General features: G+C 38.1%; 1 protein-coding gene across 4 annotated transcripts; it reads right to left on the bottom strand.

Moving 5' to 3' along the window:
• Positions 1 to 12,791: 12,791 nt before the first annotated feature.
• Positions 12,792 to 64,808, bottom strand: LOC135717356 (upstream stimulatory factor 1-like). 4 transcript variants are annotated; one of them, XM_065239374.1, is made up of 6 exons: positions 64,033 to 64,808; positions 63,470 to 63,507; positions 63,329 to 63,376; positions 53,663 to 53,782; positions 53,330 to 53,454; positions 12,792 to 16,986 (listed from the first exon to the last, which is right to left on the bottom strand). In XM_065239374.1, the coding sequence occupies exons 1-6, from the start codon at positions 64,071 to 64,073 to the stop codon at positions 16,603 to 16,605; spliced, it is 756 nt and encodes a 251-aa protein (XP_065095446.1). In that variant the 5' UTR covers positions 64,074 to 64,808; the 3' UTR covers positions 12,792 to 16,602. The 4 variants fall into 4 exon arrangements, with proteins under 4 accessions (XP_065095446.1, XP_065095448.1, XP_065095447.1 ...); XM_065239376.1 differs by lacking the exons at positions 63,329 to 63,376; positions 63,470 to 63,507; positions 64,033 to 64,808 and adding an exon at positions 62,821 to 63,308; XM_065239375.1 differs by lacking the exons at positions 63,329 to 63,376; positions 63,470 to 63,507; positions 64,033 to 64,808 and adding an exon at positions 62,577 to 62,798.
• Between the last annotated feature and the right edge of the window lie 7,281 nt (positions 64,809 to 72,089).

Genomic DNA, 72,089 nt, shown 5'->3' with positions numbered 1-72,089 from the left:
GTCCCACCTCTTACCCCTACAAAGGTTTGAGCTGGACGATTTATCTTTAAGATAATTGAATATGACATTTTAACCAGGTTGGCAAACAAAATCGAACTGGTTTCAGTTACAGATATAGATTCCCTCTAAAGTTTACAGTTGCTTCACAGCGATATAAATGTGGAAAAGCTCAGGCGTCCACCTCTTAGTTCGCCTTTTTGTCCACCTAAAATATTCATAAGCATTACAAGCAATCAAGAGTTAATGAACAATCAACAAAGCATCCTATTACACTAGTAACCCCGCAATCTGATGCTATCATAATTTTCAGCAATGTCAGGAATGCTCACGAACCCCTAACATTTGCCAGAAAACTTACTACTAACTCAAGGTATCTTTCAAATAAGCTTCAAAATTGCATTTTTTTTTTATCAAATGTTAAATTCAGTCCTCTATATCCGTAATACGCGCGCGAGGCTCAAACCTTTGTAGACTACTTTTTTTTTAATTAATATACTATAAAATCAAATATTAAAAATCCATCATTACCCTCGTGGCGAACAGAAATAGTTTTTGCAGTGCTACAATAATTATTAAAAAGTCGTTATGACAGCTATCCATATAAAATAATCCGTTAGAGATAACTTCGTCAAGATACATAATTTGTCAATTCATAAAAAAATCACTGGATAACTGTTCAAAAGACAGTTTTAACATGTGAAATGCAGTGTCTTTTAAATTCTGTAAGTGTTGCTAAACGTTTGATATGGCTAGGCATCGAATTGAAAACATTTATTCCTTTATAATATAATGAATTTTGTGAAGCACAAGTCAAGAAATGTGGTGTTCTTATTTCAACCGCGTTTCTAGTATTATATCTATGAAAGTCACTTCCTCTTTCAATTCGATCACACAAATATCGAGGCAGCAAACCGTTAACTACTTTAAAAATGAACACCATAGTCAAATATACAATTCTTTGCTTCACCGACAACCATTGTAAGGCGTCTAACATCAAAGTTGAGGAAGTGAATCTATTACATCTCAAAATCAAACGCATTATTTTATTCTGCAAGCGCTGTAATCTCGATATTTGTGTTGCATTGGCCAGAAATAAAATGTAAGGGCAAAAGTCAAGATGAGATGATTGATTTGTATAGCTGTATTTTACTGGCAATAGTTAAATCGTTTTTCAGTCGACATAGAATTCCATACTTCTTGGCAATTTTCTTGATGACATTGTCAATGTGAGAGTTGAACTTAAGTGTGTCATCAATAATCACGCCAAGATATTTAATCTCCCGAACGCGATCAATAGTCTCATCATCAATTACAACAGAGACGTTCTCATTTACTCGATTCCGCGAAATTACCATAAATTTAGTTTTACTTGTATTCAATTTTAACTGCTTATACTTCAACCATCTACTTAGAGAACGCAAATCTTCATTCAAGTGTAAAACGGCATCATCTAAATCCTTAGCTGCAATGAATAACACAGTATCATCTGCAAAAAGATTAATGTCGCAAAATCGTAAAACACGTCGCAAGTCATTAATATACATAATAAATAACAGGGGCCCTAATACACTTCCCTGGGGCACTCCAAGGTTATTCCCCACGGGACTGGAAACATAATCATTAAAAACAGTCCGTTGAGTTCTGTCAGACAAATAGCTTTCAAACCATTTATATGCAGTACTCGTAATTCCAAAGCGCTTGATTGATCTTAACAATAAGGGCCTAGAAATTGTTTCAAAAGCGCGTTTAAGATCCAAAAAAACAGCAACAATCGTATCTTTACACTCCAAGTTATTTTTCCACTTCGCTAATACCAAATTCAACGCGGTTTCACAAGAATGACCTTCCCGATATCCCGATTGTTCTGGTATCAACAAACTATTACTATTTAAATACTCCAACAGCTGACCTTTAACAACAAGTTCTAAAATTTTCTCTAATGTGTGCAACATGTTGATGGGACGAAACTCTTCGGCTTTAATCGTTCCAGCAACTTTTTGAATAGGGACCACTAAGGATTCCTTCCAAATTTGTGGCACATGTCCAGTTTGTAATGATTCATTAATAAGGTCCAGCAAGATGTGGCCAATGACATGAAAGCAATCTTGAATAACTCTAGCATTAACATTATCTACTCCAGCCGATTTTCCTAATGAAAAACAAATAACTCTAAGTTCATCTAATGTGATTGGGTGAAAAACTTCTTTTTATGGCCGAAATTTTTTTTTCCAACTGCATTTATGGCCGGTATTCCGAATACAAGTAGAGTCAGATTCGAAAAACAAATTAGAATTCAATTTTGTGCAAGATTAGCTTGTGAGACCACCGCTTTATTCAATCAGTTTTACCACTATTTGATCCGGAAAACAACCAGCAAAATGGAGTGGCTGTTCGGTAAGAAAATGTCTCCGGACGAGATGATGCGCAAGAACCAGCGGGCTCTGAATAAAGCGATGCGGGATTTTGATCGGGAGAAGATGAAAATGGAACAGCAGGAAAATCGCCGACATCAAAAAGCTGGCACAAGAAAATCAGATGGATGTGGTCAAGATTATGGCTAAGGATCTGGTTCGGACGCGACGGACTAAACATAACCACGAGCAATGACGAGGAACTGCATCCCAAACCCCATGATAAACAAGGAGCGGATGCATCCAACGAAACTTTTAAGCGCAAAAGAATCATTACCAACATAGGAGAAAATTCGGTAAGATCCTTCCACGCTATTGCATTATTGTATGATTCTTCAATATTGTACAAATATTTACACATTATACACAACTACACATAGTAGCTCGGAGCGTTTGGTACGGTAAGAAATGTTCCCATTCATTTCCAAAAATCATCTTTGCGGCAAATACAACGCAGTAGACCTGGCCTTATTGATGTTTGTATCATATCTCAGATATGCTGTAAACATCAATTAGACAAGAAAAATGATTAGACCTCATCTAACCTAATCATTTTCCAGGATGCTTTCTCGTACTGGCTGCGTTTGTATTAGATTAGATTAGATAAGATTAGATTAGATTAGAAATGTCAAAGAGCTCTATCAGCCCCTTGTCGAAGAACTTACGCCTTTTATTGAAAATTGCCGGACAGTGGCATTCTAAGAGATGCAGCCGATAAGCCACAAAAAGGCTATACAATATAAGTTGTCTTCATTATGACAAGACAATTTTTGAAGTGATTGAACACACTTCCATACGAGTTTTGATGTGCATGTCGCCGGCTTTAAAGCATTTAGAGCAGCTTGATGATGCATATATTAGAACTCATATAGTTTCTACGCAAACATATAATAGAACACTCTAAAATTGCTTGGATTTCAGCTTGGAACACAGTTGGCCATCTGCCCATAGGAACCGATATGTTTATCCCTGGGCCAGTTACTCGTGCTCCCACTTGAGTGTTCAATCTTGAACCATCTGTATAAAAAACAATCGATCCTGAATAAAGAACCGGACCACCGAATTGTCATGAATTTCGCCCAGGGTCAAACACTTGAAAAAGTCGATTGAAATTATATCTTTTCTCCACCCAGTCTTCGTTGTTTCTTACTAAAGAGCTGATATTAACAGTTTTTAGAATCCTAAGATGTCCTCTAAGCAGGGGTTGAAACAGTTGACGTTTTTTACTACACTCGCTTCGTTGTCATGCGCGACAGTCTGTTCGTATTCGAACACTCATGCTCTACCGTCGTCTCTCTCACACAACACGAGCGGTATAATAACATTCGAGCTAAAAGAAAATTATCAAAATAGCTATCATATGACATGTGTGATTTCGTTGTAATTCTTCAATTTGGTGTAAATCAAACCATTTCTGATCAGAAATATTATTACTAGGACATCATTGCTTGCTATTTTCAGAATTCACACAAGCACACCATCAGCAGCTCTTATTATGAGAAAAACTAAAATACATACATTCGTGACGGTCTTCGGCGACAGAGCCTGTCATACGACATTTTAGTTTGGTACTGTACTATGATAGCTTGCTTTGCAAGTGTCGGAGGCAAAAGCAGTCAATTATCACAGAAAATGTGTCGACTACCGTGACCGCTTACAAGACTGCCTCTAAGGTCTCCTTCAAAGAGTTTCACTGGTCTTGTAATCCTCATAGCACATTTTTCGGCTTCTACTTGTACAAATTGATGCAATGGTAGCATATAAAGCAAAGCATCCAATGCCTTCGATGGTGTACTACTGTCCCAAAAGTGTGCCTTTCAATCTTATGTTATCTAACGAAATTTTCTTCCTTCATGTAAATGGCACAATAGTAGCTTTGGAAGGGTTTATGTTCAATCCTTCCCTAACACACCACGATGAGACAAAATGTATGCTCTTGAAAATTTGAAGTGATAGGGTTTATCAGCTATTTTGACGGCCATCTTTGGACTATTCAAGCAATCACCTTAATAATTCATACATAAATCAAGCTGAACATTGCATAAGGTCCTAAGTAACATTGATCGATTCTCTTAGTTGACTTTCTTTTTCATTAATAACTTGAGCATAGAACCGTTTCTTGATGTCATATTAGATGCTAGATAAAAGCTTCTTTTATCGATCTGTATACGGAGAGAATCTGTCAATGTTACTTAGGATCTAATGCAATGTTCATCTTGAAATGTGTATAAATATAAATTTTAGTTAGAATTAAATGCTTCTAGTCTAGTATTATAAAAAATATTCAATTTTTGGCTACAAACATGATTTATATCCAGGAAATGTTCGATCTATTGACCAGGAACACCGGAAAATAACCCTGGAATTTCAAAATGGAAATCCAGTTGCTACCCTGCTTTTCAATAGCTCCTATCTACATTGATCGATTCTCTTCGTCGACTTTCTGTTAAGTTAATAACTCAGCAGGAAAACAGTATTGGTTATGCTAGATGTTTTGGGTGCCTTCTTTTATCAAACTATGTGACGAAAATAGCACGAAATGTGTTTGCATGATCGCGATAATCCAAAGAGAAGGTCGATGAAGAGAATTGATGAATGCAGATAGGACCTATTGAAAAGTGACGCGAGATTTGTTTAAAAAAGTCGTTCTGATAGGGTTAAAGGATTTAACTTAATCACATTACATTTTCATTTTTTAATCACCATTAAATTAGTATAAAATTCAACCACAATATATAGTTGATTTATCAGTAATTTGTATAAGATATCTTCTTCTTCGATGTATTAATTTTCAGTATTATTATATTTATTTATATTTTAACTCTAAAGACCTTTGGACGAGTGAAAATTTGTTTGACAAAGGCGAATCAATGCACATTAACGTATTGAAAATTTGATTTCTAATCTAGATGGAGCTGCAATAAGAGCTTAACAGCTTCGGTAAACAATGATTTTTCTCGATGATTTGTAGAAAGCCAAAACTCACCCACGCAAACCAACTCCCGATGGTTATGTTGGTTTGTGTGGACGTGTCTTGAATTTCCAGAAATCATCGAGAGACATCATTGTTTACAAAGGCTGTAACGCCTTTATCCCAGCTCTGTCTAGAAATGGTTTTTAGGCCGAATTTCAGTCCAAAAGATTATTTATTTTTGAAATTTCGGGGACTAGAAGAAGACGTTAGCGACCGACAAGTGGAACAAATTAAACAATCGTAAACTTTTTTAGAAACTATTTCAATAAACTTTTTTTAGAAACTTCTTATAGCTTCTTGCAAACGCGATTAAATTCTATCGAAATTATTTTCTTCTTGGAATTTATATTTTTTTTTTTTCTTTAATATCATAATAAGAAGTTGGATAGAATAGAAAATTGAAAGGTCGATTATTCCATCTTTTAGTGGTTCATAATAACAGAAAACATGAGGAATCTGAGAAAATGAGACGTTGCATATTTGTAAAGTTATCCATTAAACTCTTTGATTATTCGAGTTGTGCATTTTCTAAGTGATTTAAGAAATATCTAACGTCCAATCCCAATGGTCAATAGAGTAATAATGAATTGACATGGGCCGACGATAGGAAAAGTACATTGTTTATCATTCTAATGCGAGAAAGCGAACCATTACGTCTTTTTGTTATTGACCACCACAATTTGTTTTTTTCCCTTCAAACCCATTTCATTGAATCGAGCTTTGCATTAGCACTTCACTATCTCTAAAATATGTTTCACAGTAGGCACTTACCAGTTATACAATTCCTTAAGCTTCTTGGTGACCCATCTGCTCTGTTTACCGTTTGTTTATCGAAGCACTTGGCGTTCGTTTCGTCTCTCCGGCTGGTTGAAAATATTTTCCAACCACTTTGAACTCACGTGCAAAATATTTGAAAATATAAATTTGCGCTGCATTAAACCCGGCGCCGGTTGCTGCGGGTGCTAAGCCAACCCAAACAAGCACCGGTGCTTGATCGGCTCGACATTGACGTCAGCCCGCGCACCCCAATCGAATCTACCGGGTAAATAAGTTTAAGGTTCCATGTATTCCCAGGTACGGGCTGATGAATCTCATGAGCAATCAAAGAAAACAACTTTTTTTTTTCATCGTTATAACTTGTTTTCTTTATTTTTCACAATATATTTCATGGTTTATCCTGCGTGATTTGCCGTTTTGCATCCACAATCAGAACTGTTTTTCTTTTTCTTCTGTTTAAACTGTGTATTTGTTCAATCAACTTGTGTTTGTATGGGTGTGTGTGTGTGTGATTTTGTAAACTAATGCTCTCTTTTAGAGTGTTTGTATTGGTTTTGTGTCGCTAACGTTGCACATCTCTTTGCTGTCTTTCTTTCTCACTTTTGTTTAGAGTTTTCGTTAACCATAACATAGTTTTATGGTTAAATTTATTCTTTTGCTAAGATTTTTCCACTTCAGCGAAACTTGTATAGCTTGATTACAATGAATATGTAAATTGATGAACGCGGCTTATTTAAACTTATACGGTATGGGTATTTTTCTCTTCGTTTGTTTGCTTTTCTGCATTCGTTCTCTTTAGGTAATTGTGATGAAACACACTTATTATACGTTCTGCGTTGGGTAAGTAACTGAATCAAAGATCATGTGTATCAACCGTTCGGCTTTATTGGCATTTCCAAGGAAATGTGGATTTATTAAACAACATCGATTCGTAACGTTTTTGATTTTGTGTATATTTGCTTTTGTCTTTTGTTGTAAAACTTCTGTTTCAATATGTTTATGTTTCTGATCATACGTTAAATATTAATACATTTTCTTGCTTTCTTTTAAGTATATTGTATGTAATAGCAATAATTTAATAACCTTTTGAAAAGTTCAATGATAACTATAATTTAATTATTGTATCTGATTTCGTTACTTTAGATTTTATTAGTAATATGTTTGTTTGTTTTTTTCATTAGAAGATGCTTTTAGTTTATTTTGTTTCTCCTTTTTTTGTTTAAGTAATGGTATTCTTTTTAAACTTCACTCATCTTTGATTTGTATGGTTGTAGCAACGATCCTTAATTTGTATTTATTGCAAATAGTTACTCGCACTCTTTCTGTTTTGCTTCACAACTTTTGTACATAGACCAATACTTTATATATAATAATATATCAGTAAAATACTTACGATTAATAGTTAATGGTTCAATAAAATAATAACACTATTATTGCATTTATCCGCATATATATATAGTTAGGTATTTTTTCTCTTTAGTCTTTGCTAAAATCTTTTCTGTTTTTCTTCAATTATCTTTATATGCGTAGTCTATTTATCGTTTTCTTTATTTTGTTTCACTAAGTAATAATATGTTTAACAACAAGATGCGTAGCACAAATAAAATTGGAGCTTCATTTAACTTTACAACCAAAAACGTGTAGTCTTTTAAGCTGACCGCAAACAATAATGTAACAATGATAATGGTCTGAGCATGATCATGAACGATATTTTTGGATTTTATCTCTCATTCACATAATTTCAACACCACTGAAATCGAATTGAATTCGATGTAAATTCCAAGAGACTATAAAAACAAAAACTTCAGAGCAACAAAAGATATACTTATTGGTTTTCTCATTTTTGTCTAACACTTAAAGAATGATGAAATTTTATTAATTCACACCGTTTTTTGCAATCTTTTTCTCTCTCTTTCATTGTTAATTGGATAAATTTCCCTCCGGTGAACGGTGAAGCCGTTTCGTTCCAACTTTTCCATAATATCTCTGTCTATTGCTGTTGTAATAATATACACAACGCCCGCGGGCCTCGTAAGAATGAGTTTGCAGATATGTCATTTCACGTTTGTAGAAGTCCTACCGTTTTACGTTACCGTTTATGGTGGATTGTGTTATTCTTTGTTTTCTCTGGCTTAATTGCTTAACAACCCTTATGAACAAGCAAAATGTGTGGAGTAGTTTTCATACGATTGCGCCATAACAATAAGCCACGATTTCGAACGCGTCTTAATCCTTCATCATAGCAAGCGCTGGTTCCGATAATTGTTTACAATTTTTCCCTGCATTTCATTGGAATTTCAAGCGATGTAGCTCAAACTGTCTCAATTAATTATCATCAGCTCAAAATGTCAACAAAGCGCATCTCCACCATGTCCGAAGCCTCCGGGCATAACAATTTCCCAGAAACGCCCTGGCCTCCACCTGTCCAACTGCGCCGCCTACTACGCCAACGCGCACGTCAAAGTTGTAGAATCCGCATGAGTCGCATGTCGCTCATTCCTCATCGATAATGAAACATAACTATCGTGTGCTTTGTGCTGCTGATGTGTTCATACCCCGCGTTTCTAATGAATATCTATCCGGAGACCGGCAGAGCCCATATAGCCCTCTGCCATTTTCCCCCCAATAAATCAATCATCTTCCAACGGGTAGCAGCTGTAGTATGTACGGCGTTGTTGGGCTAGAGTCGGTAATGGGTAAAACGCGATTTTCATGTGCGCACGTGAGTCTCGTGCGCTGATGATGATGATGATGATGATGATGATGATGTTGCTGCCCCTGCCAAGGCAGAGAATGACAGTAAATTAGCCGATCAACAGTTTAGAAAAATTCTAAATATCACAGAGAACATTTCCCAACCGGTGCCTCGTGACGAGGAAATGGCTGCCAGATAAACAAAAACCGTATAAGATGGAAAATTGTTCAATATCACATTTTTCCTATGATACTACACTGCTGCCACTGTACATAAGCTTTTGTACGATGTCATTATCATCGAAACGCAAAAATAGCAATCTGTGAGTAATCTACATTTAATGTGTGTAATTGAATGGCAATGCAGAGCCAAGTGCAATCCGGCAATAACGGTGCAGAACCTTGTGTGCGTGCTTGGTTTTATTACGTGTGTTTTTTTTTTCGATTATCATCATCATAATCATCCACTGGATTATGTCACATTGGTTTCAATTGACAATACCTAGCCTAGCCTGACTTTGGTTCAGGTTTGATTGATTTCTTGATTTGATTTAAAATGCTTTCTTGAATTTAACAATTTAACTTTGTTTATGTATTTTCAGGTAAGCGGGATCACAATCCAAACCTTAACTGATGTCTTGCAAGGAAATAGACTTAATAGATGCTGGTAAAGTAAAATTAAACGATGACAACGAATATCTACGGGATTAGTTATCCAAATAGGAAAGCATCACAAGCGTACGTAAAAGGGGTGACGAACAACTCTCAAACTGGCACCGTCTGTCATTTCGTTCATTTGAGACCTGTGTTTGAGTCATTGGGACACCTTAAATAGATCCACGCGACTTGTATTGGCCTAATAGCGAATTCATTTATTATTCAGTTCCAACCTGGATCGGGTATCAAGATTGGGTCTGCTTGTTTTCTGACAAACGTCAGTTTGATCGTTTGTTTTTAAAACCCAGCTCAGGTTGAGGTTTGCACTGACACAAAGTTAGGTTCTGCACTGGGTTGGAGGGACTGGTTCCAACGAATTCGCTATAAGAATAATCTACAGCGAGTTGACCTTACCCCACCCCCTTGCGGTGCACGAATGTGAAAATTTTACTATTACACAATTTCGACTTGAAAATTGAGCTTTCGATTGAACTTCTTCTTTTTTTCATTTGGCTAGTACGTCTTAACTGTAACTTTTTAACTTCCCCAGCGCTGTCAGAAATTCCTAGAACGTCATTTAAGTTGTATGCAATCGTCTGGAGCTCATTAACTAACTCCGAAGCGCTTTGAACTTTTCAGCAATTTGTCAACCGCCCGCAGATCTTTTATGAGGCATTCTTAAGATCTCTGAAGTCCACTGAACCTATTAGTAGATCGCTGGTCTTTATCAGTACTGTCACAAGCTTCACAGATTTTTTTCTTTTCAGATGGTTTCTGGAGCACTTCAGAGAAGTTGAGAGATTTTTCGATAAATTTCTCTGAATTAAATAGAATATCAGTGAAACTGGGTTCTTTAATTTTTAAAGATTTATCGGTTATACAGCTTTGCTTTACTGAGCACAACGATATTTTTTTTGGAACACATAGACTTTTATCTTCATTTTTAAATAAAGATTTAAAGCAAAATGATACTTTCACTGTTTACACTAAATTAACACATTGACAGCTCGCTTCCATACAAAGTTCCACCGAGGGACACTAAGATCATAGAGGTAACTCTAAGACTAGAAGATCCCGAAATAACGTGCTCAACTTTTTGGCTCAGCTCTGGTACTCTCTTCGGTCCCAAGCTAATCGATTCACCCCTCGAAACATAGGAAAATCCACTAACCCCTCATTTTATCTGTCAAACTTTCATAGCGAATCAAAACAAACATTGTTTAGTAGTAAAATTTCGACTATAATAGGGTACGTTAGTCGTTTGCTTGGGACCAATAGGCTAGTCAAGTAGTGAGCCAATTTAAAATCGTTAGTTTCGTATTGATTGTTGCTAAGATGGTGAATTTTTGCTAATGTAATCGCACTTATTTAAATTAATGAAACTTTGAATTTCGGATACATCGTTTATGTAGATTACGAATATGCATTTACCTCAATACCATTAAGGAACCCAATTCAGGGATGCGTGGGGTGCATTTTTGTCTATGGACCCTTAGTCAAATTCAGAGACTCTCAGAGAAGTTTAAATAAACATCCGATATGTAAAGGGGAAATCCCAAAAAGACTTCTCAGTAACTTTCAACGGGACCTCTGGGAAGGTCAGGGGAACTTAGAAAAGTTCATGGTATTTCAAAAACATTTAGAAACTTATGGAAAGCTTTGTAAATATGAGAAATATTCAAGGAGCTTCGTACAAGGTTTTTAGCTCGTGTTCCGACAAGCCTGTGATGGTGCTCGGTGGTGCTTCTAACAATTCTAACCAAGATTGATTCAAGATTACGACGTCAAGTTAAATTTTATTTTTCAAAGATAATTTAGTGATTGATGTCTCCAAATATTAAAACAAAACTTTTCAATTGTATTGGATATCAAGTCCTACACGGACGTAATACCTCACAGGCTAAATCTAGTTTACCCCTTACAAATTTTACTCCCTTTCGTCAAAAGTGGATTTACTCACACAACAATTGGTTCGCTAAAATCCGAAATAGAGCAGGTAAAACGCGGCTGCAGTAGGTTCCGAAAACGTTTGACGACAATGATCGAAAATAAAGGAAACTTTTTGGAATGTAACCTGTAGAGGGTGATACGGTCAAAATTTGGTCAATATCAACTTGACGTATTTCTTTCAATTTTGCAGGGCGAGCAGCAGTTCAAGGCAAACTGGCTTTCTACGGCGAAGAAGGTGGACAAGGTGGCTGTACAAAATCTGATGGCAGGGGTCAACCGTAAGGCCCGGCAATTCGGATTTGGAAAAGCGGAAGCCTAACTGAATATTTTTCCTGAATTTTATACTAATTGAACTTGAAAAAGAAATTTAAATAAACGATTTCACCGATTTACACGCGTTTTCCCTTGACCAAATTTTGACCGTATCACCCTTTATGTCGAGAAAAATTCCAACCCGAAAGATTTTCTCGAACGGACCGGGAATCATACCCAACGCCTCCGGCTTGGTAGCACCGTGCCTTTACTGACTATACTGTCTGAGGTCCCTCAAAATTACAAACGTTTTGCAACATCCTTTTTGCCATTTCTACGGTGACCATAATTCACTTTCTTAAACGTCGAATTTTTTCTTATCTTGGACTGTTTTTAATTTTTTTTTAAGGCATTTAATTTTCCAAAAAGAGTTTTCTCAACAAACATGTGCTTATCTTCGATTAGCAACCACCCTAGCAGAAGTAGCTTCGCTATCATCTGTCCGCGTCAAATCATTAGTCGCTGCTGATTTTCAGCCGACGACCATTGTACGATAACGTCCGAAGGAGACCCAAAATTGATATACCACCGGGCAGCATCTCGCTATCTCGGCGTCTCCGAAACCAACCCGCTTCAATTATGTGACAGTACGCAAGACGCTACCGTAATTCACATAATTGTGAAAGACAAATTTGATCAATTCAGCATCCTTTCTCGCCCCTTGGCCTGCCGCATGCTCGAGAATTTGGCCTTGATGCAGATGTTGTGATGGAATGCCCGCTTCGATTCGGGTTACAACTCGATTGGCGATCGAAAGATGTGACTCGAAATCGGTTATCAGACATCCGCTCGAATTACGTCTCATTCATATGACTTGAGAATGACGCTTGCGAGACGACTTGTGCGACGTCGTTGACTTTATTATCGAATACTGTTTCCATGACTAACTGAAGAAGCACTTGACAAATGAGAGTGATACAGGCTATGCCAGGTGTTTATTTACTGCTATTGTTTGAGTCGTATGACGCCAAACCTGCAACTACCAATGCGAAACAACGGAGTATCAACGGAGGTGCAAATCAAAATTTCTTGATAGTGGTTGTTTACAGAGAGATTTGGATTGCTAATCCTGGAAAGGCGATCGGATTGGTTCCATTGGTTCCACATCACACCTGACTTGGAACGTTTTGAGGCAACCAGCTGGTGGTCGGCTTGCATGATGCGTACAGTAAACAGGGATATACTGAAAAAGTTCGAATCAATGGACGCAGTAGTTTAAATCTTCCAACAACAACAAAAAATACCAAAACGCGTGGAATTTTTACTAACTCCAAAAGCTTGAACACCTTCAAATCCTTCTAATCACAGTAGGCACAGCGAACGTATTTTCGGAAGAGTGAGTCTTTATCTTATCACAAAGCAGTCATAGACCGAAAGACAGTGGGCAGTAGATGAACGCCTAATGAAAACAAACAGACCGAGTCACGAGAATCGACGTTTTCCCTATCTCGGGAATTAGTCGTCACCAGCCAGCCAGCCAGCCAGCCAGCGGCGTGGTGACATTGAAGAGAGCCATGCAATTGTGAAGAACGTGGCGCCAGATGTGGATTATACAAAGTGCGTTCCCATTTGTGACATTCATCGCATGGCAAGGAACCTTTGCAACAATTCACATTTTTATTATTCCAGTCAGTGCCTACTTGCTGCGAATTCAAATGTCAAACTGTGCAAATATTTTTAACGCGCGCTATTACTAATAGTACCGTAAAGCGGGGGCAAATTGGTCACGCTGTGAATATGTTCATTGCTTGTAGTCTATTTTCATTTCAATAAGGGGGTAGTCCACTATGGCGGCATGAAAAATAGGTAATTTTCACGAATTTTTTTTGAGGGTAAATAACGATCAATTCAAAAAAAGGAATGCATGGTTTTGTCAATTGAAATGTCCTCTTTAATTGAGATTTTTTTTTTGCGCGATTGTACCCGCTGCACCAGGTTCCCCAGGAGACCTCCCGTCTGAGTCGTCGCGGGGCGGGACGTCTGGCGGTCACACGACTAAATTTTCAATAGCGACCAAAAATATCCATTAGTACCATCCCAATGACGCATTCATCTAGATAAAATTGATAAATAACAGATTTTTAGCGATGGGCCCAATCTTAGATTCATAGGCCAACATGAGAGCCATTTCCCCAATGTGGAAACAAACAAGAAGCACAGAATTATCAATGATTTTAAAACCAACTTATTCAGAAATAATGTTATTTCCAGTAGTGTGTTCGATCAATTTCAGCCCGGTGATCAATTTGTCTCCGGTTTACGGTACCTTACTAGATAGTTTGTGAAGACGAGTCGATGGCAGCTGAAGTGTGTTTACTAACAAATACACTCGGGCATCTGTGAAGTACCGGTCAACAATTAAAAGTTGAATTGTAAATTTTTGTAGCGTGCATCTTAATCGCTTCATTGACTGCCACCAGCGTGGCCGAGTCACGTTTTTCCAATACTTCCCAGTAATTTGGACAGCAGATGAAAACTGGTCAGAGCCGTTGAATTCCGTGAAATTACGGGCCAATGCTGCTACTATTCTCTCGAGCAGTAAAAAGTGGCTAGCCGGTATCGCCGCCATAAGTCGTTAATTGCCTGTAAACTGTAACAATTGATTATATAGGCCTAATCCGGTCGATTGAAGTTTATTGGCAATTGACAGGGCGGGCGACGATTGTTGGGAAGGGTGCATTGCAGTATTTATGAGCATACTGCTGCTAAGGCATTACCACAAGCACCTTTCCTGCATCGGGAATGTCCACAGTTCGATTGTTTTACTGGTTTTTTCACAGTAACAAACGCAGTTTCTGGTACCAAACAGGAATTGGAAATGTCCATGCAATACAGGTAAATGCATACTATCGTAATGCTCTGTATCGTCTTCAAATAATTGTACACAATTCCATACAACAGAGCAGAGCAGGCTATTGGAATGCCCCGGGTGGTTCGTCTCATCTACATCTACCTGATAAATAGCAACCACTCTAGCTGCGCGCAACGGCGTCTTATCAGTCCAGCACGACATGCCACGCTCTAGATGAGTTACCCGTTGGAATCATACCTAGCTTCTAAACAAACTGAACTGATGGAAATCCTCGTGCGAGTTGCAAGATAAATTGTGGCACTTTGGTTGATTGTAAATTAGACCCCACAAAGAATAGGGCCATCAGCAAAGGAATGTGACGGATCACAACTAGACGACTGCGAGGTCACTGCGAAAAAGCAAATATTAATAAAAAAAAATCAACTACTGGGTTGGACTCTGGCTTAAAAGTGGAAAATGCCCGAGCAAATATGTTCAAACTCGCCGGGTACTTGTGGACGAACATTTAAAAACTATTTGCGTGTTTCCAGGCGATCTTATAAGCCGGGTGCTACACTTACGCTTGCGGCCAATGACGACGACGACGACGATGTGTTGCTATCGCCCGCTCGACATACCTTGAGGATAAATCAATTATCACCGTTTCAAAATAATCGCAAACGTCGACGATGATGGTGGGTGCTCTACGGGCTAGTGGTGTGTTATTTGCCATGTACACAATAGCCGAGGGAGCTGAGGAGAAATCGATCACGAACTAGTCTATATGGTTTCGCAGTACGAAATAATAGCGATCGCGTTAGCACCTCTCCAATACAATGCGGGATTGGTCGTTCGTAGTAGAAGATGTAGCCGAATATCATCCGGCCGCATCGCCCGGACCCGCGCTAAGTGATATTGTACACAAATTTTTATATTGCCCCAGCGCTTGTCAAGATTAAACCTTCTAAACCATGCGCGCTTTGTGTTATCATCATGATAATTGAAGCTGAATATATATACTGGTAGGTCCCTGTATGCTGCTGCTGGCGAATGGACGACATCGGCGGACACCCGAAGGAGACGTGGATTAATTTTTCAACAAAACGTTTATTTGAAGATGTCGTCGTTGTCGTCGACGACGACGACGACAGTGACAAGGTTACAAACGGAACAACTTTGGCAACTACTCCACACACTTCCTCCCATTGCATGCTACTGGTTTTCTGTTTACAAACTTCCTAGAACTCTTGAGCTACGTAGCATTCATTCAAGAACATAAAATTCCTCTCCTGATGCCAGAAGGTATGTATAGGTAACACAACACGACAAGTACAAGTCGGATGAATAAATCAACAATCGAATACAAACAAACATTTACATCTAGAAATAAGTCGGACCTATATTAAACTTAGGCAGGAATTTTGCAGCGAAACAAAGTCAAATGATTATACTGCACAAGAACCGAGAGGGCAGAAATGAATCAATAATTAACATGTTTGTTGGTTGGTTGATTGGGTGGTGGTACATTGTTCCTCGATGATGGGCTGAATACTGACTCGAGTCTATTGATGTTCTGTGGGTAGGTTTACGTCTAGTTTCTCTGGATTATACGGGTTCAACAATATTTTGGATAATTTGTTCTATTTTTCGATTTTTGTTCCGTTCTTGTGTCTCACTTGCATTTGTCTCGTTTTCTCTCAGTATGTCTTTTTTCGTTTTTACTTTTTTTTTTTTGTTTTCTTTAGTGCAATAATAGTTCAACTAACAACACTATATGATAAATTGATTGGTTAATTAATTATGACGAATACTTACACTTACTGATTCTCTCCGATTTTTCTCTCGCTTGTATGCATGCGTACGTGTGTGTTCGGGAGTCTGATCGCACAGCGTTTTATCCTCATACACACACACATATATAGATATAATATTCTCTTTCGCTTTCTCACTTTCGCGCTCACGCTCGTTCAACGGGCTTTAAATACCTAGAGGTTCGCTTAGACTATGATAACATGATAATGACTTTTTGATGATGGCTACGATTCTATCTTAACGTTGGTGGCGAGCGCAAACTGCAGTTCCGACTGTAGCCGCTTGTTCTCCGTTAGCAGTTGGTTGATGCTTTCCTTGAGCTGCAGGTTTTCCAGCAGTATCTGATCCTTTTCGGCAAGGCACTCGGTTAGTTTGTCGCTGGTGTCCTTTAGCCGGGTGATGTACTCGCAGGCTTTCGCCAGGATGCCACCCTTCGAGAGGTTATCGCCCTGGCCACCGTTCTGTTTGTTCTGCTGTGGATCCGACGAGGGGCTGTTCATATGTTCCGCAGGGATGATCTTGTTGAGCTCGTGGATCCAGTTGTTGATCTTGTCCCGCCGCCTTCGTTCAATTTCGTTGTGATTCGCCCGTCGTCGGTCATCTCGTTGCTGAAAGGAGAACGGATAAAATAGAGTTAATCGAATGCATCGGTGCCATTTGTGGAATTTGCTTCCTCTTCTTCCTGCAAAGCTAACTGTTCTAGTACTGAATGATGCTGAAAATCGCAATTCCATGTTGTCAAAATAGTTTAATAATCTATGTTATTATAGTTTTGCAGTTGCATAGTTTTTGAGAAGGTTTGGCAAGTTTTTTGTGGAAATCAACATAGTTCTTAAAACTAGTTGACTTGTACTTTGACTATATGTTTTTAGTATTACTTCTACGTGAAGTCAACGATTTACATAGTTGAAGATGCAAATTTCAAATAACAGACTGTAGTGGTAATTTTTATACGATAGATGGAGTAGATGAAAGCATAGAGTTGATAGTTCCGTTAGAGTACGGCAGTGTGAAGATTGCATATAGATGTTAGAATAGCGAGCTAGGACAACTTTTAAAGGAAGGTACAAATCGGTTTTTTCATCTCTCTTTACCAAACTCCCTCTGCCCCCCTCTGCGGGGTTGTCAACAAACTACGTAGCATTACGTCAGATTGTTGAGGAAAAACGTCCTCTTTTAGTTTTCTTATCTGAAACTTATATTGTAGAAACTGAAGCTTTTGATCAGTATAGTATTCCGGGATATATTGTTGCTGCTTGTTTATCACATTCTAGACACACTGGCGGTGTTGCTATTTATGTCAAAGAATCAGTTCAATTCAACCTTCGTACCAACGAAGTTATTGATGGCAACTGGTTCTTGGGCATTACAGTTGTACGTGGCATGAAGATGGGTAATTATGGTGTTTTGTATCATTCTCCCAGTTCTAGTGACCAGCGTTTTGTTGAAGTTTTAGAGAACTGGTTTGAGACATTCCTTGATTCTAGTAAATTAAATATATTGGCTGGTGATTTTAATATTAATTGGCGTGATAACCATAATTCGAATCATTTGAAGCGTTAAGCTGAGTTTTTTAATTTAAAGCAAACGGTAAATGAGTATACGCGTATTTCCAGGCACAGTAGAACTTTAATTGACCACGTTTATTCCAATTTTGATTCCATTTGTTCAGTTACGGATACTGATTTGAAAATAACCGATCATGAGACTTTAGTGATTAATGTCTTAGACCATGTTAACGATAACGATAATTTTGTAAAATTGAAGTGCTGGAGGAAATATTCGAAGCAAGCTGTTTCGAATCTTGTTGAGAGAAGCCTGGATTTTCCATTCGCGGCCGGTAACTTAGATGAATCTACAGCTGTTCTTAATAACGCTTTGAAAACGTGTACCAATCAACTAGTTGAGCAAAAGTTTGTTTCTTTGAAAAACTCGAACAGCTGGTACAATTTGGATCTTTTGCGTCTTAAACGGAAAAGGGACAAATTGTACAAAAAGTTTTGTAGATCTAATAATGACAATCATTGGACTATGTACACAATCGCGCGTAATAAGTATTCACAATCGATAAAGAAAACTCGTTGTGAATATGTTCAAAGGAAGATTGATCAGCATCAAAACAACAGTAAAGAGTTATGGAAAATTTTGAAATCTTTATTAAAACCTAGTAATTGCAAACCGCGGTCCATAACTTTTAATGGCACATTAGAACAGTCAGAACAAGTAATTGCAGCTAAGTTTAATGATTATTTCGTAGATAGCGTTTCATTGATTAATCAATCTATTGAATTGGTCGATGAACCTGACGAAATAAAACAGCCAGTTAATAGTAGTTGTAGATTTGAAGTTTTTCACCCAATCACATTAGATGAACTTAGAGTTATTTGTTTTTCATTAGGAAAATCGGCTGGAGTAGATAATGTTAATGCTAGAGTTATTCGAGATTGCTTTCATGTCATTGGCCACATCTTGCTGGACCTTATTAATGAATCATTACAAACTGGACATGTGCCACAAATTTGGAAAGAATCCTTAGTGATTCCTATTCAAAAAGTCGCTGGAACGATTAAAGCCGAAGAGTTTCGTCCCATCAACATGTTGCACACATTAGAGAAAATTTTAGAACTTGTTGTTAAAGGCCAGCTGTTGGAGTATTTAAATAGTAATAGTTTGTTGATACCAGAACAATCGGGATATCGGGAAGGTCATTCTTGTGAAACCGCGTTGAATTTGGTATTAGCGAAGTGGAAAAATAACTTGGAGTGTAAAGATACGATTGTTGCTGTTTTTTTGGATCTTAAACGCGCTTTTGAAACAATTTCTAGGCCCTTATTGTTAAGATCAATCAAGCGCTTTGGAATTACGAGTACTGCATATAAATGGTTTGAAAGCTATTTGTCTGACAGAACTCAACGGACTGTTTTTAATGATTCTGTTTCCAGTCCCGTGGGGAATACCCTTGGAGTGCCCCAGAGAAGTGTATTAGGGCCCCTGTTATTTATTATGTATATTAATGACTTGCGACGTGTTTTACGATTTTGCGACATTAATCTTTTTGCAGATGATACTGTGTTATTCATTGCAGCTAAGGATTTAGATGATGCCGTTTTACACTTGAATGAAGATTTGCGTTCTCTAAGTAGATGGTTGAAGTATAAGCAGTTAAAATTGAATACAAGTAAAACTAAATTTATGGTAATTTCGCGGAATCGAGTAAATGAGAACGTCTCTGTTGTAATTGATGATGAGACTATTGATCGCGTTCGGGAGATTAAATATCTTGGCGTGATTATTGATGACACACTTAAGTTCAACTCTCACATTGACAATGTCATCAAGAAAATTGCCAAGAAGTATGGAATTCTATGTCGACTGAAAAACGATTTAACTATTGCCAGTAAAATACAGCTATACAAATCAATCATCTCTCCTCATCTTGACTTTTGCCCTTCCATTTTATTTCTGGCCAATGCAACACAAATATCGAGATTACAGCGCTTGCAGAATAAAATAATGCGTTTGATTTTGAGATGTAATAGATTCACTTCCTCAACTTTGATGTTAGACGCCTTACAATGGTTGTCGGTGAAGCAAAGAATTGTATATTTGACTATGGTGTTCATTTTTAAAGTAGTTAACGGTTTGCTGCCTCGATATTTGTGTGATCGAATTGAAAGAGGAAGTGACTTTCATAGATATAATACTAGAAACGCGGTTGAAATAAGAACACCACATTTCTTGACTTGTGCTTCACAAAATTCATTATATTATAAAGGAATAAATGTTTTCAATTCGATGCCTAGACATATCAAACGTTTAGCAACACTTACAGAATTCAAAAGACACTGCATTTCACACGTTAAAACTGTCTTTTGAACAGTTATCCAGTGATTTTTTTTATGAATTGACAAATTATGTATCTTGACGAAGTTATCTCTAACGGATTATTTTATATGGATAGCTGTCATAACGACTTTTTAATAATTATTGTAGCACTGCAAAAACTATTTCTGTTCGCCACGAGGGTGATGATGGATTTTTAATATATGATTTTATAGTAGATTAATTTAAAAATAAAAAGTAGTCTACAAAGGTTTGAGCCTCGCGCGCGTATTACGGATATAGAGGACTGAATTTAACATTTGATAAAAAAAAAAATGCAATTTTGAAGCTTATTTGGAAGATACCTTGAGTTAGTAGTAAGTTTTCTGGCAAATGTTGGGGGTTCGTGAGCATTCCTGACATTGCTGAAAATTATGATAGCATCAGATTGCGGGGTTACTAGTGTAATAGGATGCTTTGTTGATTGTTCATTAACTCTTGATTGCTTGTAATACTTATGAATATTTTAGGTGGACAAAAAGGCGAACTAAGAGGTGGACGCCTGAGCTTTTCCACATTTATATCGCTGTGAAGCAACTGTAAACTTGAGAGGGAATCTATATCTGTAACTGAAACCAGTTCGAATTTGTTTGCCAACCTGGTTAAAATGTCATATTCAATTATCTTAAAGATAAATCGTCCAGCTCAAACCTTTGTAGGGGTAAGAGGTGGGACCATCATCATCATCATCATCATCAAATCTTCATAGTGTCTGAAATTAGTTCCATCGAAAATTGGAAGTGGAAAGGCAAAATAACCAAAATAGCGGCCATCTGTGGATTCTATCAATTTTAAAATTAACACTAGACAACGGAGCTTGCCTAACTCTCAAACCTCCAACGTCCGGTACTGATGAATGCTAAAACTATCATAATTTCATGACTGGTAGTGGGTATGTGATGTAATAGTAGTGACTTTAATGACTAAAATTTCGAAAATAGTGACCAAATAGTGACTTTTAAACAAAAATAAAGTGACCAATAGTGACATTTATGGATCGGAAAGATATGGTTCCAATCATCCGTTATTCCGGTATTTTTCATGCTTTTTGAAAATAAAAAAAAAATGATTTAAGGATCACATAAATTTGTTATCGAAACATACATATGAATTGAATAAGCAAGATCACGTTCCAGTTCTAACCTCCATTTCCTCACTCTGCAGATCGCGAATTTGTTATTGGATCGTTAAATAGAGACACAGAGAAAAATGTTCAAAGTACCGATTTTAGAGAGCATTTTTTGAAGATATCAAGAGCCACATGTGAAAAGGGCATACAAGCTTTGTATGCCCTCTTCTCGCCAACCGAGGGTCGCCCACACAAACTAACAACATCATCGGAAAGGGGAAACTTTACCCTATCCGGCGATGTTGATGGTTTGCGTTGGTGTCATATGGGTGGCGAGAAAAGGGCATAAGAATGCTTGTTTACAAAAAGCTTGTTGTTCTTGATATAGTTTACAAAAAGCACATGTTGTTCTTGATATAGGATAGGATATGAAGCGATGCATTTAGCAACATGAAGAACTGCAGTTTAGAATTAAATGTACATATATACACACCAACTAAAACAAACATCAAGGATACTAAAGCTACCGGGGGTCAAAGATTTTTCAAATTTCTGGCCTTTGAACAAATGTTGCGAGCTTGTTATACATTGAACCAACGAGAAAGGTAATTTAGATAGGACTTCAATGACATGGCAATGAATTCCACTGGATTCACTGGTCCAGTCCACATATCTTGCTGGTGAAGACTAAGTGAAGTTCACTTAAGTTTTTGTGATTTCATAATACGAAAATTTTCTCGTCGTATTCGTAGTTAAAAAATGGCGAAGGAAGAAAGTGCGCATTCGTCGTTGTTGGACGAGTTGGAATTCCCAGGCTTCATGTTTTCAAGCGTAAGTTTTATAATGTTTATAAATGAACACTCATTTATAAACTAAAAATAAAATTGCAGAAAATGAGAATTTTCAATTTTTCTAGAATGCAATAATTTAATGACTCAAATAAATCGAAATATATATCTATTGTCTGTCACCAATTCACTTTATCATTACTACAAAATCCAGTAACATCTACTTGCTAATGCCCGTAGCTTTTGAGTGATGCCAATTTGAAGATTATCGGAAAGTCCGATAAAATTTTCGTGAAAATCAATTGATTTCTATGTGAATTACTCAAATGTAATCGTAATATTCACCTGAAAAGCATGCTTGGCATCCACAGTTTTCGTCACGAACTGCTCATTTGCTAATAACTTGTTAACTAATGTACGTAAGAAAAAGTAGATTTTAATTCTAGTAATAAACTGTATTTGTTTTTGCGTTGTAAAAATCAAGTGAGAAATGCTCGCTGCACATCTCGGACTTTATGTGTAAAAATTCATTGCTGTTGATTCAAATGTTAAGATTTACCTACTCTTTGCATATCTATTGTAAGCTATGATCCTTATCTATCAATTACTTTAAAGAAAATCAATTTTCAATAACTGAGTGAAAAGATATTAACAAATGAGCAGTTGGTGTGTACAACTGTGCATGCCAAGCATGCTGAAAAGTATGATGGAAAATATAAACGTGCCTATTCATTTGAATTTAACGTAACTTTTAGTTGCAAGGTAGGCTTGGATAACTTTCAAGATCTCCATGTAAAACAGCCAGAATATTGGGTCTAGAGCTTTTTTAGAAATCTCTGAAAATTTATGATAGGTCTATGACAATTTCAAAATAAAAATAAATAAAATATTAGATTTCGTGAACAGTAAACGTTTCCATATGTTCGCAACTCTTCTTGTCAGACTTTACTCTGAGTTTTTAAAGTCAAATTATTTACTCTCAACATTGGTCTAAAAAGTGACTTTAGTGACTAAATTTTAAGTACTTTTTGATGAAAAAAGTGACTTTTTAGTGACTGACTTGAAAATAGTGACCAAGTCACTAAAAAGTGACCTGCTACCAGCCCTGTAATTTCGTCATTTCTGAACAAATTTTTATCTATCCATCTCAAAAACCGAAAACTTCTCAAGTTTTGATGAGTTTTAACAAATTAAAAAAGTAAGAGGTTGTATTCAAGACACGTCGGTAGATTTGACGTAGGATTACGGAACGTTATATTCGGCGACTGTGTTAGGAAAACCCCTTTTTCGAATCATGGAAACGCCTCGTTTTCTGATGACAAAATTACGCATTTTCGTGCAAATAACGCACGGAATTTTAGAGTCATTCAATAGATAATAAAAAAAAAGCAAAAATTGACTGGAGGAATTTCTTGCATAAATTTTCCCATCGCGAGATATTTGCGATCAATCAGATTTGTTTTTGCTTTTTACTAGCGAGAATTTTTATGTGGTACCACTTCAATACTGTTACGCATTTGACCACAAACGTTTGGCTACTGGGTACATTATCAAAGAGCTTTGGGGGTGATGTGGCTGGCAGCAAGGCGAGCGAACGTTCAAGATAACTAACTCTTAAACAACAAATAATTTATGGAAGTGCATCTAGAACACTAAGTTGAAAGCACGCAAAAAGCTAATATGCGAAAAGCAATAAGCTTGAAATGCGAATAAGAAAAAGAAATAAACTAAAATTAAGTCCCATCCGCTTCTCTTAATTTCACTGAGTTTTTCTGAAGTCCACTGACCTTTTTTTCAAATTCTGGAAATTTATCTAACATTTGATAGACTTCCATGGAGTGCACTAAATTTCTATGAAGCTCTCTGATGTATTATGAAATTCTCTGAACGTCTCAGAGAAATTCCTAAATAATCAGAAGCTGCGAAACTTGAAGATCTTCTGAGACATTTGGCGAACTTCTGATTGGTTCAGTGAACTTCAGGAGGTTCAGAGATCTTCGGAGAGTATTCAGGGAATTGATAAGGTCGTGGAAGTTTTGAGAGGTCTTAGAGATTTCAGAGTTATGAAGGGTTACAAATACTAGAGTTCGTTCTGGGAACTACCGAATATTCCTTCCGTGTTCTCATTCTAAAAAACGGGCTTCCATTATCGTGAGGAATATGTCTCATATTGCATAAGCCAAGTAATCATCAAGCCCACTAATGCAATAAGTGCAATAAAAGGCTGGTATACGGCTAGCATAAAAAAATAGAGTCTTATATTGCAAAAGGACCCTCATCGGGTCATTAACGGGCTTGGTGGCTACTTGGAAAACTTGTTATCTTCGTAAATTTACGTAAATTTATAAGATCGATAAATATATGTGTAGATCATAAGACCATTGACTGACAACTGAACTGCATAAAAGCAGCACTGAGAAAAATTCCTCTACATATTGCACAGATATTTTTTTTACAAAAGCACTTAGGTGTGTCCTTTAAATCATTGCAATGGAGTCTTCAGATAATTAAAACTGAAACTTAGTTGAATTCAAACAAAATTCACATCAGACCCTAAATCTGAAATTCAAATTCGAATGAAATCTAGGAAGTCTCACTCGTGACATCCGAGTAGTCGGAACAGCCTGAATTTTGGTAAAAATATGTGATGGAAAACAGCATGTTGTAAGCAAGTAAATTCTTTACTGAAATCCTTTTTTGATGATAATGGATATTAATGTCTGTATAAACCTGTTACTTTATACCAATGTTTGTATAGTGTATGTCCTCTGTATGTATCATCGAATGTCTGTATAAATACAGACATGTCTGTATATCTGGCATCCCTGCCGATCACTAGCGGTGCGGCATCTTCCTTTTTCTTCAGTGGGCTTTTGAGCAGCGTTGCCAGGTCATTTTCAGAAAATCTGTACCGGTTAAAATATAAAATCTGGAAAAATCTGGAATGCTCCTAAAAATCCTGTTTTTAACATAAAGCTATTGAAATCAAAGTGATGTGCCAATCTCCCGTAAAACTCGGCCAGCATGATCATCTGGTATTTATTTAAAGTACTAGAATGGTTATGAATTACATGTTTAAATAAATTATATAAAGAAAATATTGACACAGTGTGTACCAGAATATAAAGATTTTATTAGTTCTAAATAATTCTTATATTACCCTGAATTTCATCAACACCCAATAGACCAGTAGGCAATTTTATTTTGAAGCAAAATTCACCTGGCCGAATTGGGAATCAAAGCCTAATATCATAGAGGTAACTCTAAGACCACTGGGTCCCGAAGAAAATCATTATTATTTTTGGCTCACTCAGTACCAGAACAACGGTCCCAAGCAGTCCCAAGCTATTTCACTCACCCCTGCATGTTCTGCATGAATCCACACACCCCTGATGTTATCTGTCAAACTTTCATAGCGAATCAAAACAAACAAATTGTAGTAATAGAATTTCAACTAGAATAGGGTACGTTAATCGTTTGCTTGGGACCAATAGGCTACTAAAGTGGTGAGCCAATTTAAAATCGTTAGTTTCGTATTGATTGTTGCTAATATCGTGGTACCCCCACAAAGTTTACCTAAACTACGAGTAACTCCACTATTCGCATGACCATTACGAATAATTTTATGCCAAAGAATTACTAAAATGAAAGTCTGATACCGTCATTTTTGAAGTCTCAGGATCTTGAAATGATTATAAATTCCGGAATTTCGATTTTACCTGGGTCCCAGATCATGAAATTTTTTGTTTGTCTGAATTTTCTTGCAACTCTTCACAGGATATCTTCAGAAATGCTCCTAGAATTTCGTCATACTTATTTCCTGGATTCCCCTAAACTAATCTTGATAATATTCAAACTTTTACAGTAACATTCTAAGAGTTCATAGCATTACCTCTAGTCATCTCTTATAAATTACTCTCCAATTCCACAATTCCCTCAATCTGGTAATAATTCCCAAGAATTGGCATAAATTTGTGCCCATTTTTCCCTATGAAATTCTTAAAATATTCCTAATAATTTCCTTGCCGCACTCTTCAGAATGACCGTCTACTCTTCTCATACTTATCCGATAATTACCTTTAAACTGCCTTGTAGGTAAGCTCAGAATTATTTAATTATTTCATCATATTTTTTTTTCTATGATTTCTCTTCCGGATTGTATTTCCTACATTTACAAAATCTCCAAGCAATTGTCATCAGAGTTGACAAGACAATTGACGTCGTCTTCAACAAGAGGTTGCACAGACTGAATATTTAAACCTAGACAACGGACAACACACCACACCTATTAGAACAGTAGGGAAATTTTTAGATTGCCAATATTTGCACCGGCTGGAGTGGGTATCGAACGCTCACTTCGTGGCACTCACAGTACGCCTGAACGACGAGTGACGCCCACAAAGATAGATGGAACTCTACTCAGAATTGGCTTGAAGTTCTTCTTTGATTTCCCAAGGAATTCACCTCACACTTCACTGTGAATTATTTTCAGAAATACCTTAAAATTCCTATAATGTCCAACGTTGATGGCCTTTAATAATAAGAGTAGCAAGTTTGGATTTTAATTTTTTTACTGAGGGTAAACCAATTGCAGTGATATTTTTAAATAACATGTTTAAAAAATCTGGGAATATCTGGAACATATTTAAAAAATCTGGAAACATACGTGGTATGTCTGTGTATCTGGCAAGACGACTAAAAATCTGGAAAATCCAGATAAATCTGGAATACTGGCAACGCTGCTTGCGAGCATTGTGCACTGGCGAACAATGTTCAACGCCACGCGCCGAAAGCACTATTGCTGCCATTGCTGATGAGGACCGACCGGACACCATCACACATGGTGATTGAATAAACACCGTTTGGCGAGACCGGATGGAATTCGATTTTGAAATCGGTGTTAGGGAAAGTGCTTTTTGCAGGCAATCGGTGATAATTTTGAGTTGGACATTTGTGTAATTTTACAATAGTGATCTATTGAAAATTGCTGAAGTGTTCATTTTAGCAGATTTGTAGAAAAATTTCCAATCGATTGGCTTTTTTCGAATTAAAATCCATCCGCTATTGACAGAGTTATAATTGGTCAAAACCTGACTACTTTTCGTAACGCTGTCAATTTTGGTTTTACGCCAAAAGACGTAATCCTACGTCAAAAAACCTTTTTATTCAGAATGTTTTTGAATTGAAATGGGATAGTTTTTTGACGATGATGGTTTGAGAGCTAAACAAACACACAACTGACAATCTACTTAGATCTTTAAATATTTGGAATCACTGAAAATTGTACAGTGAGAATGAACAGCCATTCCTATATCAGTCATTCAGTTCAGTTTATTCATTGTGTACACTGGTTTAAATCAATCACAGAGTAGCAACCATTAATATGTGCAGTCAGCCTACGCTAAGCTAAGCAGTTGACGATCTACTCAGCTAGCGTCTATTTAAATAGAAGCATAGTTATTGTTTGCAGTCCAGGGAAATAAGATTTCCTGGGATATTTTATATTTATTCAATTGTCATATTTAGTTGAATTTGTGATTGATTTTCTTCTTTCCTTTATTTAACGTTGGTCTCTGTAAAAATGAAAATAGCAGCGCATACCGATTTTTATACTAAATTGACAACTTTGACATGTTGTAACATTGTTCTCTCTCGCTTAAGATCAATTGACCTGAAACCCACCTCCGTTTGTTATGGACATCACGTTTAACCAAACGCTTGATCGCAGTGGGATACCTTCGGTGGGAAATCGTTCACAAGCACTTATTGCACATCCCAGCCCAAGTAACATTGTAAGTTTGATTGAGGATTTAAAGCCCTCTACAAGTCTAAATCATGGTCTACAGTGCCTCATAAAACCCAAATTGTTACTTGGGAGGTAACCTATAAGCCCACTAATTTGGATTGATTTGGTTATACTTTAGCTAACAAACGACTAATACAGGGCTTTGGCGCATTGATAATTTGATTATTATTAAGCAGGCTTGTTGGTTACTTGAGATCGCCCTCTCACTTTCTTTCCAACAGCATATTCGAAAATTTGATATGCTGAGTTGTGCTTTCAGAAAATTAGAAAGTTTGGTCCATATGACCCTGAGTTTATTTATTTAATTTTTAATAATTAAATTCTCTTGGGCCATTCGTGACTTGTCCAGGGGTGAGATTTGATCTCGTGACTTAGGCGTGAGAGGTATCGATGTTAACCACGACGCCGGGGTCGCCCCAAAACCCTGAGTTTAATATTTATTCATAATATGCTACTTCAAGCAATCAAAAATTCGTCCATCCAAGCAGGATCATAATTCTAAATGTTCATTGGATAGCTTGCAAAGACGCTCCAACCCATTTTCAGAGGTTAAATTTGTGTTGGACCGAACTAAACACAGCACCACCCAGAAACGCGCTAATCCACTTGGTGCATGAATTTTGTAACAAACAACAATGTTAAGCTCTACTATGAATTTTTACCATCCCTCTGAATCCCACTTCAACACAGGGACGGCCCAAAATCATCAAAATTCAGCTCGCCAAGCAGAATCTCGCCAACACTAGCGTGTAAATTCATAGAACTTTGACAGTTCTTACAGTAATGCATCTGTAATTTGTATACAACATCTGACGTCCCTCCTTTTTTACACACTTAGAAATAACTAATTTACACGTGACGGAATCCATCTTTGACATAAAGGATGTGACGTTAACAAACATGTTATGTAAAATTAAGTGCTCCGAGACTGAAAAGTTCGATACTCGACAAAAAGTACGTTTGATTGAGCTGAATTTTGCGGCCACTATGACTAAATTTTATGTCAAAATTGACGCTCGTATATGTCAGTCTCAGAGCACCTAAATTTACATGATTTTTTCTAAGTGTGTACATATTATGCAGATAAATACATCTGAAGTCTCTCCTTTTTTACATATTCTGCACAAAAAATACTTACTCAGCCCCGCCCCTGACAGGATTTGACACCGATTTTTTTAGAATGGGGTGGGGCAGAAAGTATCTTTTGTGCAGAATATGTAAAAAAAAGAGAGACTTCAGATGTATTTTTCTGCATAATTTGTAAAAAATAATATTTTTCGAATTTAGTGTAGTAAACCAGTACTGATAGCAGCACTGCTTCTGAAGCACCAATCACGCAGTTATCACGCATCAAACGTCGCGTAGTGTGTTAAAACGTTAGCGGTTACTATAGCGAGTCAGGTTCAAATTGCCCGAATTAGCCGAACCAGTTCGCTATTAAGCCCTGGTTTATACGGCATCACAGTTTTCCTGTTTTCTTTGGTTAGACTTCAAAGTGAGGGAAGGTGCAGTGGAAACATTTAGAGCGTAATTCGTTAAGTGTGGCAAATTTCATTGTCACGATGGGATTCGTGATTGATCCGAGTAATTCGTCGGCAATGTGTTAATTTACCATTTTCAATTATCAAATAGCTACGTCAAATTGTGTAAGTAAAGCATGTGAGAAATTTGGGTATGTCCGTGTATCTAAGGAACACGCAATCGCACTTGATAGTGACGAAAGCGCTGACCGGAAGGGATTTACCTCGTTATCAGAAATATCTATGTTCAAATTTTATAGCACACGTTCCTGTCTAGGAAGAGTTGCTAATCTTTACATTATTTTTGGAAGCAGGTTGAGAGTTGGCTTTTCATAACTTTGTTACTATCGGAATCGCAAAACCGGCTGACAGGCGCGTCTTTGTAATACCGAGAAATGCCCCTTCTTAAGCTTCTGGATATCTTATCTTATCGGTATGGCATCAATCGCACGCGCATCGGAATCCACGACAGAGAAGGCTATATTAGGTCAAAATCCAAACATTTTCATATTCTCAAGTAGTTCACTGTTCTGAATGAATTCACTTTCTCCTGTTTGCCGTTTAGTATGGTTGCAGAGCGTAATCCAGGTCACTCACAATTATCAACATTTGATAAAGAAAAATGGTTTCGTAAAGGAAGAAGCCTCTTGAACAGCGAGCAGTTAACCTTACCAGGGTGATTGCTGATGAAACCATGTGCAGATTGGTTGGTCAAGTGCTAATCATGGTACCGTTTTGCTATAGCCCACTCGAGGTTGCACAGCTACAAGGTACTAGTTATTTCAAAACTGCACTTGGATCATTTTCTAATCAATGCAGAACCAATTCGATTAGTAATTAATGAATTCTTCCAGCACCTCTCTTCCCTCCCATAAACCGGATCAATGAGCTTCGGTTCCCATCGGTCACACCAACCGGCTCACACCCAATGGAATCGATTCGACTGACTCAGTGAGTTTAGATCGCGGGGCATAGTAATATGATGAATGTGTCGCAAGACGAGACCCGATGACTATGCCAACGTCGTCAACGGCGACGCTTTATTTCACACTTATTAGCAACACAAATTACTGCAAGGTTATCATAATTTTATTAGACCAATTACATAATTTATTGTTCACGAGCGCTTCGTCAGTTGGTATACATTGGGGCTTGCAGTGCAGTCACCAGATTCGTTTGGTCGGTTTAGTCATGAATGCACAAATCTAAACTGCTACGACGCTCGGTGACGAAATGTGGCTCATTTTACATACATTAGAATTGATAATTGCCACACAGAAGTGCTCATATTTCAGAAGGTATCGACACATGTTTTACATATGCTTCAAGTGCCCACGTGCATGCGAAGTTAATGTCATCGCCAGGGGACAGAGATTTCGGTATCGGGTAAGGGTTAATTAACGCTACTAATGGTGCACAAAATTCATCACCTTCAGTTCGGTTTCGATGCAAGTGAGCCGCGATCGCGATCGGTGATCGCTCGGCAACCCTCATGACGATAATGCTGACGGATGAAGGGGTGGTAAAATAATTGCCATTTGGCGCCTGGCCCGAGGAGAGATTAATTAGGCGTCTCCTCTGATAACCCTCGGATTGCGCGTGTTCTAAGTTGGAGGAGTGCAAATTTTACGCTGTCACCTTCCCTTCAGCAGAAGCCGGGTATGCGCCGCGGGGGAAGCCGATCAACCCTGAGGGCATGGCTCTTTCGAGAAAACCTTTTGGAACGTGCTGCTTACACGTATTCTTTTATCAGACACAGTACGTGTTTGGTGTGTGACTACTACCCACAAATACACCAATACCCTCCGGCTTAGTGCAACATAAATTAGCATCCATTATCGAACAGCGTCGAATAATGGCACCTGGGTGATTGCTGCTGTTGTCGTGGGACAATAAAGAGATACACTTGGGCAATTTGTAATCGCGGCTTTCCTAAAAGTGTAAATTTGATTCACTTTGAACGATGGTCGAGCCATTTAGTGCTAAATTTTTGAAGTTGATCCAGATTAAATTTGTAATTGTGACTTGGTGATTGTGAGCTTTTAGGTTTGTGGCTGATATAATGAAGCAATGGAAATTAGTATTTAGCCAAAAATCACATCAACGAGCAGTTTTGCGACGACCTTCACCAGAGATTTTAAGGAATTGATGTATCAAATTGCATATTGTTTTAGCATAAATAAAGCCTTCTATTCTCGATGATCATTTTTTTTTTCGAAATATTGTTTAACTACACGAATGATGTGGTCCATTGAATTTTGAAAATTTTAACAAGCCCAAGAGCTTTGAAAAATGTGCTCAGTCCTCGATCTTAAGAAATGTTTTAAATTTATGATCTAAAATAATTATAAAAGTGCCTGAAGTTTTGGTATGTCTGGGATCTCAGAAATGTATCAAAGTGTCTGAATTTAACACATACTTTATTATATGCAAAATCTTAAGTCTTAATGCTTCCTTCAGCTATCCAAATGCTTACAAAATTATTAACATTGAACACAGCGGCAGCGTTTTTATTTCTTTAAAGACCTTAGTTTCGTGTTGCCATCAAATGTGAAAATTAAAATAGCTCATTTTTCTGATCATAGCATATTATTTTTTTCTAGATCTTCGCCGATTTTTTTGAAAACGACCACTCAATCTCAATCTTTTAGCTAAATCATAAACTTGGGCATTGAACATCTTGGAAATATTTTAAGTCTTGAATTCTGCAACTATGAATAATTTTCGAGATCATGATCTCAGAGATATTTTAAATGTCTAACTCCGTTAAGAGGTTGTAAAATTTAAAGACGTCGAAAAATGTTCAAATTCTGGGGCTCATTAAATTTTACGAGATTTAAGAATTCGCGTTTTTATGAGATTCCAGACTTCAATTTTTTTTTTCGAGATTCTGGAAACCGGTAAGAGACAGCTTTCTGAAATAATCCCAATTTTCAAGCATGATTAGAAAAAATTATTTACCCTAACAATGGTTTTTCAATGGAAAACATTTTTTTATCGATTACTAATTTCCTTATCATTTCACTACACAATGTTCTTTCTACGATGCTTGGTTCATGCGTTATTTTCAAAGTACGTGATGCCCGGGAAATTCCGAACACTTCAACTATAATTTTTCGGGAAATTAATCACCCCGTTCATATAATCATATACTCTACCTGTGGGCAAAATTTCATAAAATCTGAGACCCTCGGCATAAAAAAGTTCCCATGAGCTCCAACATAATTCCATGCAGTTAATATATATTTTCCCCCTTTCAAATGAACACTGATGTAGTCAATGTGGTCCTTAACCCTCCGTTACTCGCGCCAACTTTTGTAACACGAGTACTCACGCGTCCAACTTTGTACAACAGTGTGAGTTTTCCATTGCCATTTTGCAGCCGAGCTACCAATCGATATGAAACCAACGGGTATTCCTTAAAGAACTTAACTAAACAAGCTAAACTTTTATCACAGTTAACCCCAAAAAAATTCGGATAATAGAGAAAATGGGAATGGAAACCGCGTAAACGGTGTCCGTATTACGTGGGATTTGACTTAATTGGTTACAACATGGAAAATCTCGAGATCCAGACCAGATAGAAAGTTAAAGTCTTCGGCAAAGTTGTTCTAAAGATCATAACCTTTTGCTGGTGGAGAGTAGTTCAGAATTTTCTCACTACGTAGCGCTAGAATACATGTGAAATTATCGCATGTGATATATCTCGAGAGCATGACCAGAAGAAAGTTAATGTCGTTGACCAAGTTGTTCAGAAGGTCAAGGCCTTTTCGTTGGTGGACAGTAGTTCAAAATTTTCTCAATACTCGGCGCTAGTATACACGTGAAATTCTCATATAAAATATCTCGAGATTCTGACCAGATAGAAAGTTCCTGTCTCCGGCAAAGTTTTTCAGGAAGTCAAGATCTTTTCGTTGGTGGAGTAGTTCAAAAAAATCTTACTACGTGGTGCTAGTATACACGTGAAATTATCATATAAAATATCTCAAGATCCTGACCGGATAGAAAGTTACTGTTTTCAGCAAACTTGTTCAGGAGGTTAAGACTTTTTGCTCATTAACAGTAGTGCAGAATCTTCTAACTAGGTAGTGCTCGTATACATATTGAGTTCTCGCATGTGATACATCATTAGATTCTGACCAGATAGAGAGTAAATGTCTTTGGCAATGTTTTTCAGGAAGTCAACATCTTTTCGTTGGTGGACAGTTGATCAGAATTTTCTCACTACTCGGTGCTAGTATACACATGCAATTCTCGCATATACAATAGCTCGAGATCCTGAGCAGATAGAAGGTTACTGTTCTGGGCAAACTTGTTCAGGAGGTCAAGACTTTTTGTCTGGTCGACAGTAGCCTAGAATTTTCTCACCACATGGCGCTAGTAAACGTGTACAATTCTCGCGTATGCTAAACTCAAGAATCTGAACAGGTAGAAAATTACTGTTTTCAAAAAAGTTGTTCATGTGGTCAATGTCTATTGCTTGGTGCACAATAGTTCCGAATTTTCTCACTACGTGGCGTTAGTATACACGCGAAATTCTCGCATGTAAAATATCTCGAGATTAAGATAAGATGGAGTTCACTAGTGGACAGTAGTTCAAAATTTTCTCACTACGTAGCGCTAGAATACACGTGGAATTCTCACATGTGGTTTGTTTCGAGATCCTCACTAGATAGAAAGTTACTGTCTTCGACAAAGTTTTTCAGGAAGTCAAAGCCTTTTTGGCTGGTAAACATTAGTTGAGAATTTTTACACCACGTGGAGTTAGTATAGATGTACACTTGTCGCATATGCTATATCTCGAGATCCTAATCAGATAGAAAGTTACTATCTACAACAAAGTTGTTCAGGAGGTCAAAGTCTTTTGGCTGATGAACAGTGGTTACTCATTGGTTTCAGATCGATTGGTAACTCAGCAACAAAATGGCAATGGAAAACTCATGTGTGTTGTACAAAGTACAACAGCGCGAGTAACGCAGGGTTAACAGTCGATATTATTACCACTGAACTTGTGTTTTGAGGTATTGCATGATGGGTTTTGGTTCAAGTCAGTGGCGTCGCCCTAACCTCAATCTACCTGTTCAACAACTCTCAAAACGCAAACAAACAAAACAATATTGGTTCAAATTGATACAAATCAGTCAAACTAGAGGACCCTGTGTCCTTTGAAATTGATTTGAATGGAAACATGACCCTAAATAACGTTTTCAAAGTTGTTGAACAGGTAAAAAGTGAGGTTACGCGACGCCACTGGTTCAAGTCAGTTAAGGCACGGTTTTACAAATCCGGAAGTGGTCTCGACTGGCCTGGTCATAGAGCATCATTGTGGTTTCAACAAAATATACAATTTCATGCATTGGTTAGCTCTGAATTAATAACTTTAGATGTGCTTCAAAGCACACTAAGTTGAGAACCAGCAAAATAAAGAAGAAAAATATGTGATTTTAGCTGTTGCATTATCAGGTTTTGTCCTATTCAAGTACTGGCCACTTATCATGGGGCACCCGGACCATGTCCAAAAGTGGCCTATGTGGTCTTTGACACTCGATTTGATTACCATTACCTCAAGGTCCTTCGCCATTAGGCCGAATAGGTCATTTGGTCGAAAGTCGGTAGCCCGGAAAGTGAAACATTAAACTTGAAAATTGGCTGAACTGTATTGGACTGAGATCCACGGGAATTTGTTTTGAGACTCTGGACTAAGTCAACGCTCCAAAGGTACATTTCAAAGGAATTTTAGTTTATTTACGCGGTGATGATGTTGGTTCACTCGCAACTATTTTTGAAAATAATTAAGTTTTTTTCGAACGAAAGTGTACCAAAAGCGCTTCTGAACATGTTTCGCAGTTGGGTGTGGTGAAATTCGTGCATTCCCAGTTGATTGTGGAAATCCGTATAAAAAAATTGCCTACCGATTCCTGTTTTTGTGGTTCGACGACGACACGACGACGGGTGTGTTTTCGCGAGAGTGACGTTTATTGGTTCCGTTTCTTTGCACGGGTGTGTTTTTTTTGTAACTAGCGTAAGTGTGTCTGCGATTTGCATTGAGTGTCGGAGATTGTGAGTAAGCTGAAGGATGCTTCGAAGGACCCTCCTCCCAGATGACCATGGCAATACAGGAAGTATTACAACAAAGGTAATTGCTATTAGATATTTTGCAAACAGTGACAGATAGCGGACATTAAAAACCAGTGGAGGTGCCGGGCAAAGGTGTTATATCCTAGACAAATGGTAAGTTACAAATTCGCTGTTGTCGTTGTCGTAGTCGCTGTCGTAATCGCCGTCGTAGTCGCCGTAGGCAGTACCGTTAGTATATTTAAAATTAATTATCAACCGCTGAAAATATCAGTGCTAACATTTGAAAACGGCGCAAAAGCCATTTGTAAACAAATGGTTTGTGGGCCCTTTACTCGCTACCCGAAGAACGCCCACGCAAACCAACAGCATCGTCAGGAAGGGGAAAATTTCCCCTACCCGATGTTGCTGTTGTGTCGCGTGGGTGTACTTCAAGTAGTGAGTAAAGGGCCCACAAACCATTTGTTTACAAATGGCTTTTGTGCCGTTTTCAAATGTTAGCACTGATATGAATTATCGCGTATTTCTGTTGTTCATTAGATGCCAAGCAGCGTTGCCAGGTCATTTTCAGAAAAATCAGGACCAGTTAAAATATAAAATCTGGAAAAATCTGGAATGCTCTAAAAAGTTTTGTTTTTAACCTAATGCTATTGAAATCAAATTGATGTGCCAATCTCCCGTAAAAATCAGTCAGTATAATCATCTGTAATTTATTAATATAATTTATTTAGAAATGTAATTCATAAACATTGTGGTGTTTATGAATTACATTTCTAAATAAATTATATTAAGCAAATAACTTGTTAGCATCAAAACGTTAGCAAAGTATTGGCACAATATGCCCAAAAAGTTTTAATATCCTTTACACATAATTTCAAATTTGAATTAAGTTTTGGGTAATCTACTGCAAAAAATATGTTTAAACTGTAACTTTTTTTTAAAGTATGAGAAGCAAAGAATCAAGCAACTTTGATGAAATGGATTTTATTTAATAATAGTCTATGTAGCCCGTACTATTTGAAATAATACCAGAATATGTCTGAAAGATTTTATTAGTTCTAAATAATTCTTATATTACCCTGAGACTGGTCAGACTTACAATTTAGTTCTTGACAACATATAACATATAACACCTAGTAGACCAGAAGGCAATTTTAATTTTATGAAAAATTCACCTGGCTGGAGTGAGAACCAAAGCTTGGTGGTACTCACGCACATTTTACCTAAACTACTGGTAATTCCACGCATGACCAATACGAATAATTTTATGCCAAAAAATAATTTAATATTTAACTCAAATGAAAGTCTGAATGCGTCATTTTTGAAGTCTCATGATCTTGAAATGATTCTTAATTCTGGAATTTATATTTTTTCTGGGACTCAGATCATGAATTTACTTGGAACTTGTCACAGGATATCTTTGACATGTTTTCAGAGTTCCCTTTGAATCATCCTAGAATTCCATCATACTTCTTTTCTGGAGTCCCTTAAAATAATCTTGTTAATCTCCAAACTTTTTCAGCAGCATTCTAGGAGTTCTCAGAAAAACTCTCTTGGTACGCATTATCTCTTTTTGTCTCTTAGATATCATTCTAATATTTCATAATTCCCTCAAACTGATAATAATTCCCAACAATTCGCAATATATTGTCTCTATTTTCTCGATGAAATTCCCTTAGAATATTGTTAAAAATTTCACTCGTCAGAATGACCGTCACACTCTTTCTTAAAATTTAATTAAAATGAATCTCCCTAGAAACCTTGGACAGAATTCCGTTGGAATTATTCTCACAATTCGCTTCAACATACTCATTGTATTCCTCCCAGATTTCCTTACATATGCTCCCAGCAATTCCTTGAATTTTCCATCAACGTTCCTTAAGTATCATCTTAGGAATTTTCTATAATTTCTCTTCCGAGTTATATTTAATTTCTTCACAAAATCGCAAAGCAATTGTCATAAGAATTATGGAACTCTTCTCAGAATATACTTGAAATTCTCGTATGAATTTACAAGGAATTCACTTCACACTATACTTAAAATTATGAAATTCTAGGGCAATTCAGAAATTAATTCAGACTGCTAACTCAATATTCACAAGTACTTCAAAATGTCTTTAATTTTAAATTTAATTCTTAAATTAAATCCTCAAAAATCTCAAGAACATACTTCAAAGTCCTGGTAGTTGTCTAGATTCAAAAGCCTTGCTAATTTTCCAAAGCTCAATTTATTGTTTTCAACCCTGGGCAGTTTTCAATTTCTCTAAATTGCAAAATTATGAAAATTCCTCCATATTGAAATTTTGATTTTCTTGTCCACGATTCCAAAAAATAAATTATAGAAAAAATCAAAACAAAAATTTCAAATAAGAAAAGCCCGATATTTAAAAAAAAAATGAAGCCAATAATCTTTAGGAAATGTCTCATGCAAACATTTTGTAACAATTCCATGTACGATGTTGGAATAATTTCCATCGTTGATGACCTTTAATAATTAAATTAGCAAGTTTAAATTATTATTTCTTTGATTAGAGGGTAAATCAATTGCAGTGATATTATTAAAGCAATTTGTTTAAAAAATCTGGGAAAATCTGGAAAATATTTTAAAAATCTGGAAATATACGTGGTCTGTATGTGTATCTGGCAAGACGACTGAAAATCTGGAAAATCCAGATAAATCTGGAATACTGGCAACGCTGATGCCAAGTGAAATTCGAGGTCTTAAACAATCATCACGTCGGTCTTGATATGATTGCCTGAACCATGCGTGAAGAGAAAATCGAAACATTGAACGTCGCGTGAAAGTGGATCTTAATGGCCTAAGTACTCTTTCGTAGCTTTTAGTTTTAGGATTTCAAAGATCGTCGGTTGCTTACTCGCTTGTTTATCGTGTATTCTGTAAAACTTTTCGTTGTCTTCGGTGCCGGGTTTGAAAAGTTATAACAACTTCAGTAACGCTATAATGTGATATGAGGGGCTCGGTGGCCTTAGAGCAACCGGTTTTGCTTACTGAGTAGAACATCATATGTCTAATCTAAAGCCCATCCACATTCAAGATTCGTCAATCGTTTTATTTGTTAACATGACTACATGGTAATAACAGCAACTTGATGATTAAAAAGGAGCTCGTCTGCCTAGTGGCAAACGTTTTTGCTTACTGAGCAGAAGACCGTGGGTTCAATCCGATTTATATAAATTGATATGTGACTACTACTACTTTAACTAACGCAATTTTTCTTTCTACGCTGCAGCTTTTGTCGGTCCCTTTGAACGGCATTCTAGGGTGAATTGCCTTGATTGATGGTTGTCTTCCAGAGGCGGAAATTAACTCTTGGCAGCTATTATGTGAAGTATTCAGTTTCATACGATCTAGGCAAACACTGTGTAGTGTTGTGACGCATTCGTTCGATGTTCAATTGATTCATGATCACCGCTGTATAGTTTTTGATCACGTAAATTTTTGTCTAAACCAGCCTCCCTTCCTCATTTCAAAACGCAATACCCAAGATTGCCTTCGAATTAATCTAAGCTTCTTAATTAATAGTCCGTTTAACTTCAACTATGTTTCGCTTCCACCAATTTTCTGCCTGCTAACTGCGACTACTTGTCACTTCATAGCCAGACCGTCTCCAATCTCAATCAGTAGGTTCCGACCTGCAAACCCGACCGAGTAGAGCAGAAAATGAAGAAGGCAAAAAAATAACCCAATCGACAAATCGAACGTAGTTAAATAGCGTTTAGCGAAAGGCATAGAGCGAGAGAGCGCCTCGCCGCACTGAAAAGAAATAAATTCGTCAAGTTCACACAACCTGTTTCCAGCCGAACGAACCGGTCAACCCGCAAGTGCAACCTGCTGCACACGCGTACTCGCTCGGCCAAGGGTTGACGGTGGTGTCGGCGAAGGTGACGACGACGACGACGACGCCGAGGGTACATTCTACTGGCACTCTTGACCGACTCTCTGACTCAGTCCCATTCAAGCTGGACAGACATGGCCACAGACCACAAACCACTGTCCTCAGTGTTCTCAGTTGGTTACCACCGCCGCTACAACCGGCTTGCAGTTCACAAGAGAGGAGAGTCAGACTGTCTGATCAATGTCTATACGCGAATGATCCCTCGTATACCGCCCTCCTCCTGCGATGCATGCCTGCACCCATAATGCCATACCGTGCACTTTCAAAGTTCAGCACGCCTGCTCCTATCTCTGCTCTCTGTGTGCGGACGACGTACGTTGGCCAACCCCAAAAACACTAGGCACTTCGGCCTATGCGCGAGATCGATCATTGGCTGCAATTGCAGTCTCATTCTGAACCAGCACCTCGGAATAAGTGCATTTCAACGTAATTAATTACATACTTGACGATCGGTGCAAGAGTCGGCATGATAAGCATTAAACGTAGATACGCACTCACGACGAGAGAAGAGGGGACAAGGTTTACACATGAGTGCGTGCTTGTTCCGACAGTTTTGTGGAGGGGGTGGTCACAGTGGAACAGACGCAGAGCCGACAAAGTGATCTTGTAACTCACAGCAACCACCATCCACCCCCATTGCATAGCAACGACCGATCGATGGTGCAGTAGCTAGAAGCGTGTCATTTGCTCCGATGTCGATAATCCAACTCGAACCGGTCAGACTCAGAACATTGAAAGTGTGAAAGGTTATGCCGCGTTGGCTGGTTGACTAGGGGTGAATTGGGAACATGTCATGGTGGTACGCAGCGCAGGTGACATGACTGCAGGTGATCTTAGCATTGATTTTCAATGATCGTATCGAAAGCCTATGTATATAATTATTGCCGCACCAGGGTTACATGCGTTACCAAACTGCGTGGTTTAGTGTGTGATTTATAGGAGCCTCGGATCGCTAAATCTTTGACCTAATGAGATTGATAATCTTCAGTCGAAAACAGTTTCGTTAACCAATTTGTCAACCGAAACCAGTCAGTTCAATGTCAACTAGTTGATCTATTTTCTACATTTGCTTAGCGCCTAGTGCTCATTCCGAAATTCAATGCAAAATTTGCTCTGATTTCACTTTTTTACCAGATTGCTTCATTTGCAAAATACATGCATCAAAGAGAGTCATGGAACAAAGCAGGCAGACGATTTTACGCCCACCAGAAATAACGTTTGCGGCGCGTGCTTGCCTACTACGATCACAGAGAACAGACATGGAGGCTCGAACAAAATTTCTCTGAAAACTTGTGTAAAGATTCCTATTCGACTTAAGCACCACTAACGGCGACTTCCCCACTTAAAAACCCTCTTTGACAACATGATGGCGCTGGCGTTGCACAAATTACACTAGACACTAAGTGCTAGTAGCGCCAAGTGGCAATTTTCAACAGAAAATTTATCGATACTAGCGCCAAATTGGTCGAAAGTGGAAAATTATAGAGAGAAAATCAGGAGATGCTAACACCAACAATCAATACGAAACTAACGATTTTAAATTGGCTCACCACTTTAGTAGCCTATTGGTCCCAAGCAAACGATTTACGTACCCTATTCTAGTTTAAATTCTATTACTACACTATGTTTGTTTTGATTCGCTATGAAAGTTTGACAGATAACATCAGGGGTGTGTGGATTCATGCAGAACATGCAGGGGTGAGTGAAATAGCTTGGGACTGCTTGGGACCGTTGTTCTGGTACTGAGTGAGCCAAAAATAATAATGATTTTCTTCGGGACCCAGTGGTCTTAGAGTTACCTCTATGCTAACACCACGTAACGGCGACGTTCCCACTTATTTTACACAAGTTTCTGACCGAGCTTCAACGTCTGTTCTCTGTGCTACGATGGCTGACTGGTAGAAAGCAAAAATCGAAGGAGAAGGCTTGACAAATTTTGCTCTTTGAGTGTGTCTATTCCCTGCAAAACAACAGGTAGTGTTGACGCAGTTTGTTACTATAATCCATGTCAAGGTTCACCACAGCAGCATTATAAACAAAAAAAAAAGCGCACCCCGCGAGTCACTGATCAATTAGACGTGCATTTAAGAATTTTTCGTATGCGCTACCTATGGCGATCGATTGGGCTTGAAGAGAATGCGAACTAGCAACCAGCAAGCGAGCACTGAATGGAGTGAATTGAAGTGCACTCGGAAAGTCTCGTGTATGATCCAAATCTCACAGCAAAGCCCCCTTTTCCAGTGCATGCGTACCCTGCCTTCTCACGCGCTTACTGCGGTGTGTTTGCAAAGATCGCGTGCTTACATCGTCGTCATCATCATCATCAGCACCATCGTCAAACGAATCGAATGTTTTGCCTTTTACGAATCGGAACGCTCTGTTGGCTGAATGATGGTGTGTAGCAGATCTTTAATTAGTCGCAAAGGGTTTGCCCCCGGGGTGACTTGATTACGATGCGTAGACACAGAAGTAATGTATTTGCAGGTTTTTTTTAAGTGTTTGAAGCATTGTTATGCCTACTGATTGATATGAATTACACCCATTTGTTGTCTTGAACTTTGGACCAGGATCACTAACTGCACTGGAATTATGGTGTACCAGACCCCAGAGCATTTTTCGGGTTAGTATTTCCATCAATTTTTTAGTAATTATAATTTATGTCATGGAATTTTTCTTTTGTTTTGTTGAGGGGTTATCACATTTTATAGTAAAATGAGAATTAATAAAAATATCCTAAGTGTTTTGTATCCATGGCACATAATACATATAACCAGTGCCGTATTAACGGTTGAGCGATGGATGGCTAAAGCCAAGGCCCCCAATTTGTATAGTACATGTCGCGCCATTACTCCATCAATATAGAGAAGTGATGATGTATTGGATTATGATACAAGTCGGTCATTCTTGCCTTCATCGTAACGAATCGATTCTAATTGAAACGTCCCGCTATTTTTATTCTGCGAAGAGTGAGGGCACCCTCTAAAGGCGCCCCCCGTTGTTTGTCAAAATTGGATTCATTAGCAACAAATCTTACATCAAGTAAAGTACCACGAAAAGGTGATGAAACCACGTTACGGGGATTGCGACCCCTTTAGGGTTGGATCAACCAGGTGGAAGGAGTCCTACCAAGCGTATTAAAATAAGATATTGCGAATCGGTTTCTTACAGCTCTTGAAACACCCACGTTGGTGAAGTATGAGATCTGCATTTAAATTAATTCTGTAATGTTTACGTCTGGTTAAGTTTCGTACTAAGTTTTTCCAATGCACTAACACTAGAAAATCACCTCGTGCTGTTAGTTAGCCTGAATTTAAACCAGAAGTTGTAATGCTGATTTATTCGATTTTGTCTTAATTTGGGAGCAACTTGAAAGAAAGATGTTTATTTTTTTCATCTGTCGTTGGAAAAATGCTTTCCTCGGCATTTTAAACATAGTCTCAAAAGGTACACTTACGATGAACTGTCATAACATTGTTAAAATTAATCATGAAGTTCGTAAACATGTTATGTGAATGTCAACAGCATACACATTTTGTTGAAAAGGATGACAAAATGTGCTGTACTAAATAATTTACGACATGCATATGCTTATTGCTTATCGCATTTTAGCTTATTGCGTGCTCTCAACTTAGTGTTCTAGATGAACTTTCACAGTTATTAATTGAGAGCTTTCGATACCTGTACAATTTTTGCATTAGTATAATTATGTGGCAAGTACAATCATACTCGAAGTACAACCATACGGAAGTCGAGAAATTTTCAAACCTGAAATATTCCTAGACCGGACCGGGAATTGAACCTAGTCACCTCTATCATGGTCTTGTTTGGTTTGGTTTTGTAGCTGCACCTTTTCCGACTGAGCTAAGGGACACAGCAAAACATAAATTTTAATATTACATCCAAGAAGAAGCAATTCAATCATGTCGAAAATCTCATGTAATTTGTATATCCACAACAACAAATAAATGCATTAAAAGCAGCGTAATGTCAGTTCTTGCACTGCATTAATGTAATTTTTGGCAAGTAATATTACACCATATTTTTGACACGATTGAAGTGCATCCACTTTGATGTGATATTAAAATTAATTTTTTGCTGTGGAGGCCCCTGCACTGAAATCGGTTTTTCCTAAGGTGGTCCGTTTGGTATGGAATGAGGGTTCTACTATTACTTTCATTTCAAAATTTGGTCAACCCAATTCTGATAAAACTAGTCATGATTCTTCAGAGTAATTTTTTTTTAATGTTGTAATTTTGGGTGAACTTTTACAAAATTTGAAAATTATATTGAGCCATTTACCTACGGAGAAAGTTCCATTCTTTACTTTTCAAATCAGCTAAAGAAAACGGATAGTGAACGTAAAATGACAGAGGTATGAACATAACACATTTGCTCATGTTTTTTGGTGTAACCCCAAACTTATGATCTGGAGTATATGTTAGAATAAAATCAGGTTGAAAGAAAAGTTCATACGAAAAAGGTTCAGATTTGAAAATAAAGATCAAGGTTGGGTTGGGCGTTGATGGAATTTTCAGCACTCAGGATCTTACTAAATTAAGAATTACTAAATTTTGAAATTGCGAGGGGAATTCCTTTCAAATTCTAGTGATAATTTCAAAATAATTCTGTGTAGGATTCCTAGAAAATATCAGGGGAAATTCTGAGGTCAATTCCGAGCTACATTCCAATGATGTTGATTGATTGATTGATTTATATTTATTAAGGAGGCATTCAGCCTGAGGCTGGTTTGCCTCCAAGACCTTCCAATGATGTTTTGAAATCTTGATTCAGAGGAATATTTAATGGAAGATTGGAGGTGAATTGCATGAGAATTTAAAAGGTGTTGAGATGAAATCTACGGGAATGAAATTCTCAGGGCAGTTCTGAGGAGAGTTTCAAAGGAATTCGGAGAAAAGTTTCAGCTAAATTCTAAGACGAACTTTAAAAAACATGTGGAAGTATTGCAAGGGAGTGTGTTTTCAAGGAAATTTTCATGAGAATTTCTATTTATCATTGAAAGAATGCTGCTAAGGTTATTCTGAAGAGGGATACCTAGGGATTTTGAAAAATTTTCAAACATATTTTTAACGAAAGATAATTGACCAAACTTGTGAGAATTATTGAGTGCATGTTTAATTAACAGAACTTTCACTTATATAATCAAAATGTACCAACAATTTTCAAAAATTCTTTGTCTTTCTGAACAGCTGCAATTTTTCTATTTGTATCTATCTAGAAGCACAACATATACAATCACCCTGAACATTGGCATGACCTTGAGGATTGCTTAACTGCAACCAGGTCCCAGGGCTTGTCTGTATCTTTACATCTTGAAAGATGCTCACTAGTGATGCCAGTTGTGATGTACTGGACTAAAAATTTGTTGGAATTCAAATACTAGTCAAAATTAAATAATTGTGTAGTTTAGAATTATGATTTTAACTATGAATTGTTTTTCTAAATAATTGAGTCTAATGACTGCAATTTTTATTATTTATATTTATTTATTAGCTTCACAACTTTTAGAATGCGAATTTCTTTTCATTAGATCCAGACGATGAAGTTTTGAAGAAGACAACGACATTAACTATCTGCACGCTGGATCAACATATAGCCATGATAAAGGGATATAACATCATTTTATTTTCCTAAAAACAGAACCATCGTAACAGATTATCAGGGAAGCCTTTTAGTATGGGATCCCGGAGAAGAAGAAAATTGGAAGACCATACTCCACACGGAAAACCAGCGCAAGGCACGATGTTGAAGGAAGCGGTCCACAGTTGTACCAAGGGTATCAAAACATGCGCTTTTTTATTTACGCTGAAATGGTTGATTAAAGGTACTAGGTGTCTTCTAAGAAGTTTCTTGGGTTACAACACTCCTTCTTATGGTAACAGAAAATTAAAGATTAATTCACCTTAAAGTGAGATGCAAAATTTATTTTTTTAACATAATAAGATACGAAATAATTGTGTTGGGCAAAGCTGTAGGGAACACTACTGTGATCAACTTTGCTCAAGACTATAACTTTCTAGCTCTTATAACTTCTGATATATAAAGGTTTTTTTGTGTAGACATCGTTAAAATCATTTTTGTATCTGTAACTTGTTCTACAATATTTCTACATGTCTGGCATGTTCTACAAAGATGTTATAAATATCAAATTACATATCTTTTCAGAAGACTGCAAATTGCTACCATCAATATTTGAAACGGTATTTACATTTTTTGGTTGAAAATTACCCAAATTCCAATAACAATAGCTTCTAAACGGGCAAAAACGAGCAGGCCATTTATTAAGGAATTGAAAGTACAAAAAATGCAATAAAATGGTGAAGAAACCAGACCGCCCACTTGACGCTTAACCAAAATACTTGCATTAAAACTTGTCACTTTTCATAATTTTAAATGCCGATTTTGTGAAACCACGGGACTGCTGTCGAGTAGGTGTGAAAAGAGGCATACAAATGGATAACCAAGCAACCTGGGTTATTTCTAGTGACTAACAAGATGACTCGGGATCAAAACGTCAAACGAAATTAACTGTGAAAGGTTCGAAAGCTACGGAATAGAAACGGCTCCTAAACTAGTCGATCTATATTCATGGTACTATCTTCCCGTGTCTGTTCATAAAGTGTTCATACACGGGGCGAAAGTGATTTCTTCGTTTCTAATACCCATTGGGCAACTGTCTGAAGAGGCCCAGGAAAGCAGAAACAACGATACCAAGCAATACAGAATCTACCACACGAGAAAGTTTTCCAGAGAAGCTACGAATACAGATCTTCTTCACCGTCTTCTGGAATCCTCCGATCCGATAATTTACAACATGAAGGCACTACCAAAAAACACAAGTGACGTGTGCTCCGGGGATGCTTTGCAACTTTTGGCCATCAAAGATGACAACGGCGAGAACAAGAAACTGCAAGCGCTCTTTGAGATTCGTACAATTTGAATCGGAACGTAATGAACATTAAACATGAATGATTTTGGTATTGTTTATTGACAAAATCGAAAAATATTTAAAGTGCATAAGCGATTCAGTCAAGGGTCGTTTGAGGGTGGTCTGGTTTTGATCCCGAGTCATTATGTTAGTCATTAGAAATAACCCAGGTTGGTTGGTTATCCATTTGTATGCTTCTTTTCACACCTACTCGATAGCAGTCCCGCGGTTTCACAAAATCGTCATTTCAAATTCTGAAAAGTGACAAATTTTAATGCAAGTATTTTGGTTAAGGGTCAAGTGGGGGCGGTCTGGTTTCTTCACCATTTTATTGCATTTTCTTGTACTTTCAATTGCTCAATGAATGGCCTGCTCGTTCTTTGCCCGTTTAGAAGCTATTGTTATTGGAAGTTGGGTAATTTTCAACCAAAAAATGTAAATAACTTTTCAAATATTGATGGTAGCAATTTGCAATCCTCTGAAAAGATATGTAAGTTAATATTTCTAACATCTTTGTAGAAAATGCCAGACATGTAGAAATAGTGTAGAAAAAGTTACAGATACAAAACTGATTTTAACGATGTCTCCACAAAAAAACCTTTATAGCTCAGTATATCATATATACTCATCCCAAGTAACAATTTTGATTTTATATTAGTCTTGTAGGCCATAATTTGGTCTTGAAGAATCTTTTAAACCTTTAAACTTGTAATGATATTCTCTTGCTTACAACTTTCATATTATTCGTTTCTTTCAGTCGCAATCTGTTGGCGCCCAGATCAAGCGGTGATTTTGTCGTTGTTTCTACTAGTTAGTTAAATGTATAGAATTTCATATGATGTCATTCTTTGCTACAGTGTTCCGAGTGAAGTAGTTCTAGCATGAAGGCTTAGCGAGACATATCATGTTACGAAGCTACTTCAAGATAGAAAAGCAGATTCCTGCCGTCTCAAACTCCTTGCAAACTCTGATCATGCTTTGGCATGCAAATGTTCGATACCGGACATAGAGATAAATAAAAACATTAATTTCTGCACCTTGTGCAGATACCAAGATTAGGACATCTTTGAATACCAAGGTTAGTATATAAAACATAAAGAATCATGAGTTCAAATCTCACCCGGATTAAGCACGAATGATCCGAGAGTGTGAAAACAAAAAAAAATACTTTCCTTGAAATAAGCATTCTGAAATCATCTTCTTGAAATCCTGTAAATATTCTTTTCAGATTATTTCAAAAATCATCATTGGAATTTCCTTCCATTTCTCTTCTCAATTCCAATCCACAATTGAGAATAACATATTTTGACCTTACTACATTTTAACATTTTATCATGTGATAAAGCTTGCGATGGTACTTGGGGTGTTTTACCATATTTAACTGTTTCAATTAAACTGGGAAAACTAGGTTAGACAACTGGAAAAACCGAAAAAAACAGGTTTTGAAATTTTTTTCATTGTTTATGATTTTGAGATGTCTCAAATTTTCTGAGGTTTCGAAAAAAAAACTCTAGTTCCGATATCTCTTCGTCATCTTGAAAGTTTTTCAAGCCTAATAAGTTGAAAAGTGGTCTCGGAAACTTTCCAAGCGCTACAGATTTTTTCATAGAACTGAATTTCGATAAATCTTTGAAGGCCGGAAGCTTTAGTATCGGCAAACATCGAAAAATTATGTAGTAGAATCTTCTTTTTTCAGAAGTTCCTTTCCAAGCCATCAAATAGTATTTTATACAAGTCCGGAATCAACTAATTTCCAATCCCAGATTTTAGATAAATTCCATGTTTAAAATCATGAAATCTTTTCTACATTTTAGAAACATTCAATTTTTTTCCGACTGTGAACTTACATTCTAACATATCGTAAATTATTCTACGCTTTCTGTTTGAATTAATGATCGCGAGTTACTAAGCACCAGCATTAAACAATAAAAATTTCCAATATCACTTAAATGTATACCAGAATCTTACAACTTCGTTCCAGAATAATGATAATTATTGATACAATCTAGCCCAAGTAACATTTTAAGTTTTATGAAATACTACAAAGCAACTATAAAACAACATTCATAAAACTCTGGTCAAGGCTATTTTGTCATTAATGCATCCACCAAAACCTCAATAAGACTGGAATATGTCTAGTTGGCCCACCCTGGAGAAGGTTCTGAAGGGTGTATTCTCGAAGCTCTTCAAAATTGATTTACTACAAAAGGTTGTATGACGAACGCATTAAGAACCATTTGAAAGCTACAATAAAAGCTATTTAGCAACAATAAAAACCCTTTCAAAGCCATTTCCCCTAGCTACTTGCTAAATCCACTAGGAAAACATCAATCAAGATAGAAAAGGATTTATGAATCCGATCTTATTAATACATTTAAAATAGAAACTGATGGTACAAAAATCTTGTCTAATAGCCAAATTTATTACTATAGTTCTCCATAAGTGGCCTAGATTTAAGTGCCTTATTAAATGTTATGTGAAATGTACGTGAAAACATCGAAAAAAAAAATAAGTCCGCCCTCGCAAAACGTGAATTTGATTAATTATTTTATATTGAGAAAAAAAATATTCTTCAGATCGAGTTAGACCAAGATTTTTTTTTTTTGATTTTCGCATTTAAATGTCATTGCAAAATTTACCAAAATATAGTTATGTCCAAGGAACTATAGATTGAAAATCGAAGATTGTAAAAAACAAGCAAACTAATTGTAACATGGCGGTGACATAAAAGTTGATTTTCATGGCTCATTTGTGAAAAAGTTGTTTTGCTTTCAAGAAATCCTTAACAAATTCATAATGTTTTAATATGGCTTTTATGAAGAAAGCTTGCTGACTGAATTGTATTTATCTAAAGCCAATTTGCTTGATCCTAACCCGTTCAGATTTATGGCAGCATTTATGGAGGTAAAGTTGCCTGCAAAAAGTTAAACGTCAAAGTTTGTTTATCTTTCGATATTTAGTTGCGCTCAGATACTTTGTTTTGCAACATTTCGGATTTCGAACAGCTGGAAGCGCAATCGTTCCCGAAAAAGATCCCCTTCTTCCGGGTGGTTACAGAAGTGCACCATCCAACGATGCAGGGATGTACGGTTGAATGACATTTGCGAAGAGTTGATTCTTTCGCCGAATAAAATCGCTGCTATTGATCTTAAACCAGCTATTCTCTGCTAACAGTTTCAGTGGTTTGCTGCCGGTTGTTATTTCGATTGTCATCTATTCGCAAGGAAGCTGGTATGTTTTTCAACTTTCGACAATGATTTATGAATTCGAGGGCCCTGCTCACTTTACTCTTCTCCGCCAGATGGTTAGTCGTGGATGGTGTGCTGGTTCTTCTAAAGAAGTAAATTTTGCTGAAATCGACTTGAATTTTTCATTCTACTTCGTCTATCCTTCGAGATTTCCTTGTCATAAATTTGGCTTTTATTAACTATAAAGAACCATAATTTAAGCTCAATTTGTAAACAAAGTAATTGGGGAGTTTATAATGCCCTTTAAAAAGCCTAAAAAGCAACAATAAATGCTCTAATGCAAAACCTAATGGTTTTATGATTGCTTTTATAATGATAGAACACGTTTATAAACTATTTTATCAAGACACTAATATACAATTGCTAATGACGTTTATGCTTGAATTACAGAGCAGTTTTAAGGAGGGATTGAGAACTGCTTTAAATTTATTTTTAAAACAAGACAGTATTTGACTTTCTTGCCAGACTGTAAAAGGTTTTTAAAACAGCAAAAAGCTGAATTACTAAGCAGGAATGTTTTACACTTTGAAATGCTGTATTTATACTAAATGGATTGTTCATTGCCGTTATAAAACCATCATAAATCAGAGTGGATGCCAAATGGTCACTGAATTGTTACTTGGGTAGAACACTTTTCTAGGTTCCAGAGATATGAAAATTTGTCTATTTTTGAAGTTTTACAGAAGTTTCTATGTTCGAGATCTTTTAAATTGCTTGACAAATTTGTCCAAGACGTTCAACATTTTTCTCTGCTCCTCATTTTTTTTTTCTCAATTTCAACATTTCCTAATAAAGTTCTATGTTCAATCTTGCACATCCCGAAATTCAACCGATTCGCGATCTGGCTCTAAATTTTCAACGGTAGGTTTCCAAAAAATCGTGGCAGAAAAATGAGTACTGTGAGAGGAAATGGAGGTTCCAAGCTAACCTATTGATTATCCAATTAATACTGATTTTACAAAAACAAATTTATAAGATGCATCAATCATTTGTTTTATTTAATAAAAAGCTTGTAAAATGCTCATGGTGGTTTGATAATTTATAATATTGGCCAAAGCGGATCGCATTCAACGACAGATTAGATCGATATCTTTAATATCTTTCCGATCAATAAATGTCACTATTGGTCGCTTTTTTATTGTTTTAAAGTTACTATTTGGTCACCTTTTTCCGTTGTTGTAGTCAATACTATTGTTTAAAATACCCACTACCAGCCCTGCATATTGTAGAGGAATTCTATTCACAAAATTTTATCATTATCTCTATAGGGTTATTTTTGAACGCCTTTTTTGTTTAAGGTACAGTTTTTTTTAAACCGGGAAAAAACCGGGAATTGAAAAATGGAATTTGAATGGACGCCCTGTAATAGTCAACCGAATGTTTTTTTTTTTAATTTTGAACCAAGAAAACCGGCAAAAGTCGTGAATTTGGTAAATTTGGTAGCCACCCAAGATGAAATCCTTAGTAGCTATGGTGGTTTTCAGACTATTCTGCATTAGCATTAGCATCGAACAAGTTGCACAGGTGGTACGAATTCAAAACTTTGAAGAGCAAGGCGGATATCCATTAATGGAGAGATAGTAAGTAGGAAATAATTACTATCTCCCAGATAAAGACATATTCTGCTCCAACAGTTACGGATTGTCCTGGCCACGTCCTTACAACTTGTAGTGATAGGAAAGGTATATTAGTTCAAAATTTACTTAAGAGAGATGATGCAGAGAACGCTACGACTCCTCATAAATGTCTCGGGAATTTAGGAATTATGTTAGTAGGGAAGGTAAGCCATAGTCAGTGTTGCTGGCAAATGTAGATTTAAGGTGATACTCTAAGGAAGCCTTAGCGTGAAACATTAAAGGCACAAATGTCAGCTTCCACAAAACATACAAATTTGAAATTGCTACTCCTTGTTTGCTGTGCTACAAGTTTCACGCTAAGGCTTCCTTAGAGTATCACCTTAAGGGGCGACCCCGGCGTAGTGGTTAGCATCCACGCCAAAGTAACGAGCTCAAATCTCAACCCCGGACAAGTCACGAATGACCCAAGAGCGTTAAAGTGACTATATTAATAAAAAAAAAAAACTCACCACACCCGTAGCTGATTAAAATTAAGGAATTATGTTGTGTTTATCAATTTGTTTTATCGATAGAGGGGAAAACCCGTGAGTGAAAATAATGTTACTACCTCTTCTCCCGTAGGAACAAAACCTCTATGTCTTTCAAACTTGAATCATAATCAATTACAAATTTCAACAATTAACCATTATTCAAATGGAAGCAATAAAGTTAACGTGGTTTTCAGACTATAATTTCTCAAAATGGTTCGCAATAAACGAAAGTTTGTGAAGCACTCATCTAGTCTATTTCGTCTTGCTTCGTAGGTTCCCGAGCACACTTTTGATAATCTGTGACTTGCCTTAAAAATCCTTTGAATTTACCATAAAGTTCATTTGACCCATCCTTGAAGTTCACATTTTAATGAATGACAGTCAATTCGAGTAACCTTCACCTCCCAATTAAAAGTCCAGCTCTTTTGCGTACAAGATCAAACGTCCGAATGCTCATCGAAAGTAACATTTTGCACGTTCAATGAACATAACCCGTTCATTGTAGCATGTTGGCGTTCGCTTGTTTCATAGATTCTTGAGCCAGTTGTACGGCCCCAATCTCAACAGCATTCAGCGGGGCATCATGGAAGAGAGTGAGTCCACACACCCAAGAGTTCAGAGTTCCTCCGACACAGATAGGCCCATCGCCGCCCATATGCGTGTTCATTAAAGCCGTGCGGTTATCTAGCATGTTGCTAGAATTATGGTTAGCTGTGTGTTCATTCCTTACCCATTCGACAGACGCTCTCAATTGTACTGCATGGGAACAAATAATCAACTAACGAGTTGGAAATTGACTGCGGCTGTTAGATTTACGAGTTCTCTCTAGACAATCATCATCGCGACTAGAACGCAAGAAGCATCTCATCGTTTGTGAGATTGTTTGTGATGTCAGACCGGAGGAACGCAGTCAAGGCTTAGGCCACCCGTCCCGAAAAGGTTTCGCTGCTTTCCCCTTCTGTGTCTTTCCCATCTAAACTCACCGCGATCGAGTGCTCTGCTCTCACTCTCTATCTTTCAACCGTTCTTATCGGCACGAGGAAGCTAGAAATTAGTGGTAATTTTCTGTCGATGACTAATTGGCCGTTGTACTTAGTTGATAATTCCAAGCAAAGGCAATGCATTCTTGCTGGCTTGCTGGAAATGAACTTTTGCTGTTATCGTTCAGGCGACTCGTTTCCGTCCTCTGGTGGCGTCAAATGAGTGAATAACTCAAGGTATCGATCGCAAGGAACGTCGTCATCGTCGCCTCGTCTCGATCACGTATAAAATGGTAGGTATACTGAGATTGACGCTGCTGGATGTTCAAGATCAAATTCAATGCAATTCTTTCGTTCGATGTACTTAGCGCCTTTTACGAAACGGAGCTATGCAGGTGCTTACATAAGTGCAGGGAAAAAAAGGTGTAGCAAGGGATCGATTTGGAAGCAATTATAATCAGGAGAAACCCCCTTTGCACACAACTGTGGAGATAGAGCGGATTCGCAAAGATTTGCTCGCGAAGCAAAGAGTCGAAACGAGAGGAAGAAGTGGAATCAATAATAGTAATGTGTGTCGAATTCAATAATAATAACATAAAAATCAAAACCTTACCTTTCTATTCAGGTTCGAGTTGTCACTGGGGCAGTCGATCGGCCTTGGGCCCGTCCTGCTGATGTTCACGGTAGGTCTGCTCTGTTTCACGTTATCGTTATTTTTCTTGATCACAAAGAATGAGCCTGAATTGGTCGATTGTTTTTGGGGATGACGAATCATTCGAAAAATAAGAAGGTGTGTTAGAAAATGGCATATCAGTGTTGTGTTGGACATCGGCGTGCTGGAAAGTGTCGCCAATGAAGTCTTTGGTTGAATTTCGATGGGACACTTTCCAACACGGATTATACAACAACGTGGGTTGAGTAAGTAGAGTAAGTAAAAATAAATTACATTGATTAGGATCGCTGCTGGAGTTGGTTAGCGTTGGGTAGGAATTTGCTTGTGATCCGGTGATAAAGTTGGGTGAGTCTAAACTATCTGCCACTTGAATTAATCTTAGTGCTAGCATTCCTGTGTGGTGGGTTGTTGTCGTTGTTGGCATTTTTGATAGTAGTTACAGAGGAGAGAAGAGAAAAAGAAAAGAAAAAAACAAATAAAATCAAGAACTGTAATGTGCCGATACGGTGCGATATAGGTACATTCTGACTGACACCTGTTGTCGTTGCTGTTGCTGCTGCTGCTCGCTGGTACTGATGCTTGCTTTGCATTTTGCGAGATTGCAATGTTTTCTAATGTTATCGTCTAGAGCTTTTTATCGTTGAATGTTGGCAAGGTTACAAAATAAGTAATTATATTTTTAAGTTTTTAAAATCAGCAAAAAGTCATGTATACACCGAATTGGGAAAATTCAACACTGTGGCATCTTTCAAATAAAAGAGTGCGAAAATTTTACTGAAAAGCTTGAACTATCAGATTTTATTGAAAGATTTATGTAGGAAACAACAAAAATGTTCCACAAATAGATAGACTCAAGCATATTGTTTTTATAAAGACGAACCAATTTTAATCGAAAATATCTTCTTCTTCTTCTTTTGGAGTTTTACGTCCGCACTGGGATATTACGCCGGCTCTCATCTTAGTGATCTTTGAGCACTTTCACAGTTATTAATTGAGAGCTAGAGACCTAGAACTATACCATTTTTGCATTAGTATTATTGTGTGGCAAGTACAACCAGGGAAGTCGAGAAATTTGTTAACTCGAAAAATCCCTAGACCGGACCGGGAGTCCGACTGGAAAATATTATATATAGGTAGTGAAATTTACGTATTCTTGTCAATCTAAGCAGCGTCCGCGCTTCTATTAGCATTTCCTCAGCGTCACGCACACATATGACGTGTTTCTTTGTTTAAATCTGCTGCTTGCTTCTCTATCCATTCCAATCGACTGAATTGTCCAAAACTGTTTGAAAACGTTTTTACAAAGCTCCAAACTTGTCAGGTGATTGTGGCTATTGTCGGCAGTCTCTTTTTCTTCGGCCGCCTTTCGATTTGTACTGCGTGTTAACCAGCTGTTCTATTATCGGCAACACAAAATAAGCCGAATTTTGTAGTGCACATATTTCATTTATAGAAAAAATATAGCATAACGGAATTGCTGTCGTAAAACTGAAATCAGATTGAAGCTGGAAGACTTAATAATCGTGTGGGAAAATACAGTGAATTTAACGTTTAAATTTGGAAACAGTCAATTGCAATCTTATTGACGCTACTGAAAAAAAAAACATATCCAACTTATCATGTCAGCACAATTATGGATCAGCTAAAAACATTTATTGATTAGTCAGTCTAGCATGTTAATCGAATGGAAGTGATCCATAATTGTGGGATCAGTGTACGAGTAAGGAAATGAAATATCAAAAGCATTACCTGCACCAAAAATTAAATGTTCATTTAAACATCGCGTAAATCCTTGCCATTGTAATTTTATGCTTAACTATTTATAAAGCAGTAGAAGTAATATTGCCATCCACTATTTATATATTTTTTATGGTCACGCACTAAATATTTTGATCTTTTTTTTTTCGTTCGATGAAACACTTGTTATGATGTCTCCTTATTTTGTTTGGCCATAGCGAATATAAAATGACAATTTGAAAGCAATATGTATTTGTGTTTTTCGTTGATTTAGAGGAAAGTGGGGTAAGATGACCATATGGGGCAAGACAAATGCAGGCTTGATGGAGCCTCACTCGCGAGTTTGAAATGAGTCGAGCGTATCATTTTTCTGAGGAGTAGAATACCTACTGCCAAATCATTCCACTGAGCTCCAGAGCTTGTGAGCGAAGGGGGATAAAATGAGAGTGAGGTTTGCTGCCATTCATGTTCATAGTTTCTATCACACGCTCTTACTCTCACTCTGGGTGAACTCTGAGCTTCCTGCGTCGAACAAAAAAGTCATCCAGAGTCTCGAAAAGCGCCCCTCACGTCAAATCATCCTCTCGCTGAAGTTCACTCTCCCTCTCTTTTGAGGAGTTTTTGTTTACTTCTTCCATATTCCTGCCGCCACTCACTCGAGGTGACATGGACATGAATGTTTTAAAATCTCCAGTAAGTTTGAGGAGTTTCAGCAAGCCTGGACAAATGTGTGCAAACCACTGTGCGCGGAAAAAAAAATCTGGAAAAATAAGGGGTAGTTTATGGTAGAGCCAGCAAAACTAGATTAAACTTAGAATATTTTGATGTTAAAAAAATAAGGTTTAATCTTTGTTTCTGAGTCTAACATTGATTACCTATTAATGTAATATTAATGTATAAGGGTAACAATGTCTAAAATCATTCCATTCAACATCCAAAAATTCAACGAAATTCATGAAGTTTAGACTAATTTAATTACTAATTTACATACACACTATGAAAAAGACATGTAGATTTTAGTGCTCTGAGACCGACACATGCAGGCGGCCCTTTAGACATAAGATCAGTTGAAAAGGACGGGAAAATCAATTCAATCAAACGCACTTTTCGTCGAGTTGCACATGTTTAAGTTTCAGGACACTTAATTTTACATGCCATGTTGGTTTACGTTACATGATTTACATCAAAGCTGAATTACATCTCGTGTAAAAATTATAATTTCTAAGTGTGTAGCTTCAAGTAAAATTTCATGAACCTTGAATTTCTCGAAGTAGTTACCTTTAAAGTACATTTACAATTCTTACCTTTACAGAAGTTACCTTTACAATAGTTAACTAATTTTATGAAAAAATCGTAGGCATAACTCCATAAGACTAACAATTATACCCCATAAGTAGAAAATTGAGTCTGAAAAATTAAAAGTTTCGTTTGAATTTTAATCGAATTTAATTAAGTTTGCACCGTGGTGGACCAAATTCCTTACACTTCCTACAAAAAGTAGGCGTTTTGTATATAGATGTACGTATTTAGGTTATTTTCTTAGGTGTACGAATTTCGGTTCCGCACGGTTTGATTGTTCTTCAAGCATAGGATTACCCTTGAACCCGTCAACCCTTTAAGCTTTTGTAGGATTATAGAGACAATTATTTTCTAGTCAAATTGTGAAATTTATTCGAGTTTCGTTAGGGTGGCCATTTTGCCCCACTTGCCCCCATTAGCGTTTTTCTACGTGAGAGCGGGAATTGCGGAAAAATAAACTGTACTTTGACATGCTTAAATTATTTCGAATTATTCGATCGTAAACGCATGTCGAAATCAAAATTGAGGAACTGAATTCATTTAACACTGTCCACCTTTTATGGGTACTGATGCGATGAACTAGCACACACTGGCACATCTCCTGATTTAACAGGACCTCAGCCAGCTATTCTTGATATATTTTTCAAAACAAAACGGCAGCATTCTGGTCAATGCTTTGACTGGATATGTCGAACATTAAACAAGTTGAATCTTTTTTTTTTGCGATAGTTGTGCATCCAACTATGGAACGTCTTATCACTTGATATTTAACTGCCTTGCAGCAGCATAGCTTTGATTTAAAAAAATAGCGCTTGTTATGTGAACTTGATTAACAATAACAAACCTTAAGGACGGACTTATTATAGTTTCTAACCCAATGTGGATCGTGTACGCCTTTTAGGATTTCACTCATTCCATTTTATTTATGTTTCCATTCCCATCCCTAATAAGCAAATACCATAAACGAACTGTATCTCGGGTGGGTAAACTATCCCACAAATGGTTTGGATGATACCCCGAACACGTCGTTAAGCTCTGTTTTATGGTTATTTTTATTAGGGATTCCTATCCTTTTTCTCCCTCCCCGTCAGGCAAATGATGAAAAAGGCTGTACAAAGGCAAGACATAAATCATCCCATCTGTAGGGAAACGTGCCACCTGAGCCAACGTTCTTATACCCTGATGGGTCATTATTTTCGGCCATTGACATTGATATTTTTTAAACCTGGGTCGAAATCGGCCGTGCATTGAAACTGACGTGTTTTGTTTTTGCTGATGCTTTATTTTTCGCTTATTTTACTGTGTGTTCAGTGATCATTTAGTAGCACAAATGTAAAACTTCTTGTTGCTTATTTTGATTTAATTAGCAGAACACCAAAATTAGTAAAATCTGCTAAAATTAAATAATTATCACATCACCAACAACTCATGACATCTAATAGAAATGTTGTTGTAGTAGTAAATCCAATTGCAATTTCAACAAATTCTGTTGGAAATCTATGAAAAATTTATGAATTTATGAGAAATTTACCTTAATCCAGAATTTTTCATAAAGAAATCCTCTTGCGATTTTTGAAAAGGACATCAAAATTTACCCTTGGGAATTTTTGCGCCAATTTCTCATGGATTTTAAATTAATGCTCCAATTTTCAGCATGATCTGTTAAAAAGCTCTGTCCATAGGATTTTTTAATGGTGCGAGTGATATTCAAAGTATGTGAAAACGTTTGGAGAAAATGCATACTGAATTCTGTGGAAATTCAAACAACATTCTTGAAAACTCAAAAATAGTTAAATGAAAATTTGAAATTCAATAATAGTTCGGTTATAATCCTCTATTATTTTTCCCATAGTACATCAGCGCTATTTCAAACAAAACGCAAAATAATCACACAGGACTTCTTGAAGCACTTTCAGTTGAGGACATTTGAATAGCATGAGCACCAGTCGCCACCGCACGAAGGTGACTGTCTACAAGACGCTGATTAGACCGGTGGTCCTCTACGGCCACGAGACCTGGACTATGCTCGTGGAGGACCAACGGAACGGAAGGTGTTTTGGTACCATCTACGGTGGAGTGCAGATGGATGACGGAACATGGAGGAGGCGAATGAACCACGAATTGCACCAGCTGCTGGAAGAACCATCTATCGTCCACTTTGCAAAAATTTGGCGACTACGGTGGGCTGGGCACGTCGTAAGAATGCCGCACGACGACCCAGTGAAAATGGTTCTAGAAAGCGACCCAACAGGAACAAGAAGCTGGCGAACTGTGGCCATGGATCGAGTAGAGTGGAGGCGACTTCTTCGGACAGCAGAGGACAACAAGGCCTTAGCCTGATTGATAACATCCCACTGATCAGCTGTATGCTCTTTCTCGGATTTCTTTAAGTGATATTAAATGAGATATTCCGTTCAAATTCATACAACAATACTGAGACAATTTCAATGTACAAGATGATTTTTAAATATATTTTCAAACAAACAAAAATTGCATGCCATCAAATAACCCTTGTTGGCTTGCAATAATATTCAATTGTTGTTGAAAAATCACAAGAAATTTATTATAAATGTTAGTTCTTCTTGTGTTGTTAAGTCTCTCAGGGTTTGGCAAATCTCCAAATTAATTTGAAGGACTGCTATAATCAAATTTTTGTTGCCAAATCGATGAAAAATATTATAAAGTGAAGGAAGGTTCTTTAATTATTTATTTCATGTGCTTCTTAAAAAGTTAACTTTAAAAACAAATAATAAAAAAAAATCATTAAGATACTTTTACGGTCTTAGATTTGGCTCCTCTTATAAATTCTGCACAGTATATCAAAACAGTTTTTCGCGCTTTCTATACCCATCGTACAATATTTTTGATCTTTGTAGCCTTAGCACCCATGCCCACATTTAAATAAAATATACCAGGCCACTTTAATTTATTGTGACATACCCTGACATTCTTGGACATCTCAAGCTGAACATTAGACTGATGCAAAATTTGAAATTTTCGCTCCACAGTACTTCAACGATTCCAAATCGGATCCTGACTAACCTCTCAAAATTTGAACCCATTTTTAAACTGAGATGGCACAAACCATTTGAAGTTTGTATGGGAATTACTATGGTAAAACCAAGATTTTTGTTCATGTCCATCTAATGATTCACCATATCGGTCTGCTTCAAAAACTTTCAACTCTACTTGTAGGAAATTTTCCCAGCTACAACTTTGCTGAAGACCACTTTTTGATTAAATGCAAGGATCGAAAGTTATCAATGGCTCAATGCGCTGATGTCTTATGATCATGCTCAATCAACTGCTCAGCAGGCAACATTGGTGTTTCTGGTGCTTAGAATAGAGCACAAAAATCATGGCTACTATGTCACACTGCAAAATACAGTGTTGCCTACAGAGCAGCTGCTTGATCATGTCACCAATATCTTAAATAATTAATAACTTTTTCCTGTCTCGTTTTACATAGAAACGATTTTCAGCAAAGTTGTAGCTGAGAAAATTTTCTATGAGAATGGCTATCGAACTGTTTTGCAGCTCAATATGGAAAAAGACTAGAAGGCAATGAACAAAAAGTTTATATTTCCCATAGTAATTTACATGTAAACTTCAAATGGCTTGTGCGAAGCCTGTTTATAACCAAATAAGTTGTAACTTGAGGAGGCTAATCAGGACGCGATTTGAAACCATTTAAGCACTGTGGAGCGTAAAAGTCAAATTTTGCATCAGTCTACTGAACATTGCATTAGGTCCTAAGTAACATTGACAGATACTATTCGTCGACTTTCTCTATGTATCCCCACGGTCATGTAAAGACCTTCCCTGGTATTTTCAGCACACAGATCGATAAAAGAAGCTTTTATCTAGCATCTAATACGACAAACACAGCAAGAAACGGTTATGTGCTCAAGTTATTAACGAAAGAGAAAATCGACGAAGAGAATCGATCAATGTTACTTAGGACCTAATGCAATGTTCATCTTGATCTACTTTCCAAGTTCGCCTTTTCAGCTCAAAATTGAATTAAAAACACATTTTTGGATGGAAAGTATCGAATACGATGCATAAATCTGCGCAAACTTAACATAGTTCTGAGAAATTCAGTTAGCTAAAAAAAAGTTAGAGTATTGTAATAATCGAGATTTAACTATAATATTCAAATGTAATTTACTTCCATTTCCAATCAATTTTATTAGAAGAATTAACATACAATTGATTTTTTTTTTCACATTGGATCAACTTTCCTTAATTATCAAGAAGGGAAGAATGAATAGTATAATCATGAGACCAGTGTTGGCAAAATCGGCAATCAATTGATATTTTCCGCTCTCATGCGCTCGCAATATCACGCGTGATATTGGAACAAAATATCATACTTTTGATATTGATTTTACAAGCTCCTTTGATATTGCGAGACTATTCACAACGCGCAAAAATCAAACCGAGAGCTGACTCGACAGACACAAACATGATTCCGTTCCACATCGTTTTCTTAGAAAGAGATAGTATAGTTTGCTATCTTTTTTTAGTCTTCACCGATGGCAGACACGAAGTGACTGCTGCCAGCCGTCATGAAAGTTTCAAATCATGAAACTCAATCTCACCACAGTTTGTTGAGATTAGCAGTTGGTGAGTTTTGTTAGCTTGATATTCCAAGCTGCGATATCAAAGCTTGCAAAATCAACCGCAGTTGTTTGCTTGTTGACTTTTGTCTACGAAAATCAAGCGTGATCTTGGGCGTTGGTGAGATTTGATTTTTTGATATTTTCCCAACACTGCATGAGACAATGACACTCTCCAATATAAAATATTTTGAAGTACCGTAAAACGGGGTAGCATTGATAATCTTTGGAAGCATACTCTAAAGATTTTTTTTAACAAGAACTGAGGATCCTAAGTTCAATTCGTTAGTAATATGTTTAACAGAAATTATTGCATTTGCGCATTTTTTTTCTTGTCTTGTAAACTAACATCAGTTTTTGTGTTGGAATTACTTATAATACTCCATGAATGTAGAAAAACATGCTTGTCTAAAAAAGTAAGATCAATAAATATGACACTTTGCATAAGTACATAATCAGACACATCATAAGCAATAAGAAGACTACACTGGAATAGGAGACGGCGTAAAATACTCTACAGTGTGGATTCGATCCTATCCGATGAAACATTTTCATTGTTTTTAATCTGCTTGTTGTTGCACTTAAAACCTATTAAAACAATCTTAAGCTATCCGAATAAATATGAAGCTTTGGTCATGATCTGATAATCAGGTTTGCATTTATAAAAATTTGTGGATAATTAGAAAGTCAAAATCGGACTCTTACTATATTTGAGTTAATCTTGTAATGTGAGCAAACGTTCCCTTCCGTATAAACTAGAAACCGTAATAATGGTGTTAAGACATTTTAAATATCGCTAACATTAGTGAAAGTAGCTTGGGTTGGGTTGAGACATGTGTTCTTGTGACATATTTTTGAAATATCTTAACCAAACCATGTCATATAATTTCCACTAGACTAGATACTTTGATGATGTTTCATATAGTTTCTTCTGTTCTGTAAATTTGCCGGTTCCATCTGACTTGACTTCCAGAGTGACCTGATCAGTTTGACTTGGAACCTCCCTTAGCGAGCGTCTAGGAATTTTTCGTGTCGAAAAATTTACCTACTCCCCTGGGCAAGAAAATGATTGTACTTGCCACACAATAACACTAATGCAAAAATTGTACAGGGTTAGAAAACTCTCAATTAACAGCTGTGGAAGTGCTCAAATAGCACTGAGTTGAGAGCCGGAATAAAGTCCCAGTACAGACGTAATAATGCCAAAGAAGAAGAATATCGAACTTGATGATTCCTTGTACTTCAATGTAAATCTTGGAAAGCATAGTTTGCAATGCTAATATTCAAGACACACTGCTGTTGTCAAACGAAAGCTGATTTATTCATTTCATCGTACTAAACGTAGAGAGTTGTTTACACGGGTTCTTCAAAGCGTAATAAACAACCACGACAACACACGCCAATTTTCACGGTAGTTCCATGACTAATCGCCAATCAACCGACAGTTCTACTCACAGTTTCAGTCACAGATCAATCAGTGCGGTCAACATTGACCGTTTTTGGATCATTATTGGTAACATTCCACTCACTAAATTATAACACTTATATGCAGCAGAAGTAGCAGCAGCAGCAGCAGCAACGGCCCCGGTAGGTGTAAAGTAGATAACATCACAAGCGAGAATTGCAACAGTAATCGCACAACGAGAATGCAATCTATTTTTGTAAAAGAGCAGCAGCAAGACGAAAAAATAAGTGTACTGTTTATGAACATGCACTTTTACTTCACTTTGTGCAAACAACACACATAGTCAATAGCGTAGGGAGAGCACACACGCGCGCATCAAACCACCCCCTCGCACCCGTATCCATGGGAAAGCGAGGGTTCCCACTTATTCTTCATTCTTGTCTTGAGGCTACAAAGCACACACTACACAGTCCGTTTGGTGAATAGCTCAATTTCGTGTATCAGCATCTTTTGACCACTACAGTTCTTGCATTGGTTCAGTTTACATTCTGCTTTCTGCACTTGCACTTTCCGAGTAGCAGCACACCACCATCGGATGAGTGTCCCGTTCTCGAGTTGATAATGCTTTTTATCTCCTCTTTCTTCGGTCTTCTCACGTTTCCACACTATTATTATTGGCTCTTTATTGCTCGCTGTCGAACTCTGAGGCGAAAACAAAATCACGACACTCTCACTTTCATGCTGGTTCTTTTATGTTCTTTTTTTTTTTCGTCACCAGATAAGTTCTACTGACACTGCGACTACTGTTGCACAAACTCACGAAAAAATAGACTCGAAAATGTGTGTTGCCACAAACTAAAGGCTGAAATGTATTACCGTCATTTTTCACAAACTGCAGCTCGTCGTCGATATGTGAGAAGTCACCTGTGAACGAGAAAAAGGAGAATCGTCAAAGTTGGCGTTGGGTGGCTTGAGAGGGAATTTTCTTCTCGGTGCAAATTTTGTTATCGAACTTACCTAGTGTATTGTCCTCGGCCATGCTTATCAGGTCGTCACTGTGGGAGGTGGAAAAATAAAAAGATCCTCGATCAGGAAAGATGATTCTAATTTTTTTTTGCGTCGGAAAAAGGATGAGATTTTCCCCCACCGATTCTACACTCTCCTCGAAGTCTGACCTTCTTCCGTTTGACAGAGGTTTTTGCGAGATGAAAATTTTTCGAAACGTCAGTTGTCGTTTTTTTTTCTTCGTTTACTTACAGAAGAAAGGCTTTTATGGCACTCGACTGAATGGCAAAGGAAAGTACACGACAAATGTACTCACTCGAGTATGTAGTACATGTAGAGGGGTGGGAAATTGCACTTAGAAAAATGCTTCACTACTCGAGTAGCGTATAGATTCGACGATTGATGAGATTCACGAAACACAGTAGGCGCTGGGATTTAAGCGTAGTATGAGTGAGAAAAAAGTAGGAGGTGAGCATCAATCGCAGGAGGCGAGAAAAAAATAAATACTATACTGAGGAAAATTAAGGGGCTAGTCTGCTATAATCAATAATCTCATACTGGGGTGGTTTAATTACCTTATTTCTAAGCAATCGACATCATAGTCTAGCTTATTCATCTTGAATATCGTTGGAGCTACTCCCGGATCCAACGAAAACTATTGTCTCACTAGGATTTACCGAATTAAACCTATATAAACACTAAATAACACTTGAGCTCCGTTTCTGCACAGCGAAACTTTATTTTTTGCTCTTTTTCTTCTTTCCTTGGTGCTACAATATCCTTGCGTTATTCCTTTTGGTGCGTATACTGTTCTCCCCCAAGTTTCCTTGCGAGTTTCAAATCCGCTCCGGTTTACTCCAATAATGCTACTCTATACTTTCTCACACACACTCGCCGATCGAATGCTCTCTTTCTCTTGCTCGTCGGTCGGTGGTTCGTCTCGATGCCCTTAATCAAGCATACACATCCATGCACTGGCTGCTGGCAATGATGATGAACGGACTGTGCGCGGTCGGTGGTGGTTCAAAACAAACAAGGTCGGAATGACAGTACGACAACCGAATCGCGAACTAGTATGCCATAAAGCTGGTGTTGCCAGATGTAATGTTGTCACCGTCAAGTACGTTTCACTGAAAACAATTTTCCGTTACTAGTTAGATCGCAGAAAACCACCCGTGGAAAATCGTTAACTACAACCAAACACCGACCACCCCTCGCAAATCTCCGCGAAATGATCGGTTCCTTTTAGATGACACTAGGTCCAATATAAGCAAACAAACGATTGTACAATTGCGAAAAAATATATCTAATCAGTTACTGAGGAGACCAGGTGCCGTACGATGTGCGCAGCGCGACGGTTCTCTTACGACTGACTGAACACAGGCTGACTGACTCCGGAGCGAAGCGATAACTCTGACCCGTCCGTCCGTCCGCCGTCGTCAATGTTGTTGTTGCTGTTGTCGTCATCGTTGTCTCGGCACGGCGCGGCACATTGATGATTAGGGCTCTCCGTCTGGATAGTTGCGTCCGTCCGTTCCGTCTATCCATGCAAGCATGCGCTCATACCCTGGCTCATACCACTATAACCGGCGTCGCGATGAGTGAAGTTCATTTCACAGTGAACAGTGATTTTCTATGTACGTACGTGGTACACTTTGAAGCGTTCATTCGTTCATTCATTCACACATTTATGGCATTTGTTTACGATAGTAATTAAACTGATTTTCAAGCTTTCGGTTTACCAGTTTTCGATCCAACGTCGATTTTGGCACGTTTTGTTGATTTCCATTGGATTTAAGAAGTGGCACATAGGTAAATCCACTCTAAGCTGTTAAATCGAAACGGGGAACCATTCGCAATGGCTGTGGGCACTTGTACCGACACGTGTACGAGTTAATATCTCTACAGGTGTTACGGTTACCATCACTTTAGATGCAGCACAAGGAAATCCCCATTAGCAAGTTTAAAACCCCGATGGTTAAATCCGATTATGGATGCAAATATTGACGTTAGCAGCAATTCCACGAGAAGCGTTCATGGTGTATGTGTTTTGAAAATGGATGAAATTTTGCTTTAAAAACGCTTTACAAAACAAATGAATACTGTGTCTTCAGAAAAGATATGATTCTTAACTTGCTTGATCGTACGTAAATTTTTTTTTTTTTGAATTTACGCATTGTGAGATCATGGAAATCATGGAAATTTCCTTCCGTTTCTTAAGTGTTTATCAACATGCAACGGTACTCATTAGAAGGAAATCTGAAACTGTTTTTGAACTGATTCTATACGATTTATATAAGTTTCATCGTATGAGCATATATGAGCACATTTAGGGAGTTTAACACAAACTTCACGTCATCTGCAAATAAAATAAATAATGAAGGACCTAAAGGCGAGAACGTTTTTCATTTAAAGCGGACCATCTGTGTTCTTTTTGTCAAGTATGATCCAATCCATTTTAAATATGTACTTGCCATACCTAAACGTTTTCATTTTAAAAGTAGTAAGCGAATGTCTACTCTGTCAAAGGCCTTACTAAAGTCAGTGTATAAGGTCCATGTCGTTTTCATCTTTTAAAAGGTTTTGCCAATTTATGTTATTCAGTCTGCTGTGAATTTCGTTGACATTGAATTTCATTTTTAATCATAAACTAATTCAAAGTCAACAACGCTTGGGCTTGACCTATCCGAGTCTGTGAACACTGAGTATTCAATAGCCGTATGCAACAATGTGTTCAAAAACAACATTACGTTCATGAAAATGTGTTCATTGCATTCTACTTGCCTACCGGAACACAGTGAGCACATTTTCATGAACGAAATTTTAGTATTGATACAAAAAAACTGATTCCAAACATAAATGACGTCCCCTTTCACCTTCAAACAAAATTTTACACCGTATTTCAACTGATCTAAAATACATTGTTAAAAGATGGAAAACGAACAATCGCAGTAAGCCGCGCTTGAAAGCTGACGTGTTTTTCTTTATCTGCGTGTTTTTAGTCAGCGAATTAAATATTTTTTGCTTTAAATTTGTTTGCTATTTGTGTGCTGAAAATTAGTTTCAAGTTTTCATAAAGTTATCATTTAGTAATATATCATGTCGGTTGACCTTGAATCTAACCTCCAAAATCTACGACACACCTTCAGTTTCATTGTTCGGTGTCGAAAATTGCCACCCGGGAGCCCGGTTCTCCGAGTTCGGATGCCACATTTTTGACGTGTACTTCGCGGGGGGGAGCGAGTTTGAACCCGCGGTCCGGTTGGTGAATCAGCCCGGAAACGTGTCCGTCGCGAGTTTTGGTGGTGATTCGGTGGCCGACGTTGCCGTGAATAAGCAAGTTTTCCGCTTGTAAAAGTGCTCGACTGCTGGTATCTCGCCGGTGTCGAAGATTGCTAGCAATATGAAAGATGCCTAGCATGATACGCCCAAGACTGGACGGGTGGTGGCTGGTGACCGCGAAAGGTTCCTGGGAAAAGCACTAGACGTGAACCTCCTCCCGGATGACCATGGCAATGCAAGATAATTTGTGTTCGTTGAAGGAACTATTACGACAAAATGAATGCAAAACGTAAATGAGATGCAAAACGTAGAGAAAACTACGGAACCCATGGATTGGAGGATCAAATTAACATGATGAGGCCAGTCCAAATACTTTTTACAGTTTAAAACAAAAACATAAACTAAATACGAGCCAGAATTTAAAAGAACATTCTGAAACTGGAAGTGTGTGTGTAATACTTGTATCAATTGATAGAGGTAATACATACATGCGGGGCTTATTGTAAGTGAAAGTAACCTCGGAATGGGCATGACTCTCCAGATATTTTGAAATGGGTTGCTGGATCTGCAATAGAGCTGTCACCTTCTGACTCCCGGACTAAAACTGTCTACAATGACCATAAATGTGACATTGTAGAGAGAGTTCTTCCATAATAACACTGCCGGTCAGTGAGGGTTAGAGGGAATACACACACATTGATAAAAGATGGAAAACCATATTATTGCTCAATTCAATTCGAATTTTCCAAATGCCGGATGCCGGATGTTTGCACTGGGTTCGGACCAATTTTCGAAACAAATTTCCACAGCAGTGTTGTATCTTACAGTAGCTTGAAACTAAATTTATAGTTATTTATTTTCTATTGATGAATTTGTTTTACTTACATCCGAATGTTTATTTAGCAAGACAAATATTTGCACCACGGATCAAACTATCCCTCGAACGACGAACTCAAAAACTGTTCCAATTTAATTACAGTGCTAACAATCGATTTGTTAGTCACTGTTTGTTTTTATTTATGTTATCACACTCTCATTCGCTTTGTTTCCACCCGTTCCGTCATTGACGTTTAGGCGCAACGTTCATTGCGCTCCACAGGTACGGCACGGCGCAAGGTATGTGACCAGTGCTCGGCGGTGCGCACATACCCCCTCCCCGTAATTCTGGTGAGGGTCCCTCCATGGAGCCAGATTTACTATCCTGGATTTCCAGCACCGCCAATTTCATTACCGGGCGCCTGTACTCTCCTTTCGCCGTCTTCACCAACGCCTGCCTAATCCTTCCATCTGCTCCAGGGTAGACTTCCAACACCATGCCCCGTGTCCTTCCGCGTTCCTTCGTCTGCGATGTAAACCAGGTCTCCATGACTAACTGGTTGTGCCTCCGAATGCCACTTCGATCGCTTGTTGATCGTGGGCAAATATTCCGACACCCATCTCTTCCACAGCTGATCTGCCAACGTTTGGGACCGTTTAAAGCTGTCCCGCAACGCTTCTGCTTCATTTGTTTGGGGAACCTTTTCCGCTTTACCAGTCACCCCGATTCCCTTCACAAAATGGTTCGGCGTGAGGGCTTCTCCCGCATTCGGTACGAGACCACAGTACATCAGGGGACGAGAGTTGATCAGGTCTTCAGCCTCCGCCAACACAGTCAGCAACACCTCGTCCGTCAATCGTCGTCCGTCGTTGAGCACCTCCAACGCTGCTTTCACCGAGCGAACCAACCGCTCCCAAATACCACCCATGTGAGGTGCACTTGGAGGATTGAAGTTCCAGCGGGTCCTGGAATCCGTCAACTCTTCCTCGCAGTCTCCTTCGATCTTCTGCATAATTTGCTTGCTGGCGCCCTGGAAGTTTGTGCCGTTAAACTCGATCGGTTTGCCTCTTCGGCAAACGAAACGTCGGATGGCCATCAGGCACGACTGAGTGGACAAGCTATGAGCGACCTCAAGATGGATTGCCCTCGTTGCTAGGCAAGTGAAGAGACAAATCCACCGCTTTTCCGATCGACGTCCAACGGTAACAGTGATTGGCCCTCAGTAGTCAACGCCAGTGAAGCTGAAGGGCTGTAAACCTGGAGTAACTCGCGCCAATGGAAGTGGAGCCATTCTCGGGATTTTCGTAATACACTTCCTCACTCTGCACCACACGCACGCCTTTGCCACTATTTTCAATTCCGTCCGGAGATTTGGAATCCGGAAACGCTGTCGGATTTCATTTACAGCAGTCTCCGAATTCGCATGAGCTGCTTGCTGATGATAGTACTCCAGCAATCTGGTCGTGATTTGATGCTTTCTGGGCAAGATGATGGGGAATCTGAGTTCAAATGGAAGAAATGAACCCTGAGCCGCTCTGCCCTCCATCCGTAGCACATCTTCCTCGTCCAAGAATGGGCTGAGGTCGTACAGACTGCTGTTTTTCTCCAACGGATGCCATTCGGTGTACGGAAGCTCTCGGTTTTTTTAACAGGATCTTGATTTCTTCCCCGTAAAACTCCGACTGCGCAGAACGCCACAGGTAGGCTTCAGCACGTTGAAACTCCTCTCGCTTCAGTGGAACCACCACCGCTTGTACAGACCGCTTCACCAATCGTTGCACCCTTGCTGGTGCCGACACCGTTTCAATCGCCAAGCCTTCCCGTTTTCTGATGCAATTGGACGTGAACCGGTACATGCACGCTACCGTTCTGACCAAAACTTTCCAACGCAAGAAACGCGTCGCATCTACCACGGACTCCGCTATCGAGACATCATGAATCAGATGACATGCTCGGACTTCTTCTGGGGTATTCGGCTCCACGTTGTCTTGCTGCGACCATTCTTCTTCCGGCTGATCAGGAATCGCGGGTCTTGGAACCGTGGACCATTCGACTCCAAACTGTTTCCTTTCTTCCACTTCGTTAGATCATCGGCAATATTGCTCTTCGTAGAGATCCACCGCCACTCGCTGTGTTTCGTGAGACTCAGAATTTCACCAATCCGAAAGGCTACGAATGGTTTGTATCGGCGCTGCTCCGACTGAATCCACGAAATCACCGTCCTTGAATCGGACCAGATGAACCTTTTCTTCACGTCCAACGAATGAGCTTCGATCACGGAATTCATTAGTCTGGATCCTACGACTGCTGCCTGCAGCTCGAGACGTGGAATTGACAGCATCTTCAACGGTGCGACCTTCGACCTCGCCATCACCAGGGAACACAACGGCCCTTCGTCGGTCAAAGCGCGAAAATACGCAGCCGCACCGTACGCGTCTTGACTGGCATCGACAAGAACGTGGAGTTGGAGGGAGTTATAATCGACGGAACTGCATCTACGGAAGTAGTAGCGTGGGATCTTCACGTTCTCAACCTCTGGAAGTCGACTGATCCACCGATTCCACTTATCGCAGCAATCGTCGTCGATCGGTTGATCCCAATCGTTGCCACTACGCCACAAATCCTGGATTAGCATTTTTCCGTGAGTGGTGAATGTTGCTAGCATTCCAAGTGGATCAAACAAGCTCATCACGCAGCTCATGATTGCTCGTTTGGTGGGTCTTCGTTCTCCCGATATGTACGGCATCAACTCGTCCCGTAGCTTTGCTAAAAACGTGAACTCGTCGCCATTCGGACACCAAGCTATGCCCAAGACTCGCTCTAGGCTCGTTCCCTTATCTTCCGTGAACTGCACACATTTTGCAGCCTTTGGTTCCCCCATGCTCTGGAGAACTTCGTTGGAGCTGGCCACCCAGTTCCGGATTTCGAAACCGGCTTTCGAGTGTACGTACCTCACATCCTGCGCTCGTTTAACTGCCTGCTCTACTGTGTCCGTGCTGTCGAAGTAATCGTCAACATAATGGTTCTCCACGATCGCCTTTGCCGCTTCCGGAAACTGCACTGCATACTCTCTCGCGTTGAGGTTCTTAACGAATTGGGCGGAGCATGACGAGCTCGTCGCACCAAACATCGTCACGTCTATGATGTAGACCTCGAGTTCCTCCGCTGAACTTCCTCGGAAGACGAATCGTGACCGCTTATCGGCTTTACGGACCATCATTTGAAGATACATCTCCCTGATGTCACCTCCGAAACCCACTTCTCGCTCACGGAACTTCGATAATACGCTTGGGAGTTGAGTCAGCATGTCCGGACCTTTCAAAAGCTTCGAGTTCAGCGACACCCCATTTACTGCGGCCGCAGCGTCCCACACTAAACGGACTTTCCCAGTATTCTCCGGAATGTTGGAAGAGTGGCCGATGTTCATAAGCGCATATGAAACATCAAATGAAGCTTGTGGATTTTCCGACGTCGAGAACTTGGCTCGACTTCAGGAGTGCTTGAAAGGCCAAGCACTAGAGTCAGTGCGCAGTAGGTTGCTTCTCCCTAAAGCAGTACCGCAGATCATCGAAACCCTAAAAATGCTTTATGGTAGACCGGAGCAACTTTTAAACATGCTGCGGTCGAAAGTTAGAAAGGCGCCTCCCCCGAAAGCAGATAAGCTGGCTACGTTCATCCAGTTTGGCGTTGTCGTTCAGCAACTGGTGGATCATTTAGAAGCTACCGATCTCACCACAGTGCTCGGCGGTGCGCACATAGCCGGATCTAGAATTTGTTTTCATGTGATAAGGATGAATTCAAAATTCTCACAGGATTTTGTGGGTATTTCTTCGAGTTTCCTTAGAATTATCCGACAATTTCCTTCGAGTTCTTTTCAGGATTTTCTTTAAATTTTATCCCCAAAAATCTAGGTAGAGACAATAAATCTAGGCGGAGAAAATTCACGAATGAACTCCAAAAAATCTCTCGGGCTTCAATCTACAATTCTCCTCAAACTGTTAATAATTCTTAATGTTCGCGCACCGTAATTGTCTCACTTGAATTCCGCTTGAATTATCATGGTATTTACCACATAATTGCCACAGAATTTTTCTGGAACTCTTCGTAAAATTTCGTTGAAATTCTCCTCTGCACTCTCTAAAAGTATTATCTGAAATTATCCTTGTAACTCTCATCGGAATCCCCTTGAAATCACCTGAATGCTCTTTTCGGAATTCACTTGGCTTTTTTTTCAGATTTTTTCAAAATAATCTCTAAAATTCAATGAATTTCTTCTTAACATAATCTCTTATCTTCGCAGAATTACCTTCGAAATTCTACTCAGCACTAACTTGGGATTCTCCATAGAATTCAGCAGGATTTTCCATTGATTTTTTCTCAGAATTAAACTTTCTAATTCTAGTCAGAACTTTCCTAATAATTTTCCTCAGAATTCGTTTGGATGTATCCTCTATATACTCTCTCCACTCTTTTTTAAGTTAATATTGAGTTAATTTGAAATTCTTCTTGCAATCGCCATGGTTTTCTACTCCA

This window comes from Ochlerotatus camptorhynchus, unplaced genomic scaffold (assembly GCF_037179485.1).
Source record: "Ochlerotatus camptorhynchus isolate MF236.1 unplaced genomic scaffold, CSIRO-AGI_Acam_v1.1 ptg000055l, whole genome shotgun sequence".
Taxonomy (NCBI): Eukaryota; Metazoa; Arthropoda; class Insecta; order Diptera; family Culicidae; genus Ochlerotatus; species Ochlerotatus camptorhynchus.
This window is presented reverse-complemented; position numbering and strand designations above follow the sequence as displayed.

What these genes read in the sequence shown, in the direction of transcription:
- LOC135717356 (XM_065239374.1), bottom strand. Translation starts at nt 64,073, where the DNA reads ATGAATAAGCTAGACTATGATGTCGATTGCTTAGAAATAAG. An exon ending in GGCCGAGGACAATACACTAG is followed by an intron (nt 63,377 to 63,469) that starts GTAAGTTCGATA and finishes TCTCGTTCACAG; the next exon opens with GTGACTTCTCACATATCGAC. An exon ending in ACTCGAACCTGAATAGAAAG is followed by an intron (nt 16,987 to 53,329) that starts GTAAGGTTTTGA and finishes TTCTCCTTTCAG; the next exon opens with CAACGAGATGACCGACGACG.